At 38.3% G+C, this 51,760-nt stretch overlaps 1 protein-coding gene across 3 annotated transcripts; it reads right to left on the bottom strand.

Annotated features, from left to right (window-relative positions):
* Nucleotides 1-11,766: 11,766 nt before the first annotated feature.
* LOC140503276 (probable small intestine urate exporter) lies at nt 11,767-51,394 on the bottom strand. Of its 3 annotated transcripts, none has more exons than XM_072607107.1 (12): nt 51,285-51,394; nt 47,616-47,778; nt 41,389-41,564; nt 32,856-33,089; nt 32,679-32,766; nt 32,240-32,326; nt 28,211-28,329; nt 22,212-22,373; nt 19,488-19,620; nt 19,143-19,284; nt 17,187-17,277; nt 11,767-11,945 (listed from the first exon to the last, which is right to left on the bottom strand). In XM_072607107.1, exons 2-12 carry the CDS (start codon nt 47,707-47,709, stop codon nt 11,940-11,942), a joined length of 1,332 nt encoding a protein of 443 aa, XP_072463208.1. In that variant the 5' UTR covers nt 47,710-47,778; nt 51,285-51,394; the 3' UTR covers nt 11,767-11,939. The 3 variants fall into 3 exon arrangements, with proteins under 3 accessions (XP_072463208.1, XP_072463206.1, XP_072463207.1); XM_072607105.1 differs by lacking the exon at nt 11,767-11,945 and adding an exon at nt 14,705-15,754; XM_072607106.1 differs by lacking the exons at nt 11,767-11,945; nt 51,285-51,394 and adding exons at nt 14,705-15,754; nt 50,408-50,498.
* Between the last annotated feature and the right edge of the window lie 366 nt (nt 51,395-51,760).

The raw sequence follows: 51,760 nt of genomic DNA, 5'->3' as shown, positions 1-51,760 counted from the left end.
ATAGTGTGTGACACATCATAGCCGCTATATACATTTTAGTCCCTTCTCTTTACTGACTCAACACTCTGGACCCTTTTCTTTACCAAGTGGACCTCACATGACCCACTTGTGAAATTCAGTCTCAAGAATTGTTGGGCATTTGTTTTGTGTTCCTATGTTGTGTTTCTCTCTATAAAACGTTTGTTGAAGGCAGAGTTTAAATGCTTTTATTTGTTTTATATTTAAAGAATATGGTTATGTTTTACCTGATTTATGAAGTATCCAGTGTGTGTTCGTCATTCACTGCCAAAGAACACCATGCTGTCAGAGAAATAGTGATCTGACTTGCATTTGATATTGTTTTGAGTGAGGGAGTGAAGCCTCACTTCTCCTTCAGAGGCATCTGAATCTAGTGACCAAATATTCATCAGAATGACTGGAGATGACCCAGGATGAGACAGCTGAGGTTAAGTGACTTGCCCAAGGTCACACAGCTAGTGAATGTCAAGAGTCTGAGGTGAGATTTGAACTCAGGTCCTCCTGACTCCTGCACTGGTGCTCTAGCCATTGTACCACCTAGATGCCCTAAGGTATCCAATAACAGTGGGTGAAAGGATTCCTGGTATCATAGTAAAAACTCCTATAAGTCCCATGACAGATCTGGTATACTTGAGGGAAGTAACATTTCCCAGATTTAGCTGATCTTTTATTTAGCATGACACGAGTATTTACCCCATTGTTTGAACAGTGACACCTATCCCACATATTTTTATAGAACATAGGCATTTGGCCTTTACAGAATCCTACTGTGATGTTTTGTTGTAGTATGGAGGTGACTGTCAGTTCTTCCCAGTAAGGAATAAACTTTGTAAGTTTCTGTGATGTTGGCAAGGCCGTGAGAATAACCATGGCAATAGACTGAAAGCAGGAAAAGCTTTGCTAAGCATGGGGAAACTCTTGACTATTACTAAGCCACTTGGCTAATGTGATTTTTTTTGGGTATGTCACCCATTAATAAAGAAAAAATGACTCTAAGCTGTGATTAGCCCCTTTCACTTCTACAGTAATAGAGTAGTGGAAAGAGGTCCAAAAGTGCAAGAATCACAATGGATTTGGACTATGTACAAATTTAAATTAGATTGTTAGTCCTCCAAATGTAAAATCCTTACCTGATGAACAACAAATGAACATATTGTTAGAGGAGCCAAATCACATAAATCTTGACATTTTTTTCAATAAATGAAATCCAAAGAAAGAAGCACTTTGAAACCCAATGTAAGTCTGAGTTATAGGTACTCCATGGAAAAGCAAAGAGTGTAATTTAGAAAGTATATTTATTATAGGTCAAACCGAAATAAAAAATATTTTCCTCTATGCTATCTGGCCATTTTGTAATGAAATACTGATGAGTATTTGCAACAAGACCATGGTAATGCAAAGCCACGTTAATGATGCTGTTTGTCATGAAAGAACAAAGCCATTAAAAGAGAACTATCTCAGAGCTGTTTTAGAGCATTTTTTCATATGACTATAGATAGCTTTAATTTCTTCCTCTGAAAACTACCTGTGTATATCCTTTGACCTCTGGGGGTCACCTACCATTTTTCCCTCATATTTTAGAGACTTAGAAGAGGCAGATTAGTACATCACTAGAAAATGAATACGAAATAAATCAGCCAGCTTAAGGAGTTTTGATGAGTACTGAATTTCTCCTTTTAAAAGCTTGGAATGGGAAGGCATTTTCTGTAAGGGATCTGGAACTCTCGGATAATCAGGGTCATGACGCCTTCAGGAGAAATCACTTTGAGACATCATGTCTTTGCATGATTTATGTGATGGACTACCCCTACGCAATTACCAACCTTCACCATTATCTTGAGCAAGAATAACAACAGCCAAGCACGTAAGCATAGCAGAGAGTATTTACAAACTTCTTGCTTGAATGGAAGTAGAATGCTTACATATACTCTGATGTAGCTGAGAATAAACTGAGTACCAACCATCCTTGCTCCCGCCTCATTCATTGCCTGGAAGAAAGATCTCACGCAGGCATGAGATCTTTGGGAACTTCACATTTTGGCGCCCAACGTGGGGCTCCTCTACAAAATACTCAGTTCCAGAGTCAGAGGAGTGGACAGCTCAGGGAAGTGCACACTCAGATCGAGCAACGACGGCAACGGCAGACACCCATAATTTCACTTTTCAGGATGACCAAAGGCAGTGGAAAGCACCTGGGGTGAACCGGTTTTTTGGAACAAAACCACTGGAGTAAGTTGTGTAAGTGTCGATTTTACACAGCTTATCATGGGGCAACACCTAGCCACTTCACAAAAGGAAAGTCTCCCCATGGCTAGTCAATAATCCTTCTTATGACACAGCGTCATGGAAGGTGGTAGGGGAGCAACTTTTGGAACTTCATAGAGAACGACCAGAGGAGGGCTCCCAGAGCTGAAGGGGCCGCTTCTTCAGCATGGTCACTTTTGCTTTGAGCTTGGCGAAATTAGTTTCACTTTAGCAATAGGCTAGAGCCCAGAAATTTTACAGAGATGGGTGAAGTAATTCATGTGGTGAAAGGCATGAAGGACCCAGAGGAAGGGACTATAAATCTTGAAAAGTGGGCAACGGTAGGCAATCAAACAAGTGTGTATTATAGAGAGGTCAGACCAAGTGCTTCTCCTGTTAAAATACTTTCAATTTGGGAATATACTTAAAATATGTCTTCAGAAATCCAAACAAGTACTATTAGCCACAATAACAATAAAGGTAGATGCATCTTCTAGTACAAAAGAGAAGGAAGACCTGATGGAGTGTGTCACACAAAAATTTAAAATGCACTCTCCTCCTCCCACTGCTCTTCCATTACACAAGTCTAGATCACAAGTCTGTGAAAAAATCCAAGAGCCTGAAGGGATTGTACACAAAGTCCTTTGGTAAGCCACAGAAAGAGGAGGAGGAATATTTTTGGAAATGAGGCTAACATTGGTATTAATAGAAATCCTACATCCCTATAACCCAGGAGTGGCTATAAGAGAATATACCCCTCTGGATTTATATTCTCAAAAAATTAATCAATTATGGAGCAGATAGTCTCTACATTCATGCTCTTCTAGACAGTATTTCTCAGACAGCCCTATACCTCATTGATTGGTGCAATATAGCTAAACCACTCTTGAAAGATGAGATTACTTAGTTGGAAATCTGAATTGTATGAAAGATGTTTGGAACACAGTGATAGAAAGTAAGCCAAAGTTATAATTTGTGCAGAGAATTTCTGACAATTTTTTTTTCTTTCAGTTTTTGGATTTTTTTTTATTGTCAATGTGTTCTGTCTTTACACGTTCTGTGTGTATATTTGTGAGTTATTATGGCTGGTTCCATTGTAGTTGGAATTTGGAATGTTATCTCTTTCCCTCCCCCTCGTCCCTTCTCTCTGATGGCTGCAGCATCAGGGAGGAGAATGGGAGAGAGGAAGAAAGAAACTAATCTTATGTTATTTAGTTTATATGGCTGCTAAATGCAGTTTTACATAAGAAACACAAGGAAATAATATGTGAAGCTTTAAAGGGGCTTTAATCAAAGCCCACTAGGAGAACAACATGGGTATAAAGTTTAAGGAAAGCATAAAAATTTTGGAAATTATTGAGAAGTTGTTGGTAAAATTCTCTCTCTCTTTCTACCTTCTAATCCTGGCCAGCTTGTGAAGGTGGAGAGAAAGACAAGAAGAAATAGGTAAAATTTCCCCCCTCATATCAGAAAGGCAGATTGACTAGCATTTTAATTATCTCATCCCTCTCCTAAAAGAGAAAAGTTTTTGTATAATGGGATACAACTAAAAGGTAGTTATTCTGGTCATATTTTAATTGAAGCATGTCACTCCTAATTGGATGTTTAAGACAGGTCAGAATTTGTGATATTATATGATATTAAGGCAAATTGGGAAAATGCATAAATCTGAAAATGAAAAAAGACACCTCAGAGATAAAGCTTTGAACTCCCAAGTGGAAAGGAGGGGACTAGGTGCCACTGGACTTTGTTCCAGAGTCTCTCTCATTTCTCCTTGCAGTTTCACAACTTTTTCTTCCAAAAACGTTTTTAAGGAGTGGACGCAGATGTGAAATTTTCTTGAGTACACGTTAGAACCATTAAGATGTTTATTTTCCTCTGTAATACTGAAATGGTGCTAGAGAAAGCAATTTGTAATCTGAATTTTGTTGAAACTAAAAGATGTTGGAAAAATTGTGTAAAACCAGTTATGTTATTTAAAATTTTATCTGTCCTACTAACCTTATCTTATAATGTTTTGTAATTGCCATTTAGAAAACCAGGTATTTTCTGTTGGGGTTTAAGCTCGGTTTTCACGTGAACAGTCTTGGGTCAGGTAAATTAAGTGGCAGAGCTCTCACGAGGCCCCCCAGGGAACAGCTGGGAATTGAGGAGTGAAACACGAGCTATCTTGTTTTTCCACCTCTTCTCAGTGGAAACTTGCTGGGGAGAGCATCCCACCCTTCAGATTGGTCCGTGGTCTGAGCACACCTGTTGTTAATTGGCTAGGGGCTGAGAGCATGCAGGATGTCCACAAGTGAACTAAGCAGCTGGGAGAGTTTAAATGGGGACAGGAAATCCTGAAAGTTGCTCCTTTTCCTTGCTCCTCAGGAGGGAGAAGGGGGCTCCGGAGGGGAGCTCCTGCGGGGAGCATTAGCACTGCATACTGAGAGGGGTTGGGTTCCTCTCTCCTCTGGAAGGAGAAGGAGGCTCTACGGGGAGAACTCATCCTGCATGCTGACATGTAGCTGGTATCCGGAATAAAGCCTACACTTGTTTGACTCTGGAGGTCTCTTCTCTTGTACATTTATCAGGTTTATTACCGAAAACCTGAGTTAGGTAAGAAGGACCTGGCAGCCCATGGCAGTTAGGCTGGACAATTTTTACCTTTGCCTGTTAAAGAAGTTACAGCTAAAACAATTTGCCTATCATTTCTAAAAGTTGTAAGATTGTTAATTAAATTTTTGGAGTTACTGCTTTGATGCTAAAACCTAACATTGTCAAAGGCTCATTGTGTGTGGAAGGTAAGAAATTGAGTAAAAATTTTATTTAGACTAGTTCTGCCCATTCAGAACAGTCCTCTTGTATGTTTGGGGATTGGCAGGCATGGGATCTGTGCCAATTCCTTTTGTTTTGTAAAACTGCCAAGGCCTCTTTCATGTGGACAAGGTCATCAGTCCTAAGAAAGAAATTTGTGTGGCTTATATAATTCATAAATAATGAATGGGACTTGCTTAAAAGTTGCAATAGATAGAAAGGATTTTTAACAATTGACTTTTATATCAGGACAAGTTTTAAATCTGAGAAGGAAAGATGTTAAATGGAATCGCTTGTGTATGTGAGTCCTGATAAATCTTTATTACTTATTGCAATTCCATGGGAATACAAATAACTGTATTTGGCTTTAAGTTGTGATTAGTGCAATTTGCTGTTTAAGGGAAAAACACTTGGGATCAAAAATATTTTTGTTTAAGTTTGAATTTGGGTATAGTTGCTTGCATTAAATCAGTATCTGAGAGAACTACCACAAGTTATTCAGAGGGAATGTTATCCTGCACTGTTAACAGGTGAAGTTTGTACCTGGAAAGAAAATATTGAGGGGACAGTTCTGGACTCAATCTAGCATGGGATCTTCCTGGTCAGTTTCCCCATTGTTTCTTTTAAAAAAAATGTTTCCCACCTGATTATTCCTGAGTCTGGCTATAAAATAGATACTGCATGACTGGAAAATTGCACTGCTATATGAATTCATCATAGATGTTTTATCCTGTCATATTTGCTATATCACAAGTCCCTACTTTTTACTTCTACAATAAATTTCTATGACCAATAGCAAGTGACCAGCAAAATATGTGAGCCCTGTTGTGTAATCTTACTTGCACAACTAATATTATTTTTATCTAAAATTGGAACATGTTCATAAATTTAAAACTTAAGACTTACCTTAACATACCCTCATTGTTTAAAAGGATTTTAAAAGCATTAGTGTTGTTCTGTAGTCAGTCTCTTACTGTTACCGATGTGTGATTACATTGCACATTTTTGACTAAAACATTTTGTAATATCTAGGAATTCTGTATAATTAAGAACTTGGTTTGTTCTACTACTTGGGAATTCATGTTAATTAAGGACATTTTTATACCAACTAAGGTCTAATTAATTTTAATTTTAAAAGATTTATTTTTGCTGCAAAGTGAAGAGAGAATTATCATTTTAAAAGCTTTCAACTAATTTTCTTTATAAAAGTTTAGTGACTCTCTTAACACCAGGATAAATTTTTAACTGTTTTAAAAGAAAAAAAATATTTTTAGATGAAATGTTTTTCAAACAAAAGGGGGATAAAGCCTACTAAATTTTCATTTTCAAGATAATGTATTACTAAATTAACATGTAATGATGTATAAAGTAAAAAGGATCTTGCTGTTTTAAAGTGAATTTGTGGTCATTCCATGGCCTAAGCAAAAGGTAAAATTAGTGTTTGAACTTGTTGATAACTTAATTTCTAAAAGTTTTTCTTCCAGAATATTTTCCAGAAAAAGATAAACAAGCCTGTGAAACATCGATGAAAATGTATTTAGTTGTGAGATTCATGTTGGATATCTGGTTTGTTTAAGACAATACAGCTATGCGAGTGAAAATTAATAACTTGTGAGCTATCTTTTTTATAGTAGAAATATAAAGGAAAGTGAAGCAGTCTGAATAATGAGTTCAAGAGATTTTGAAAGATAAAGGTTTGATTGAAAATATGGAGAGGAAATAAGAAGGTTGGGGACAAGTGGGAGTCATCGAAGCCCCTCCAATCCCCAGATAGTTGCTCTGGAAACTTTTGTACGAATCTCAGAGTATGTGTGTTGAGAAAGTGTGGGGAAGTATTTTCAGAAGACAGAAAAATGATGTAACTACCATGTTTAACCCCTTCTGGTCATTTTTGGCCTTTGTTCACTTAATCTCCTTGCCTGATTTGTCTCCTCCAGGTTTAGTGTCTTCCACTTTAAAGATGACCGTTCTGGCTTTATATGACCCACTGTCCATGACCCATCACCCTCTGGACCTGGTGTCACACTAGCTACAGACCTCTCCAATGTCGGGACCCTGTGAGGCAGGGACAGCTCTACGTCCACTCTCAGCAGGAAGCAATTGCAGAAACCTAGAACTTCGTCCCTTACCCCAAAAGATTTGGGTTTCATCTATTTAAAAAGTGGGGAATGATGGGGTGTTTGGGTGTATACACTTGAGACAATTAGAGGATCCATGTCCTATATTGAAAAGAGCAGGACAAATGGGGTATTAGTTAGCCACATTTGTTCAGCTCAAGTATGTTTGGGGGGACAATATGTGTTTATATGGGGAGAGAAGGAAAATCTTACTATTGAAAAAAGTGTTAACGGTACCTTATAAGGAATTAAGAAGGACATTTATAACATCACCTGCTTCAGCTGCAAGGTTTCAGAGTGTATAGATTATAAAGTCTACAGGGTAGTGTTCTTTATAATATGACCAAAATATGTACTTTTGCCAGTAAAAACTAAGGGTTGGTATAGATCTAGAGCAGATCACATTTTTTGGGAATTAGAGCAGAAGATAGAGATTGGGGTGTGACCAAGGTTTTAAAGATGTATTAGTTGTGTAATCTTAGGAATATCTTTGCTGATCTCATTGATTACGCCCTCATTATCATTGGCTATGTCAGTATCCACACTACAGAATGAAAGGGTACAAGCTAACTTCATGGGAGAGTTGGCACGGAAATGTGTTTTTAGGGTTCCAGGAACAAGGAAAAATTGATCCGAACTTTTATACAGCGATAAAAGAATTACGAGCTGCTATTGTAGCATTTGGTGATGAGGTGGATAGGTTGGAATTTCGTTAACGATTCATATGTGATTATCGCTGGACCTTCTTATGTGTGTCTAACAACCTGTGTAATGAGTCAGATTGTGATGGGCAAAAGATAAAAAACCATTTGAATGGGGTTAGTGATAATTAGAATTTGACCCTGGAAATTGGGGATTTATATAAGCTTGCCTGAACTATGTATGAAGCAGCAGATCAAGATTTAACTCCTGATATAACTGCACAAAATGTTATAGATTTCTTCAAACATTTATCCATTCCATCAATTTTGAAATATATTGCTCATGCTGGAATTGCTTTTATTACGTGCTTATTAGTTCTCTTATGTATCCTACCATGTATTGTTAAGCATTCATGCTTGGTCTTAAAAGGTGTGGTTAAGAGGGTAGATCTTAACACACAAGTTCTCTGGAAAGCTCATCTTCAAAACAAAAAGGGGGAATTGTAAGGGCTCTGGAACTCTCGGATTATCAGGGTCATGACGCCCTCAGGAGAAATCTTTTGAGACGTCCTGTCCTTGCATGATTTATGTGATGGATCACCCCTACACAATTACCAACCTTCACAATTATCTTGAGCAAGAATAACAAGAGCCAAGCACGTAAGCATAGCAGAGAGTATTTACAAACTTCTTTTTTTTATTTAATTAATTTATTTAACTTTTCACATTCATTTTCACAAAATTTTGGGTTCCAAATTTTCTCCCCTTTTGTCCCCTTCCCCCACCCCAAAACACCGAGCATTCTTATGGCCCCTCTAACCAACTACCCTCTTTTCTATTATCCCTCCCTTCCCTTGTTCCCATCTTCTCTTTTGTCCTGTAGGGCCAGATAACTTTCTATACCCCTTTACCTGTATTTCTTATTTCCTAGTAGCAAGAACCGTACTCAACCGTTGTTCCTAAAACTTTGAGTTCCACCTTCTCTTCATCCCTCCCTCCCCACCCATTCCCTTTGAAGGCAAGCAATTCAATATAGGCCATATCTGTGTAGTTTTGGAAATGACTTCCATAACAGTGGTGTTGTGTAAGACTAACTATAATTCCCTCCATCCTATCCTGCCCCCTATTGCTTCTATTCTCTCTTTTGATCCTGTCCCTCCCCAAGAGTGTTGTCATCAAATTTCTCCCTCCTCCCATTGTCCTACCCTTCCATCCTCCCCTTCACCCTGCTTATCCCCTTCTCCCCTACTTTCCTGTATTGTAACATAGGTTTTCATACCAAAATGAGTGTGCCTTTTATTCCTTCCTTTAGTGGAATGTGATGAGAGTAAACTTCATGTTTTTCTCTCACCTCCCTTCTCTTTCCCTCCACTAAAAAGTCTTTTGCTTGCCTCTTTTATGAGAGATACTTTGCACCATTCTATTTCTCCCTTTCTCCTCCCGATATATTTCTCTCTCACCGCTTAATTTCATTTTTTTAAGATATGATCCCATCCTATTCAATTCACTTTGTGCTCTCTGTCTCTCTGTGTGTGCATGTGTGTGCATGTGTGTGTGTGTGTGTGTGATCCTACCCACTACCCAGATACTGAAAAGTTTCAAGAGTTACAAATATTGTCTTTCCATGTAGGAATGTAAACAGTTCAACTTTAGAAAGTCCCTTATGACTTCTCTTTGCTGTTTACCTTTTCATGCTTCTCTTCATTCTTGTGTTTGAAAGTCAAATTTTCTTTTCAGCTCTGGTCTTTTCATCAAGAATGCTTGAAAGTCCCAAATTTCATTGAAAGCCCACTTTTTCCCCTGAAGTATTATACTCAGTTTTGCTGGGTAGGTGATTCTTGGTTTTAGTCCTAGTTCCTTTGACTTTTGGAATATCCTATTCCATGTCCTTCGATCCCTTAATGTAGAAGCTGCTAGATCTTGTGTTATCCTGATTGTATTTCCACAGTACTTGAATTGTTTCTTTCTAGCTGCTTGCAGTACATTCTCCTTGACCAGGGAACTCTGGAATTTGGCCACAATGTTCCTAGGAGTTTCTCTTTTTAGATCTCTTTCAGGTGGTGATCTGTGGATTCCTTGAATACTTATTTTGCCCTCTGGTTCTAGAATCTCAGGGCGGTTTTCCTTGTTAATTTCATGAAAAATGATGCCTAGGCTCTTTTTTTCATCATGGCTTTGAGGTAGTCCCATAATTTTTAAATTGTCTCTCCTGGATCTGTTTTCCAGGTCAGTTCTTCTTCCAATGAAATATTTCACATTATCTTCCATTTTTTCATTCTTTTGGTTTTCTTTTGTGATTTCTTGGTTTCTCATGAAGTCATTAGCCTCCATCTGTTCCATTCTAGTTTTGAAAGAACTGTTTTCTTCCATGAGCTTTTGAACCTCATTTTCCATTTGGTTAATTCTGCTTTTTAAAGCATTCTGCTCCTCATTTTGAACCTCTTTTGCCAATTGAGTTAGCCTATTTTTCAAGGTGTTATTTTCTTCAACATTTTTTTGGGTCTCCTTTAGCAAAGTGTTGACCTGCTTTTCATGCTTTTCTTTCATCTCTCTCATTTCTCTTTCCAGTTTTTCCTCCACCACTCTTACTTGATTTTCAAAATCCCTTTTGAGCTCTTCCATGGTATGAGCCCATGGTATATTTATTTTGGATGTGTGGGATACAGAAGCCTTGCCTTCTCTGTCTTTCCCTGATGGTAAGCATTGTTCTTCCTCATCAGAAAGGAAAGGAGGAATTATCTGTTCACCAAGAAAGTAACCTTCTATAGTATTATTTTTTTTTCCCTTTTCTGGGCATTTTTCCAGCCAGTAACTTGACTTCCGAGTCTTCTTTCCACATCCACCACGACTCCAGATCTTCCCAGCCAGCACTTGGGGTCTGAGATTCAAATGCTGCTTCCCAGCCTCACGGTTTTTGGTGGGGGCGGGGCTGCTCTTCAGTGTCAGATTAAGTTCAGGTGCTCAGGTAGGGGCAGGGCCACCACACAGGGCTCAGTTCCCTAAGGGTGTTTATGCTGAGACCTTCAACAATGGATCTGAGCTGCTGTCTGCTTGGGGAGCCCCTGTCCACTGCCGCCCCTGCTGCTGCTGCCCGAGGGGGTCTGAGTAATGGAGACACCCCACTCTCCTCTCGACCAGCCAAAGATACCCTCTTACAGACTCCTGTCACCTGTGGGTGGAGTGACCTGCGCGGCCACTGGAGATTCTGTCCCTGAAGCCTGCTCAAATCTGCTCCTCTCGGTGCCTCGCAGCCAAGACAGGTCTAGGCTCTGCTCCAGGTAGGGTGCGCAATGGACCTTTCGCGTCAAATTTTCAGGTCTCTCTGGAACAAAAATCTCCTCCACTCCATCGTTCTGTGGCTTCTGCTGCTCCAGAATTTGTTGGGACTTCTTCTTTACAGATATTTTATGGGCTGTGGGTTCGGAGCTAGCATATGTGTGTCTTTTTACTCCGCCATCTTAGCTCCTCCCCCTATTTACAAACTTCTTGCTTGAATGGAAGTAGAATGGAAGTAGAATGCCTATATATATTCTGATCTACCTCAGAATAAATGGAGTACATACCATCCTTGCTCCTGCCTCATTCATTCATGCCTGGAAGAAAGATCTCATGCAGACATGAGATCTTTGGGAACTTAACAATTTTCATTAATCATAAATCTGGAAGAAGCATGAGGTTCATTAATTCATTACTGTCTCTAACGGTTAGAGTTCAGGAGCAGCTGCCCCATTGCTTCATTTGAGAAAGAACTTTGAGAGTTCCATTTAGGACTTAATATTGTGTGTGAATAATATGTAAGAGATTGCAAAATTCCATATGAGTGAATAGTATTAAAGGAAACCCCAAAAGGTAAATTGAGAAGCTATACTTCCAAGAAAAAATCACTGATAATAATAATGACAACTAGCATTTATTCACCACTTTTAAGGTTTTAGTATTTCTTGTAGTCTTGTGTCTTTGGCTTCTATTTGTTCCATTATAATTGTCAGGGAACTTAGGCTTGTGTAATGTTTTGCACTTCTTGTGTCAAGCTGTTACTTCCCTTTCCAACTCATTCTTCCATAGCTTTCATTTCTTTCCCATTTTGACGTCTAACACTCTCATTTTGTTGGCAGGAACATTTTCAACCCTTAAGCCAAAAGAAAAAAGACAAAACAAAAGACCTTTGCTTTTTCTCTTTCAGGAATTCTAGTTGAATTCATGCCCAAGTTGTATTTTTCACAAAGTCTCTGCTTACAGATGTTTTGGCATTATTCTTTGCATTTGTGTCTTGAGCATTCTTGTCAGCATGAAAGCTTTTAATGGTTAAAGTTTTAGTTTGTTTGTTTGTTTGCTCATTTTCCCAGCCTACTTTCTGCCTTCAGACTTCATATTAGGGCTGTGCTCTGTAGAGATTGTTTGTACTGGTCCTCTTGCTGATTTCTTGGGGGTCTTGCACTGTTGTAGGGTCTCAGGGGCTTGACTGGCTGGGGACTGACAAGCTTTCAGTGTTCCTGCACTTATCTGACTCAGTTCAAAGCCTGATTTCCACCCTCCTGTTCTGAGTTCTACAACTCTAACTGTTCACCTGAAAGTTTAATTAAGTAAAGATAAACAGTGTAAATGCATCCAGTTTATTCCCTTAAATTTAGTGGTCACATAATCATGTGGAGCCAGAAATCCTCTGACTGACTAAGGTAAGAATGATCAGCCTGAAATATGTTTAGGACAATCCAAGGTGGTCTGTGTCCTTCATATTTATGGTCTCTGTGAGTGATTAACTAGACCATGAGAAGGGAATTTCTTAATTGGATAGGTTGTAAAAACAATAAGATGACAGAGTTTTCAAAGTTTTAGTTGAAATTATGACCCAGGATATCTGTGTTTTCTTTACCATTAAAATGCCATAACATAGTATATGTCCATAAAATATTAAGATGTGGAAAAAGTTCCATTATTCAAAATAGTGTCTTGAGTTAAGAGTCTCAAAAGAAATGTTAAGTCATCCCCAACTGTCTGTTGACATAGGAAGAGGTATTCTCTGAGTTTACTTCAGAGAACAAAGAGAATGTTAGTTCCAGGCCTTTCTTAATTCAAGCTCTGGCCCTTATTAAATCCAAAATTTACATTAAATGATAATCGTCACCAAGGTTTTGGTCGAAGTAATGGGAGACTGGTGCTGGATTGAGCTAATGTTTGCTACCTAGGAAGCTCTGCTTGTTCGAAATGACAGAATTACAGATTTCCCTTAGGTCTGGAATGACCTGGTGGATATTCTGTATTCTTTGGGCTGGGCTGGAGCCTGGAATTGATAACCTGTTCTGCTCAAAGTATCTCAGGCACATTTTCTTTTCTTGCTTCTAAACTTGCTTCCTTCTTAGTATATCAGTAGGGCTTGAGACTACTTGTAGTGAGGTGGGTTGGCACTGGTCCTCTCTTTGTTCTACCCTTCATCTGTTACTGGGAACAAGGTACTGGGCAACCAAACTGCTAGTTTTCAACTATTCTGGCATGTTGGTGCTTTGGTATATGTCTAGGGATATCTTGTATTGGTCTAGGACTTCTTATTCCCTCAATTTTTAACATTATTCTAGGTGCTAGCATACTGTCTAGAAAGCTGCTGGTCTCGATTTCCCCTCCAGTGTCCACAAAACTCTTTGTGTCCTGTGCTATATTGGACTGGGAATGATAATGTACTGTGATTATTTCTCTTGGATTTCCCCATCAGTACTATGTCTGATGTGTTTTCTAGATCTATTTGGGGGTGGAGGGAAAGCTCCTCTTTACATTGTTTCCTGCTACAATGTCAAAATGGTTACTTGGGTATTCCTTTTCATGTAAGGGATGAACTAGATGATTACCAAGGTCCCTTTTAAATAGAATGTTTTGTAATTCTGTGATAATGGTTTATCTCATTGGGATATCTGACCATATATAAAATGTATAACATGTATTCTTTAGTGTATCCTGTGCTTAGGTTGACCCCATCTGTAAAGAACAGAGCTGGGTCCATAACTAATGTATATAGCTAAGGAGCCAGAAGGCCAGGAATAAAAAAAAAATTAAAAGAAATAAGTAAGCATTATTAAGTATCTACTCTGTTGGAGGCACTAGGCAAAGTACTGGGAATAAGAAGACAGGAGTGAAACACTTCCTGCCCTCAAAGAACTTACATCCTATTGAATGAGATGACATATACTCATAATTATATATGGAATATGTATTGTTTCAGGTAAATTCAATAAAGATCAACTGAAGATTAGGCAGGTTGGCAGCACAGTGGACAGACTCCTGGGCCTGAAGTCTGGAAGACTCATTTTCCTGACTTCAAATCTGGCTTCAGAAACATAGTAGTTGTGTGACACTGCCTAAGTCACAGAACCTTGTTTGCCTCAATTTTCTCATCTATAAAATAAACTGGAGAAGAAAAGGAAAATCTGCTCTAGTATCTTTGTCGAGGAAGCTCCAAATAGGGTCACAAAGGGACTGACATGAGTGAAATAACAGAACTGAAAACTGAAATAAAAACTTTGAGCAAAATCAATTCATTAACAATGATGTATATAGCTGTTAACAAATGGATCAAACTGGCAACCTCAGTAAGGTCAGTGACCCCAATGAGAACGAAGAGACCTCTTTAGTGACACACAGGAAAAGAGGTCTAAATTGCCTACACTAAGAAAAGTGTATTGACCCACTCTAACAACAAAGGTATGTTAATTGTTTAATGGGACTTATCTGCCTCTTATAATCTTTGCTAGGGGAACAGAACCACTGACCTCAATGTCCCATTGGAGGGGATCTAGTTTCCTCTACCTGCAGGCCAGGAAGAAAACATTTTTGGAGGTAGTACGAAGTTAAGTTGCTTGGGGCTTGTGCACAACAAGAAGACATTCCAGGGTGCATTGGTCAGAGTAATAACATTCCCTTTTAATTATACCTTTAAACTGACTCAGAGAGAAAAAATAAATGTGTTCCTGAGCTGAGCTCAGGTTGGAGAAACGTGGCTGGAGCAATTTTACAAAATGAAATAGGAGCATACAATAGGGTCAATTACACTATAGAATTATTAAATGATACAAAGTAATTTTAATTTTCTCAACACGAAATGAGTACTTTTGGAGTATGTTTTTTTTGACCATCCTGTTTTTTTTGACCATCCCTGAGGATATGATGAGGGGATCAGGAAAAGATTTGTGACACATGAGTTAAATCTTTAAGAATATCTAAGATTCCAGGAGGCAGAAGTGTAGAGGGAATGCATTCCAGGTAGGGAGGACAGTAAGTGCATAGTCATGGAGACTGGAGATGGAGAATGTTATATGTGCAGATTAATGAGAAGGCAGAGAATTAGGTTCCATGATGCAGAGTGTGAGAAGGGGAATAAAATTTAATGACACCACTAAGTTAGGAAGGGGCCAGGCTGTGAAGAACTCTAACTTTCAAACAGAGTGGTTTATATTTGATCCTAGAGTCAGTTGGCAGAGAGTGGAATTTGTTCATTAGAGGGGCGTGATACGATCAGATATGTGCTTTAGGAAAATCATTTTGTCAGCTTTGTGGAGGTTGCATTGGAATGAGGAAAAAATGAGTTTGGGAGACCCAGAAGGTCATTAAAATAGAGTAAGATGATTGGGGCCTGAGCTACAGTGGTGACTGAGTAAGCAGCTAAGAAGAGGAGACACACACAAATGATATTGTGGGTATTACAAAGACAAGCATGACATTGACATACATTGGCTGAGAGTTCAGAAGTCAAGGATGATGCTGAAGATCCTTAAGGATGTTTTTATCAGAACTAATTTTCAGCTCATTATCGATGAGAAGTCAGAAGCGGGTTATTTTATATTCTCTGGCCCAATCCTGGACATCTGTCTGGCCAAAGATGAGGTAGAAAACCATTCCTAATAGATTAATGGCAGATGATAGAAAGAAAACATTCTTCCACCCTGTTGCATCCTGTGGGTTCAAAAATTGTCAGTTCAGGACAATATTGTTCAAAAAAAATGTTCTACCTTTCTAAACCTTTTCTTAACTCAGAAATCATATGAAAGTCTTCAGATCAAGGAGAGTCTTCTATGGGATTATCATTTTTGGTTTTGAATCAAGTGTCTCCATTGAGTTAGTGGCAGTTAAATGAAGCTTCGAAACATAATGAAACAAAGGGTTTGAGGTACTCTGAGGAGTGGTGGATAGTGTCTTAGAAGGTTGTTCTAAATGCTGACTCAACACTTGTGACCATAGATCAGCTATATGATCATAGCCTCCATTTACTTATCTTTAAGGTTATGGAAATAACCTTGCACAATTTGCTTTATAAACTGCTTGTGAGGAGAGTTATTTGTGAACTTTAATCCTCCTTTGGTGTAGTCATGGTGAAGCAATGACTTCTGTTCAAGTCTCACTTCTGCCTCATACTGGTTCCATAGGGTATGGGACCCTGTTGAAATCACTTATGTCTTCAGGCAGCTGTGAGTCCCTAGTTGCAGAGTAGCGAGTGTACTTACAGGGAATTCCCCACATCAATGACATTACATTTCATGTGCACACATACACATCACTCTACAAAAATGAGTTATTCTGATCGAGGACTTTGAATATGAAGTTTTGGGATTCCTGGAAATAGACTGGAAATATTGCTGTAGCTGAGTATGTATGAGTGTCCATATGGCACGCAAAGATGGGGAGGGAGGAAGTGGTAGCTCCTGGTCCTCTTGCTTTCTCAGCTATGGTCTCTCCTACTTTTTCTCTACTTGACTGAATCCCTTCCTCTCCATTTGGCCTCCTATCACATGGGTTTCCTTCCTATCACCTCCCTAGTAGAATGATGCCAGGTTGCAGGAGTTTTGAGGCTTCCACTTTTAATATGAGGTAACAGTTAGAGGAGAAGGCAACCACAGAACTGAGTCTGTTGCCACCTAGTAAGAACTGTCTATAGAGATTATCACAGGGAGACATATGCTCTGACAGCAGAGGGTCCCTTCCTAGGGAACCAGTAAGGAGACCTATAGCTGTCTGCCCCCTCCTCACTGGAATCTAAACTGTAACCCTGACCTGAGGTATGACATTCTCTTCCCTTGTCTGTTTCTGTGACTCCACCTGAAGGTTTCCCCCTAAGCTCTTCCCTCCTGAATCCTAGATCAAAGTATGATGGATGGAAAGAATTTGGATGCTACTGCTTACTTCTTGTGTAGGTCACTTAGACACACCAGGCCTCAGGTTCTTCTTGTGTTAATAAAGGAGTTAGCACAGCCCATCTATCTCTAAGGTCCCTTCCTGCTTTGTGTTCTAGAATTGTTTGGGTCCATTTTGTCTTCCTATTCTGTGTTTATCTCCATACAGTACTTACTCAATACAGAGTTCAAATCCTTTTTAAGCATGAGTGCTTTACCTGACTGATGAAGTATCCAGTAATAACGGGAGAAATGAGACCAGAAATCACCATAAAAGCAGTTCCAAGTGACAAGAGAAAGCTAGCGTATCTGTGGGAAGAAAGATTTTTAGGCCAAACAGAGCACTGATTTTTCTCCCTCTGTCTCTCTCTCCGTCTCTCTGTCTGATTTTCTATCTGTCTGTCTGCCTCTTCCTTCTTTCTTTCCTTAGGTATGGTATATATTTTTCAGTCGTAGGGACCATGTATCAAAGTTGGAAAGGACATTTCAAGTTCCACTTGAACAAGAGTCCACTGACTTTATCTGTATAATATTAGACAATCTTCTTTGGCCTTATCTGTAAAATGAGAGGTTAAAAGAAGTGAATTTTGAGTGACAAAATACTTTCTACTTCGTGATATACAATTCTATTAATATCCATGAAGAGTGGCTATCTAGGCTTCTTTGGAAACCCATCAATCAAGAAAAATGAGATCCTATGGGAGAAGGTTTTTGTCAGCTCTACTCTCATATATTTTTGCACTGAATTGAGCCAAATCATCCTCTTGGTAACTTCTTCCAATTTTTTCTCCACTTCCTCATCTCCATTGTTTTTCTGATTCCTGTGGTCAAAGAGAGCTTGTCCTTATGACTATGAGTGCCTAGCTTTATGACCATCAACCGAGAGGTACTGGGGACATTCTCAATGTCTCTCTGGCAGAATTAAGAGAAATAATCACAAAGCAAAACAACACAGAATAAATTTTGAATACTTTCTTCAGTTAACTGCTTTTCAGTAATCATCTTTGTATCTTGAACTGATATGAAGTTACATAATAAATTATGTCTTGAATCCTACCTTCTGCAAAAAGATATTCTGATTCCCCCTTAAGACCACTGTTTTCCCTCTGAGATTATCTTTAATTTCTCCTGTATGTATATTGTCTTTCTGTCTCTTGTATGTATATAGTTGTTTTCATGTTATCTCCTAGGGCAGGGGCACCTTTTGCTTTTCTTTGTATTACCACCCTTTATCACTGGACCTGAAGCATAGTAAGCTTGTTTTCTGTTCCCATGTTCTCTTGCTGCTTGTACTTTGTCACATCTTCATGCTGGATTATCCTCAGAAATATTTCATTTCCCAAAGGACTTGTGATCACTCTTAATTGGATGTCCCATGCATTCACTGCCTGTTCTTTCTTTCCCATTCTTGAATCCCCTTTTCCATCATCATTGCCTGTTTTCTCCTCCTTTGCTCCCATCTCTGATAAGGAACCAGATCTTCTCCTTGCCAAAGCCAACCCCTCTGCTTGTGACCTTGATTCCATCTCTTCCATTTCCTCTGGGAACTATGTCTAATCATCAATTTTGTCATTTTTACTATTTGTTCCTGTCTTCCTAGAAACATGTCTACGTTCACTTTCTCTCCCCATCTTTAAAAATCTTTCCCATTATCCTACCATTCCCTCAAACTCTTTCCTGTTTCCCCTCTCTTTTGTACCCAAATGTCTAGAAAGTCAACTGCACTCATTGCCCTTCTTTTTCTTACTTCTCACCCCTATTTATACTAATTACGGGCTGACTTCCAAAAAAACTCATTATGGCTACAAGCCTTTTCAAGCTTATTAACAATTTCTCAACTGCAAATCGAGGGGATTTTTCTGAATGCTTAACATAGCTCTTAACCTTAACTTAATTTCCCTGTAGTTTTGGACAGTGTCAACTACTTCCTATTCTTGGTTACTGTCTCCTAATTTCTGACCATTCTCTGTCAGTTTCTATTTTTAGCTCTGTCCAACTTTGTTTTTCTCTGTCATCATCCTAACTCACTCCTTACTCTCCTATACCCCAAGCTGTCATAGTATATTGATTTTTTCCTCCTTTCTCCCAAGATCATGCAGTGGACTTTAGAGTTGGGATTTGTGTCCGCTATTCCCCACTGCCTGAGGAAGAAAAGAGAAGGCAGAGCATCTTACCTGGGAGCAATGTCTAGGGGATTAATCATGAATCCAGAGTAACACAGGGTGCTCATTGTACTAGCCAGTATCAGAAAGGCTATAGCAGTAGTGGAGTCAACATATGGGATAAGTACGGTGAATAAAGATGGGAAAAACATTCCTGGAGAGCAAAAGCACACAAAAATGACTTATACAGGTTGTCTTCCCCATTAGAATGTAAACTTTGAAAGCAGGGACTGTCTTTTTGCTTGTTTTGTATCTTGAGGACATGGTCCTTGTGCATATTGAGTGCTAATAAATGATTGTTTCCTCAACACATTCTTGAAATAAATGAATGGATGGAATATATGACACTGTCCTTACCCAGGAATGTGAAGAGTTTCCGAACTGTGATGAGTCTGAGAATCTTCTTGGACAGGAGGAAATCAGCGATGTAACCTCCCAGGGTCATACTGACCCATGAAGTAATAAGAGGCAGGGCACTCAGAAACCCATTCTATGGAGAGGAAATTGTGGAGAATCGAGTAAAGTGGACATGTGGTTATTTAATTCATTCATTCATTCATTCTTTCATTTCAGAAAGCTGCACTATTATCTGAACTGGTCAGAGAGACAGGCTACTGGCAAAAGTAGTAGATAACATTTGTCTTTGGTTCATCCACTCTACCTCTTCAGTATCCATCTTTGTTTGTTGGTGTCACTCCCCTCATTCACTGAGAGTGCAGGCAAACCTATCTGTACCTTAGGTTTATAGATTTGGGGCCTGAAGGGACATTGTCAACTCCCTCTTTTTTAGATGTAACAACTGAGGCCCAAATTGGCTTAAGGGACTAGTCCAAGATCACATAGGTAGTTGTTCATCTATAACTTTCAAAGAGGACCAATGACATTATGATATTGAGGTACAATAGTGGAGGATGAGTGATGTATTGACTTGTGTGTAAATTGAATTTAAGTGAAACAGAGTTGCAGGAAGTCATCAGCCTCATTCTTTCTTCCACAGTCAATGAAGTCCTGGGGCAGGACAAAAGTCAAGATGACTGGCAGTGGTCTGGAAAGCAGTAGCTGACTTTGGCATGTCTGATGTCTGACCAAGCTCTAAGTAATCCACAGTGCCTGGTTCAGTTTCCTTCATTGTCACTGGAAAAGTTTTTTCTCATTTACCCATGCCACTTGAGGAAGTCTTCACATACTTCCTCCTACCACCAATGGGTTTATGGGTCACCAGTTACCCTAAACCTGGAGCCAGGAAGACTCATCTCCCTGAGTTGAAATATGGTCTCAGACACTTAGTAACTGTGTGACCCTGGGCAAGTCACTTAACCTTGTTTGCCTCAATTTCTCATTTGTAAAATGAGGTGGAGAAGGAAATGTAACCCACTCCGGTATTTTTGCTAAGGAAACCCCATGGACTTTGCCCATTATTAATTGTAGTACTAAATCGTTCTAAGGTCCCTATGACTGCTAATGAAGTTAAAATCACGTTTTTACCAAGGAAATTTACATTTAAAGTAGGTATAGATGCTTATATAAGGAAAAAAATCTAAGGAGGTATGCCTAAATCATAGTATTTCAGGCACTCTCTTAGTATGTAGAAGAGGCAGTTTCAGCTACAGGGTGCCTTTCGCCATATTTCTGACTATACTCTGAAATCCTTAATTCAAACGCTATGGTATCCAAGGATATTTTCCTTGGTTTTAGATCAAACATTGTATTTCAAGAGAAGTATTAGAGAAAGATAAAAGTGTCACACAGATAACTTCAAAAAGTAAAGATAACTTTAGACTGGGAGTGAAAACACTAGGTTTATTTTCTTCCTGACTCTGCCACCACTATGGAATCATGGATAAATAAGTTTACCCCTCTGGGGCTTATGTTTTTTTTTTAAATGAGTATTTTGGACAAAATCAGATTTATTCACTTAAGATTGGTGTATTTCTTTTTAAAAATACTTTGATACCAATGTCAATAAAATTGGTTTCCTTTAAATTCTTTGTAAATTAATCAACATTTATTGAGAACGTACTATCATCGAGGAGTGCCAAATATATATTGTATACATTTTAAGATATTATTTCAGGAAGGGGCCCATATGTTTCACTAGACCTGCTGTCCAAAGGGTCTTTGGCACAGAAAGGTTTAAAAGACCTTGTGAAGTTTTAAGGTCCCCTTCTGCTTCTATCATTCTGTGATTTGGGATCCAGAGAGAACAGGTTTATTATTTATGGTAATTTATTTAAAACTGAAATAATCCTTGATTTTTTTAGCACTTGACCTGATCCTGGATACTTTGGCTTTTCATGACATTACTACTCTCTTTCCTCCCATTTGTAGAACTGTTTCTTCTCAGTCTCATTTGCTGTTTCATCATCTCCACCACATCTTATAATTGTAGATGTGACCCAAGGCTTTCTCATTGGATATCTTTATACTCAGTCATCTAGTGACCTCATTAGTTCTCATGGATTCAATTGGCATTTCAATATCAACAAACCAGAGATCCCTAATCTAACTTTAGTCTTTTATAAGAAACATTCAAGTTACCATCTCTGTACCTTTATACTGGCTGACTTCCTCATTTCTGAAACATGCTTTTTTTCACCTCATCTTTGACTACTAAGATTACTTGTTTCCTATGACTGATATGAAAATGCGTTTAATAGGAATGCATGCGTAGAATCCATATAAGATTGCATGCCATCTTGGGGGGCAGAGACAGAAAATTCTAAATTTATGGAAGTGCTTGTTGAAAACTGAAAATAAATAAATTAATTAATTTGGGGCAAATAAAATAAACAACAATGAGAAAAATGAATCCTTAGTTTCATTCATGCGATCATGTGATGTTTTCTATATCCAGCCTTTCCTGATCCTCCATCTCCTAGCCTTCTTCCTCCCAATTTCCCTAGTATTTATTTTGTACATTTTTATTTATTTATAAACTGTCTTCTCCAATAGAGCACATGTTGTTTGAGGGCAGGGATTGTTTCATTTTTGTCTTTGAATCCCCAGTTCCTAATCAGTGCCTAGAACATAGTAAGTGCTTGCCTGATTAAAAAGTTCATTAGAAAGGAGTTAGGAACTCACCTTTTCGAAGTTTAAATCAAACATGTTGTCTAATAGTGTTGGCAGTGATGTCGTTAAGTTGCTAATTAACCAGAATCGACAAACGTTACCGACTAGAATGGCCCAAAGTGCCATCGTCTTGATCATAGCTTTGAAGGGCAAAGACCAAGTAGGGGAATTGGCCTAGAAGGAAAATCAGACTGTCAATACTTTGATCAGGCTGTCAGAAACATTTCTATTTTTTAAAAAATAACTTTGATATCATTCCTCTCACCTGGCTTCCCCCAAACATCCCTGTTCCTTCTTGACATGGCTTTCCTTGTTCCATAGACTCCTCCCTTGTAGCTGAGAGGAACAAAGCAAAGCTATCTGATACCCTTTGCAGTCTTCACCATTTATTGTTCAATTGTTTTTTTAATCCAGCTTTATCTTTAAAGCTCTGGAGTCAAGATAGATCTTTGCACTGATTTCAATTCCCACACATTTTTGGATTATTTGCATTATCAAGGCAAGCGTGTACATTGTTCTCTTTACTCTTCTTTGTTTGCTCTACATAAGTTGATAAGAAGTCTGTCAAGTTTCTCTTTTAGAGTTTTGCATAGTTTCAAATACTTACGACAATAAAATATTCCATTTTGTTCATTTTGACAATTGTCTAGTCATTCTCCAACAGGCAATCAATAGACAACTTTGTGTCTAGACTTCTCTTATTATAAAAAAGTGGTGCTGTGAATATCTTACTCCTGAAGGCTTTTCTTTCGGCCCTTAACATCTTGGGAATGTGTACCTTGGTGTAATAATACTAGTGCAATGGTTCTGAACATTTTGGTCACTATTATAAACAAAATTTCATATTATTTTCAAGAGTAATTGGGTCATTTCAGATCTCAATCTACACATGGTGCATATGTGTGTTTGTGTTTTAGCAGTCACCCCAACATGTGTTTCCATCCCTTATTTACTTAGTGAATTTTATGGATGAAAGGTAAAAATCTTCTAATTGTTTTAATTTGCATTTCTCTGGTTATTGGTGATTTGAAGCATTTTTGTAATAACTTTTGATGTATTGACCACTTCTAAGGAGTGTAAGTGCAACTTCAGGAAACACCCTCCAAGCCATTCAATCCAGATTGAAATTGGACTTTGGATGTGGAAGTGGACATTGAAGTTGGCTACAGGAATGTTAGCTTTAAGATGGCACAGACTTTTACTAGCTGTGTGACCTCAGCCACATCACTTCACTTTATTTGGCTACTGTCTTTTTTCACCTCAAATAGGGACAGTAATGTTTTGTTACTACCATCACTAGTTGTTGTAAGGATATGTATAAATATACTTTGTAAAGCATTAAACACTATAGAAAAGTTATCTTTCTTTTAAAAATAGTCTTTGTCAATATCTTTTATCTATTATATTGCCTAATTTCTCCCATATCCCCCTTCTTCCTTTCCAGAGAACCATCTTGAGTAACAAAGAACATTTTTGAAAAGAAAAGTAGGAAGATTAGAAAAAGAAATTAGTGTAATTGATGAACATATTTAAAAAGTCTGAAAACGGAGTGTTCTACACCCATAAACCTCTCATATCTGCAAGTGAGTTGAACAAGATTTCTCCTCAATATGTTTTCTTTGTCCATACTTGTTTTTTTGTAATTCTGCAACACTCACGTTTTTTGAATTTTTTTCCTTTCCTTTCTTTTCATTAGATTGAAGCAAGTTTTGTTTATTTACTTGTCTAGTAGGTTTCAATAAAATAGTTAGAAAATTAAAGAATATATTCAGGTACATAATATTGAAGGGACCCCAAGCTTATAAAATCAAGGGCATATTTTGAATGGAAAATCATTCTATGGATGTCTCTAATATTAATTTTGTGTTCCCTTTAGATTAAGTAATATATTAGAGGAAAAGAAAGGCACATACATTTATTCTTAGTTTTTTTTTTATTTTCCAGTATTCTTCTCTTCGTATATACATTCCTTTTTTCCCCCATTGCTTAGAATCTTATCTGGTATTTGTTATGCCATGTTCTTCCAATTCTAACTCCATAGAGAAATGATAGGGAGTAAGAAGAATAAAAAAAGCCAATATTTATACAGAAGTTGCATATACCGAAACTTTGAAAAATATTGTAGTACCTCTTCACATTAGCTCTATATTTGACTTGGGCTGAATTCTCAGAATTTTGGAGGTCAGTGTGTTTAAGTCCAGAGTTTTCTCAGCTTTCTATGAAATGAAAACCTTTCCTCATGTTCTCTAATGAAAATCTTTTCATTGCTAGTTTTATTTTTGGTGCCTCATGTCTTATCCGAATTAGCTTTGGAGATTAGCAGTGATATGTTGCAATTTTAAGTCCGAGATATGGATCTTTACTCAAGTTTACCTTTCGATGTTTCTCTTGACTCATATTATAAACGTTCTATGCAGCTCTGGTCTTCTCAGGAATACATGGTGTTTTTCAGTCATTCAGTCATGTGCAATTTTTTATGACCCTATGGACCATAGCACAACAGGTACAGAAACTTCACTATCTCCCAAAGTCTGTTCAGGCTCATATTTCTTGTTTTCATGACACAATTAATCTGTCTTGTCCTCTACCATCCCTCTGTCCTTCTGCCTACAATGTTTCCCAACATCAGGGTCCTTTGCAATTAGTCCCGTTTTCTTGTTATGTGGCTAATGTATTTAAGCTTCAGTTTCAGTATTTGATTTTCAAGTGAACAGCCTGCACTAATTTCCTTACTGATCTCTTCTAGGATTATGTTCAGTTTTGCTGGATAAATTTTTCACATATGTTTTGCTTCTGTTAGACAACTTTTCAAGCTCTCTGCTTCTTCACAGTGGTAAACCTTTTGTGATTCTGATTGTGGCTGCTTAGAACTAGAACTCTTTCTTTCTGGATTTTTGTGGCATATTTTACTTGACTTGGAAGCCTGGATTTTGTTTCAGATGTTCCTAGGAGGTTTTATTTTGGAATTTCATTCAGGAGGTGACCATTGAATTCTTCATGTTTCCACTTTGCTCTTTGGTTTTAAGTGACCTGGGCAATTTTCTTGTGAGAGAAATGATTATTTTCCCCTTATATTAATGACCACTTATTAATTTAGGATTAAGATTTTCCTTCCCTATTTCCTTATTGAGAAAACAGTGCCCTGTAGGCTATCGAGCCAGTTTCTGAAAGATGTTGCTGATAGATGACATTGCCGAAATCCTCAGAGTGCTTGCTTTACCCTCTTGGATGGTACTGTATCAGAATAGCCGACCTTATAAACAAAATTCAATTGAGGAGAAATCTTGTCCTTTGGATATGAGCCTTTGTCCTTGCAATCTTCCCTTAGAATTTAGAATAACAACTTCTGGAAGGGAAAACCAGTCAGAGTAGTTTGGATTGAGATAGATTCTTTTGTCCAGATTGCTGGAGGTAACTGAATCTCATGACAGTCACATTCTGTGCGAGAGGAGCTGAACCTTTTTGCTCACCTCTTCCTTAATATATCCACCCTTCTTTGATGGTTAACCAGTCAGAGTAGATTTCTGCCCTCAAGTACACCCACTTTTCCAAAGGCTTTTTAAGTGTTCAGTGCTCTTCAGGTGGAGTCTGCTTTCTGAGAGTGCCACTGACCTAATTTTATTAGTTAGTCATAATTAATACATTCATTATTAATAACACAGAAACTGTCTATTTTAATCCATCACACTTTTATTATTTCCTGACTTGATCTCTTTGAAATTAATATTTAGGTTTGATTTTTGGTCATGGTGTTTCAGGGGTCAAGAATTTCTTAAATTATGTCCCCTCTGTTTTTAGGCCAATTGTTTTTGCTATATTTCACATTTCCTGTAGTTTCTTGGTCCTTTGGCTTTCTTTCAATATTTGTTGTCTCTACATGTAGTAACTGTCTTCCATCTGGGTTCCATTTTAATTTTCAGTGAGTTTGTTGCTCAGGTAGCGTTTTGTCCCTCTTCTTCCCTGCTGTTTGTTATCTTTCCAACTTTCACTTATTTTGTTGTGGTTGTTCTTTCCATTTCCATTGTTTTCGTGACTCTGCTGACTTTTCTCTGTCTTTTCTTGTAACTCTTTCCATGTTTCTGTCTCCTCATCACAGATGTCTTTTCTTATGGCTTGGTAATGCTTTATTACATCTTTGCCTTATGGTGTGTTCAGCCATTCCTCAATCCCTGCCCTTTTCTTTCTTTCCAGTTCTTTCCTACTACAAAAAGTAATTCCATATATGCTTTGGTGTACATGCTTCTTTTACTGTATCATCTTCCTTGAGGTGGTGGTTGTTGTCCTTCATCTTTGAAGAGGACCAAAATGACATCACCATTCTAAAGCAATATTTCAATGTGTCTGACTGTGGGTGATCCGACCAATATGAGCTCAAAATTCTCTACTACAGGTTGGGTACAGATAGTCTGTGTGCATATTTGGCGTGGGTATCCAAAATTTGCGTATCCTGTGTTTACTTTGTGCTGTCTCAATTCTGCTTTGCTCAAAGAGCACAGCACCTTTTCATATGTGGGAACTCCATGCTGAGCGGTCCTGTGCCAGTGTCTCTCATGTTACACAGTCAAATCCAAAGTGCTTGAAAGTGTCCTTTTATCATTTTTTCTGACCACTATGTGATTGCCTGTCCCATGCAAGTTCTCCATAAAATAATCTTTTTGGCAAGCGTATATTTTGCATTCGAACAACATGCCAGCCCATCAGAGTTGTGCTCTCTGAAACATAGTTTGAGCATTTGGCAGTTCAGCTTGAGCAAGAACTTCAGTGTCTGGTACCTTATCCTGCCAGGTGATCCTCAGAATCTTCCTAAGACAGTTCAAATGGAAGCAATTCAGTTTCCTGGCATGGCGCTGTTAGGCTGTCCATGTTTCATAAGCACATAACACTAAGGACAGTGTAATTGCTCTGTAGACCTTCAATTTAGCAGTGAGTCTAATACCTCTTCTCTCCCAAACCTTTATTCGGAGCCTTCCAAATACTGAGCTAGCTCTGGCAATGTCTGCATCAACCTCATTGTCATTCTTTACATCCCTCGAAAGTACGTTATCAAGGCAAAGGAACTTATCTACAGCATTCAAAACTTATCCATTTGTTGTAACTGATGTTTCCAGATCTGGATTGTGTGGTGGTGGCTGATGGAACACCTGTGATTCTTCGGTGTTAATTATTAGGCCAAAATTAGCACTGGCAGCAGAGAGTTGATCAATACCTTGCTGCATCTCAGCTTGAGGCTGCATTGAATGCACAATAATCTGCAAACAGAAAACCATGCACTGACATTCCCTCCAGTTTGGTCTTGGCTTGTAACCTTTTCAAATTGAAAAACTTACCATGAGGATAGTAGTTGATCTTGATGCCATATACATGCTCATTGAAAGCATTTGTCAACATAGCTGAAAATATCATGCTGAAAGGGATGGGAGCAAGCACACAGCCCTGTTTCACTCCATTGGTGACTGGGAAGGCATGAGAGCTTTGCCCATTATCCAGAACCCGGGCAAATGTGCCATCATGAAATTGATGTGACATAGTGATGAACTTCTCCAGCGAACCAAATTTTGACATAATTTTCCACAAGCCCTCAAGACTAACAGTGTCAAAGCCTTGGTCAGATCTACAAATTTTGTGTACCAACCTCTGTTCTGCTCCTGGCTCAAAGCCTTAGAACCAGTGCACCAATGTGTTCTTATCTTTCCACAACACGTTCAACACCAACTATTCCCATCTTTTCACATCTGTACTAATTACTGAGTGTGAGGTAAAACGTCAGTGTTGTTTTGACTTATCTTTTTCTCATTATTGGTAATTTCCAGCATTCTTTACATGGCTATTAAAAGTTTACAATTTTTTTGAGTATCACTTGTTTACATTCTTGGGTCACTTATCTGCTGGAATATTGATTTTGGTCTTTGACATATTTGTTCATTCTTTATATATCTCAGTTACCAAATCATTACCTAAGAAATTTTACATAAAAACATTTTTTCCAAAGCCAACTATCATTCTCAACACACCTGTTCAGTCAGTGAAGAAGTAATGTATTCCTTTTCACTGTCACTTATAAGTGGATGATTTATGGGGTCATCATAAACCAGAGAAAACCAGATAATACAGTAGACACAGCCAATGCCTCCTAGGGAAAAGAGGACCAAGTTAATGTTTTTAGATTTATGTTTTATTTGATATAACTTTGCCCCAAGTTAGCATGCTTCCCCCACCCCATCTTGTAAAAGCACAGAATTCTACTCTTTTCTTAATGAGCCAACATTACCCTTTTATAGGTTCATTTTATCCAAACTCACTCAGCTTTCCAACTCATACCATTATTCCCCACTTAGCAAATTTTCTAAGTTTGTATCCAGAAGCACCTCCAACTTGGCAGATTTTTAATACCAAGGAAGTTGTTAAATATCACCGGTGCTCACAGAACTTGGAGTAATTTCTGCTTTGCTATATGTATTCTTTTCTTGTACCTGGGAAGCTCAGTGTGAATAGTGCTGAGGACTGTTGCCAGGTTTAGAAATATTTATAAAATGACCTTTAGCAAAAATCAGTCTAAGTTTTTCATAATTGCATAAAGTCACCCTTTTTTTTTGGAATTTATTGCATGTGTCCGATCTTGGACTTTCAAACTTAGAAGACTGAGATTTGTTTTCACCCAAATGTTAGACCGCTGAGAAAGCCCTAGCTCCCTTGCATGTGATACTTCCTAAAGCTAAGAAGCAGTAACAAAATAATGGCCTGTTATTTTACTCTTCGTAACAAACACATACACTTAGAAAAGGCAAAAGATACTTTGGGACACTCTAAAGGCTCATTGACGATGATTAGTCTGCATTGAGGTTCATAAGTTATTTTTTCCCATAAGAACAAAAGTGTGCCACAGTTGCTTCTTCTTCTTTGTCCATTTAAATATGTGCTTCTTGATGATTGCTAAATTTATGAGGGAAACACTTAAAAACATTTCTGTTGTTAAATCCATGGACTTGAACTTTAATCAGAAAATCAGAGGCCCTTTCATTATAACCTCAAGTAGAAGTTTGTTCAAGGTAGTTCATCCCCTGTCACCTGATAATCTTGGAGTGATTTCATTGGAACAGAAGTCATTGATATGGATGTTAGCATTTACAGTCATCACCTTACATGATTCATGACTATTGCTCAGAATTCCCTTCACTATTAACCCCTCTTTAAACAGTGAGTGTTTTAAGTCATTTGGTATGTTTGGGTTTGAGTTAGTTGGGTTAATGTGGGGCACCACTGATCTCCCTATGAGAGGTTATCTTTGTAGTTGGTTAAACTGGATCTGGTTCAAACCTTCATTTCCATGTTGATGAACTCTAAAATTATCTTTTCTGACTTCCATGTATTTTCATTCTCCCTTTCTCTCTGCCTTGCCATCCCAAACCCTTTTTTTTTCATTTATACCATGACCTCCCTTGACCCATCAGTTCTTTCACTGACTCTCAGCCTTTTGCTACACTCTCCTCCACTGCCCCTCTTAAAGTGACAGTCAAACACTGCAATTATACACTTTTCTTTAGTCCTTTGCTCCCCTATTATATTGCTGATCTTGCCCTACAAAGCCTCACTCTTTGATCTCTTCCACTGTATCCTGCTTACATTCTCATGCATCCTCACAAATGAAGGTAGAGAAAGAAATAATGGAGCTGTGTTGACTGGTTATACTACAAATTTATGTCACACAACATCAATTAATTTATGTCACATAACCTCAACTTGGACTGTCCTATGGCAATGTAACCTTTTTGCATTTCTCTAATTAACTCACTATCCTAATTACCAGAGTAGCTCTTCCAAACCTTTTCATCCCTCCCCAAATCCATGACTTTCTGACTTTCCATACTCCCTTTATTGACAAATCTAATGATCTTTTGGGCAACTGGGTGGTACGGTGGACAGAGCACTAGACCTGGAATTAGAAAGACACATCTTTATGAATTCAAATCCATCCTCAGACACTTTCTAGCTTATATGATTCTGCTTGCCTCAATTCTTTATCTATAAAATGAGCCAGGAAGGAAATGGTAAAGCACTGCAGTATCTTTGCCAAGAAAATCCTAAAATGGGGTCATAAGGAGTCAGACATAACTAAAATGACTCAACAACAGTAATGTCCTTTTCACAATTTTCATCCTTCTTGACATTTGACCTTGACAGTGGTGATCTCCCTCTTTTTTTGATATTCTCTTCTTCATAGATTTTGGGGACACTACATTTTTCTCTTTCTCCTCTTACCTATCTGACCATTCCTTCTCCATCTAGGTTTCTAGATCTTCATCCAGGTCAGCCCTTTCTCCCTGGGACGTGTTGTTTCCTCTTTTTATACTATTTCATTTGGTGATCTCATTAGGTTCCATGAATGTTATTATCATCTCTACAAGATTTAAGTTTTATAAGGTTTAGACAAAAGTATCACCACAGGAATCATCAATATTTAGTTAAATAACTTTACAGAGAGAACAGTTCTCAATCCAGGTTCACTGGGATGCATTTCAACAAACACCAACCTCTGTATTTGGGGAACACAAAATAAGTATTTCTTGGACCCCAAACACTATCAGAGTTGTGTCTAAGCATTTCCTGAAGCCATCCAGCTTTCTGGGAGTGTCTCTGAGGTCAGCCTGTCCTCTACAGTAAGCTTTTGGGCTGGACAATTTCTGGCCCCTTGTTAGGTTCAAACAATATAATAATTAATGTTTTCTGAAGAACGTAATGAAATAGTTCCCTACAACCCCTTCTTTACTGACACAGTCACCAGTCTAATGCAAGCCCTTATCCTCTCACACCTAGACTTGCAATAGCCTACTGGTTGATTATCTCACACATCTCTTCCCACTCCAGTCCATCTATCACTCAGTTATCAAATTGATCTGCCTAAAATCCAAGTCTGGCTATGCCATCCCCCTTCCTAATTAACTTTAATAGTTCCATATAATTTCTATGCTCAAATATAAAATTCTCTGTTTTTTAATGTCTTTCATAACCTGGTCCTCCCCGACTTTTCTAGTCTTTTTACATCTTGTAACACTTCACCCCTTCCCTTTGCCCAACCAGCTACCTCCTCTGTGACCTGATGATGCTGGTTCCCTTGCTGTTCCTCACACGAAAAACTCCATCTCCTGACCCTGGGCATTTGCATTGTTTGTCCCACATGCTTTGAATACTTTCCTTCATCTCTGCTTTTTGACGTTGTTCAGTCATTTTTCAGTTTTGTCTGACTCTTGGTGACACCATGTTGGTTTACTTTGCCAAGATAATTGAAGTGGTTTGATACTTCTTTCTCTACCTGATTTTACAGATGAGGAAGCTGAGGTAAACAAGATGAAGTGATTGGCCCAAGGTTCACACAGCTGGTAATTGTCTGAGGCCAGATTTGAACTCCGGAAATGAATCTTCCTGACTTCAGACCTGGCACTCATCCCACTGTACCACATAACTGCTTCTGCCTTTTAGCCCTAGCAAAAATTCTACCTTCTATAGGAAAGATTTTAAATCCCTCTTAATTTCTAGTGTCTTCCACCTGAGATAATTTTTAATTTATCCTGTCAATAGTTTGCTTTCATATAGTTCTTCACATGTTTCCCCATCAGATTGTGAGTTCCTTGAGAGCAAGGGTTATCTTTTGCCTTTGTTTAGTGGTATTTCATAAATGTTTGCTTCATGAATGACTATAAGCATGTTTGCAAAAAAGAGAAGTCAAGAATACTTTCAACGTTTTTTTTAATATTATTTTTAGAACCATTTGTCTTCTAGTAGCCAGATTACTGGACTAAGAATGAAGCAATACTGGTTATATTGATTCAGCCACTAATTAGCCATGTGGCCTTGAAGAGATTATTTCAACTATCTCTAATTTTCTTCATTGATTGAGGTCTCAAAAATATTTTCTTGTGTTTTCTAAAAGTAACTATTTGTGAACTTTTCATGTGGAATCTTCCTTGATAGCATAAGGGATACAGATTTCCAGGAGTAAAACCTTGAAAACTGGAAACAGTTGAACTTGAAATGAAGGCACTTACCATATATGTAGAAGATACTTGGCCAGCCTGGAGATTCACAGAGGAATCCACCCGCCAGGATGGCAATGAAATTTCCCATTGTCGTACCTGAGTTGAAGATACAGAGTAAGTTCAGATTTAAAGGATTAGAAGTTAAAATCTCTGTGGCTTTCTGTAACCTAGTGGAATTAAGGGGAGTGTGAGCAACTCACATTTTCAATATGTACAAAATTTATGGTTAAATAACAAATGGGGACTGAAAGTCCTGTGTCTCCAACTTTCTAACTTTGTGCACGAATTGGACTACATGACCATTCATGTACTCTCTAACCCTTAAGTCTGGTATTCTATTATTTTTATGTTTCTATCTTGAAGAATACTTGTTCTGGTTACACCAATATGGAAGTGGGACAGATAAAGAGGGATAGAAATTTAAAAACTGTTATAAATGGGTCTTTACCAGAGGTACCAATGGCACTTAGTTGAGTACGTTCCAGTGGTGGAGCCCATTTTGGCCAAAATGCACATAGAGCACTGTAGTTCATCCCCTGAAATCAAGATGAGAAGATATTTTGAACTGGGAATGAAATGGAGGCATGATCTATCTTACTCACCTATTTTAAAGGTATATGGGTACCTGAAGAAGGCCTTGTACTATCCTTATGACAAACAAGTATCCCAGTCCGTAGTCTGCTGCTAATGGTATCAAGAGGCTGAGAATTGAGCAGATAAACATTGAAAAACCAGCTATTTTCTTTCCTCCAAGAACTCCAGCAAAATATCCACCTGGTACTGTAGTGATAAGTGAGCCATAGAGGATAGCACTGAGGAGGAGACCCTGGATTTCTGGGCTCCAATCATATACTGGGACCTGCAAGATATGGAAATGTCTTTTAAAAATGGTCACATTGTAGGTACAGGAAGAATTCAATTAGCATCTGAAAGTATTCCTATGTAATTAGTGAATGTATATGTGTGTGTATTTGTGTGTGTATGTATGTATGTGTGTGTGTGTGTGTGATATCCCAGCATCACAGATTGAGAATTCAAAGGGACCTCAAAAATCATCAAGCTCAACTTTCATTTTAAAGGTAAAGAAACTGATGTTGAAAAGGGTTAAGTGGCTTGCCCAAGGTCACACAGATTGAATCTTACCCCTAGCATACTGCCTGGCATACCCATAGCACTTATAGGTAAGCCTTTTGCCTCATTTTGTCAGGAACCAGGGCTCCACATTGCTTCCTGCAGCCTTTTCACCATAGCCTCAATGCCCTTTCTCTAGCTTTCCAATTTCAATGAACATGGGGTATCTTCCCTTCAGCAGAATATCAACTCCTTGAACATCGTATACGGTTACAGCCACATCCTGTGATAACTAACTTTGATAAACTTGGATCTTCTCAGCCATGCAACATTCTAAGGCAGTTCCAACAGTCTCATAATGGAAAACGCTATCCACACCCAGAGAAAGAATTACAGTCTGAATGCAGGTTGAAGCATACTATTTGCTCTCTCTCTTTTGTTTTGTTTCCTCTTTTTGTAATTCATCCCGTTGGTTATAATGCTTTTCAACATGCATACAATGGAAATAGATTTAATGTGAATGTACACGTACACTCTATATCTCATTGCATGTTGTCTTGGAGAAGGGCAGAGGAGGGAGGGTAGGGAGAAAGAGAAAATTTGGAACTTAAAAGCTTGTGGAATTAAATGTTGTAAACTCAAAACAAACTAACAAACAAATAAACATTAATAAAAATAATAAGTGTTTGAGGATAGAGACAGACTTTTTTGCTCACCTTTGTATCCCCACAGTACCTGTTACATAATGTGATAAATGCTGTTTGCTCTATTATCTCCATTGCAATCCCCATCCTTCTGCTTACTGCCTCTATGAGTGTAATTAAATGACTTCACCCCTCTAGTTTTTGAGTTTTGAAGTCTGTATTACAGATTTTCAGAGAGATAAGCAACCTCAGTGTCCATGTAGTTCAACCCTCTTCTGAAGAAGTATCTCCACACCTGTGCATATGAGGATCCTGATGCCTTTTTCTGCTTTGTGAAGACCTCTGAGCAGCAGAACCTCATCCTGCTCAGGCATCCTTTCCTTTCTGCTATTAGAAATGTCTGATTCTTTGGGTGATTTTCTCTATACAAAACCTAAGTTAGTCTCTTAAAAATTTCTATCCACTCTTCCTAGATGTAGCCAAACAGAATAAACCCAATCCTCCCTCCTTGTGACATCACTTAAAACTTAAAATATTTGAAGACAGTTAGGATGCCATATTCCTCCTCCTATGCCCTTCTCTTCTCCAGGCTAACGACTTCTATTTCCTTCATCTGATCATCATATTACACGGACTGGAGGCCCTTTACTTCTCTGTGCACCCCACTGTGGATCATTTCAATCAATCAACAAGTATTTATCAAAAGTGCCAAGCTGTACTGAGTATTATCCTTTCTCAAAGATGAGACCCACCAGATTTGAACATGATTCTAGATGAGATGTGATTAGGACACAGGAAAGCAGAACTCTTACTGTGTCATTCTTTGAAACAAAGACACTCCTTATAAAGTCAAAGATGATGGTAACTTTTTGCCTATCATATCCTGGGGTTTACTATATTGATCTTAGAGTTCACTAGAACACCCAACAGTTTTTCAGGAAAATTGTTGCTTAACATGAGCCTTATGTGGGCCTTGTGAATTTGCATTTTTGAATCCACATGGAAGTTATGATGTTTACCTTTTTTAAGTTCCATCATGGACTTCTGGGTAAGGTGGCAGAATGAGAATACTTCTTGCTCTCCATTGCCACTTCCAGGTTCCCTTTGAGATGTATGCTATTCATATCTACCTATTAGCTGTTGCTTCAAGTCCCTACATTGCTCTCCTTTCTTGTGTCGTGAATTTGGTACATGGCTTACAAGCTTTCCCTCCTTCTCAACTTGTGCCTTCATAGCAAGACATCAACATACATGTTGAGTCTCCCTCAAGCTCCTTAATCACTCAGTCCCTCAATCTATTCCCACTTCCCATGAGCTACTCCTTCATGCCACCTCAGCTATATACAAAGGTGATGATGCCTATCATCTTGCATCACCCACAATTGAATCACTTCTGTGTTCAAGAATTGTGAAATTTCCTTATGTGATCATAATCTACTGGCATTTTCCTTCTCCTTTTCCCTTCCCTTACAAAATCCTATGCTTCATCTGCACTGGGACCCCCAGATGTGTTGACCCCTTTATTCTCTACCAGGCCATTTCCCTTGCATTAGTGGCTCCCCCGTTTTGACTGCTTGGTGCCAAAATTCAGTCCTACATTGTTTGTTTCCCTTCACTCCCTAACCTCTATCACTTCAGCCATTAGGCCCTTCCAAGCCTCAGTTTTGGATCACTCATAGTGTTCACTTCTGTTGTTCCTGCACAAGTGCTGCTGATCATGGGAAGAGAAAATTACAGTTATTCCAATGGGATGCTCTACGCATTTTTGTTTCACAATCTCAACTGGATCCTCACTGCTACTAAGCAATCTTATTGTAATTCCCTTATTAACCTACTCTCCCATTGTCCATAGATGATCTCAAACTTTTCTTTCTTCTTCAAACCTCCTATGGCTTCCCCTACCCCTACCTTGCCATGGAGGTCACTGCTTTATAATTTTCAGAAATAAAATTGAGGCCATTCACTGTGAGTTCTCTCTTTCTTTTCTTTTTCATCTCCTATCACTGTGATGTCTTCTGCCTTACCCTCTTCCTTCACTCATCTCTCATGACGAAGTGGCCTTACTAACGCTACGCCCTCCACTTGTTTCAGTAATCCCATTATCTATCATCTCTACTCTATTACTTATTTTCAGTCTCTTCCTTTCTACTGCCTCATTTCCCGCTGCCTACAAATGTGCTCATGTCCTCTCTATTCTGAAACAATCCTCACTTTATTCCTTGCATCCAAACTAATGATTGACCTATATCTCTTTTACCCTTTGTAGTTAATCTCCTTGAAAAAGCCATCTACAATAACTGTCTCCACTTTATCTCCTCCTATTCACTTCTTCATCCCTTCCAGTCTGTCTTTTGTCCTTATTATTCCATCAAACCTGTTCCTCCAAAGTTTATGATGATTTCATATTTTCCAAATGACTAGGCTTTTCTCAGTGCCCATTCTCCTTGACCTCTCTGCAGTCTTTGAACCTGTGAGCACCTCCCACTTGATATTTTCTTCTCTAGCTTTCTCTACACCACTCTCTCCTGCTTCTCTTCTTACCTGTTTGACTGCTGCTTCTCTGTCTCCTTTTCTGGATCATTATAGAGATCATTCCCTTTAAACCACAGGTGTTTCTCAGGATTCTGACCTAGGCCCATTGTCTTCTCTTTCTACTCTGCTTCACTTGGTGATCTCATCATCTCTGATGGATTTAAATAGCTGATGATTATCCCATCAGTTTATCATGCCCAACATCTCTGCTGATCTTCAATATTTCATCTCCAACTGCCTTTGAGACGTCTGGAACTGGATATGCAGTAGAAATCTTAATCTCACCCTGTCCAGAATTTAACACTATCTTACCCCCTTATCAATCCCCTCCCCATATTCCCTGTAACTACGGAAGGTAACATCATTCTTCTGGTGCCTTAGGCTTCTGGACTCTTCACTCCCATATCCAAGCTGTTACCAAGGCTTGTTGATTTCACTTTTGAAGCATCTCTAACATATTCCACCTTCTCTCCTCTGACACTGCATCCATCCTGGTGCAGACTATCATGATTGTTGTTGTTGTTCAGTTGCATCTGACCCTTTGTGAGCCCATCTGGAGCTTTCTTGGCAACGATACTGGAAATGTTAGACATCTCTTTCTCCAGTTCATTTTACAGATAAATAGCTGAGGTATACAGGATTAAATGATTTATTCAGGGTCACACAAGCAAGCTAATAAGTGAAGCCAGATGTGAACTCAGGAAAATGAGTCTTTCTGACTCCAAACCCAGTGCACCACCTAGCTGCCCACAGATCCTCATTACCTCACACAATAGCTGTTGGTGGGTTTACCTGCCACAAGTCTCTCCCCAGTCCATTATATTCTCCATTCAGCCATCAAAGTGATTTCCCTATGCTGAAAGTTCAGCCATGTCACTCACCAGGCTCAACAAAACTCAATAGCTCTCTACTCCATCCAGGATACAAAATGCTCTGTTTGGCATTCCAAGTCCTTCATCACTTAATTGGCTCCTACCGTTCCAGTCTTCTTATAACTTACTGCCCAACAAGTACTCTTTGATTCAGTTACACTGGCCTCCTGGCTGTTCTAGAAACCACACTATCCATCTCTTAACTTTGGGTATATACTCTGGCCCCCATTCTGGGAATATACTCCCTCATCACGTCACTGTACTGATTTTGTGGTATCCTTTGTTTGCTGTCCTTCCTTCATTCTTGGAAATGACCAAACTAACATCAGTATGTTAAGGTCAAGATATGGTATGATGTGACCAATATGAGCTTGGAAGTCTCTGTCATACACTGGGCACAGATCATTCACATCGATATTTGGAGTGGAGCTATCTTTACATTTGTGCACCTCAAGTTTCTTTTGAGCTACTGCAATTCTCTTTTGGTTATAGAGCACAGTGCCTTCTTTGATGCAGGAACTCCATGCTGGAAGGTCCTATGCTGTTGTCTTCCAGGTCTCACAATTAATTCCAAAGTTCTTCAAAGACTTTGAAAATTGTGTGAATTCTCTAACTCTGTGAGAGATGTTCTGAGTCTCTCTTTTAGAGAGATGTCTATTTGGCATTCAAACAATGTGTCTAGCCCATCTGAGTTGTGTTGTGTGCAGTAGAGTTTGAATGCTTGCTCAGTCAATGCTATTACTTCCTATTTCACCTGTATATAGCTTGCTTTGTAGGTGCTTGCTTGTCATGTCCCTCATTAGATTGTGAGTGCCTTGAGAACAGGGAGTTTCTTTTGTTTTTCATTTAGACACCCAGCACTTATCATGTAATAGGTGCTTAATTATTGTTTATTGATCAATTTACCAGGAAACTTTGGATATAATGTTTTGGGGAATTTTCTTTATGGATCTTTCAGGAGGTGTCTGGTGTATTCTTTCAGTTTCTACTTTTCACTCTTCCAAGAGATCTGGGCAGCTTTTCTTTTATGATTTCATGAAACAGGATATCTAGGTTCTTTTTTTGGATTTCTTTTTTTTCAAGGCAATGTATTAATTATTTAAGTGATTTTCATTTGACTTCTAATTACTTTGTTAGGAAATGCACCCCCTCTTTGATGTTTTCATATTTTGACTTTGTTTTAATTTTTAATTGTCTTATAGAGTCATTATCTCTTGTTTTGTCCATTGTTATTTTCAAGAAATTTGTTTCTTGAACAAGGTTTTGTGTCTTGTGTGTGTTTTTTACAAATGAAGAATCTGAAACAGAGTTTAAGTGACTTGTTAAGGATCACGCAGTTAGTAAATGTCTGAGGACAGTTTTAAACTCATTTCTTCTTGACTCCAATCCACCATGCCACCTACCTGCTTATTTTTGTGTGTACAGCAGAAGAGAGGATTCAAAATATACAGCAGCAAATTTTCCTTTCAAGAAAGCCTACATAACAAATGCTACACATTTTGTCAAGGGTTGTCCATCTTTTCTTTGCTTCCTTGTAAGTTGTCTTTTGTTTTCTACTGTGCACTTTTTACTTTTTTCATTTTTCCCCCTTCCTTTCCCTAGAATGCTAAAATTAAACACACTCACACACACATGCATATACCTATATGTATGTGTGTCTGTACAGTTGTGTACATATGCATATATAAGCACACATGTAAACACGTATGTACACTTACACGCACATACATACATAAAGGTATTTATAAAGATGCTCATATGTAGACATGTACATTCATATGCATCTATGTAATATCATACAATACTTATTTGTCCTCTGTTTCTCTGAGAGTGGGTAACATCTTCCTTCATAAGTCCAAGTCTTTCCATATTTTTCAAACCTACCAACTCATTCTTTCCCAACCATATCAATATTCCAACCTTCTTCTGTCTGGTTATTTTCAATAGTTCAGAGCAATATTGATTAGTATGGCTGACATATAGCATAATTTCCCTATTTTTCTCTTTTAATTGAATCTATTTTAATTTTAATTTCATCTGAGATCATGATTATGATTCTTGCTTTTTTTCCGTAATAAATTCTAATTGTGATCTTTATTTTATGTTTGTGTGCATCTCTTGTTTCCTACCCTTCCTCACTACTCTACTTTACTTCTACTCATTACCTTTTCCTCCTGTTATGTAATCTACCACCCCCACCCTAGAGATCTTTTCTTTATTTTCTCCCCTTCCCTGTCCCCTTAGCCTTTTATTTCTTTCTGAATTTAGAAAAGTTTTATGTCCATATATATGTATGTATTGTTCCCTCTTTAACATATTCACAACAAGATAGGGTTCTAGAACTACCAGTCCTCCTCCCCCACCTAATCCATCTGTGTCAGCTCTTCCTCTCACACCTCATTTGCATAAGATAATTATACTTTTGACTTTTCTTTGATGGTCTACATTTTTGTATCACTTCATACTCAGCTCTACCCCAAACTTTCTTTCAAGTCACCCAGTTATTAATGACAATCTTAGACAAATGATTTACATTATCCCATATAAAATGTAAACAGTGTGTTCTTCTTGAGTTCTTCTACTCATTGATAGTCCTTGAGTCTTCGATACTTATTTTATTTTTTTCTTGGATTCTGCATGTTAAACTTTCTGTTGAGGTCAGGAGTTCATGCAACAAAATCTTGAAAGTTTGGAAATTCACTAAATGCCCATTTTTTTTTCCATTCAGGATTATGCTTCACTTTGCTGGCTATTCTATTTTTGACCTCAACCTCAGTTCTTTTTGTCTTCCGTATTTGGTGTTCCAAGATATGTGGCCTTTTAATGCAGCTACTGCTAGGTTTTATGTGATTATGATGGTGGTTCTGCCATATTTGAATGTTTTATTTTTCTTGTTGCTCATAATATTTGGTCCTTGAACATCTAGCTATGATATCCCTGTAGGTTTCCTTGTAAGATCTCTTTCAGTTGGGATAGGTGGATTTTTCCTATTTCTATGTTTCCCTCTTGTTCTAACACTTAGGGCAATTATCTTTAATCATTTCTTATATTATTGTGTCAAGATGCAGTTTTTGATTGCAGGTTACAGGTAGTCTGATTATTGATTTGTTTTCTCTTCTTGACCTGTTTTCTAGATCAGTTTTTTTTATTATGGGATGTTTCACTTTCTCCGTTATTTTTTCATTCTAGATGTTTTGTTTTCTTATTTCTTGATCTGTTATATCTTGCCTGGATTCTACTTCCCCAATTCTAAATTTCAAGGAGTTATTTTCTTCCTTTAGATTCTGGATCTCCTTTTCTACTTGGTTTACTTTTCAAAATTCTTTTCACTTTTCTTTTTTCTTCGTTTTTCGTAATTTTCAAAAAATTCCTTAATCTTCCTTATTGTAATTTTAAAATTATTTTTAAGTTCTTCTATAAATTATTTTTGAGCAAGTGAAAATATGATATTACTCATTGGGATAGAAGAGGCTTTTTTCTTCACTATCAGTACTCTATGTAGAGGCCTCCACTGTACCCTTATATACTCTCTCCTCCTGCCAAATTGAGCTATCTACCATCAATGGATATCAGTATATGGTTAATGTACCCCAGCTTGTTTTGTCCCTTTGCTGACATTGTTCCCTGCACCAGTACCTACTCATTCCAGTATCAGTCCTGAAGATATTCATAGTTCAACTAAAGAGGCACATCCTCCAAGAAAATCATCCCTTTTCCAACCAGTGATGATTTTTTAATCTTATCAGATGTTGATGCATTTTGAAGTCTTACATATTTATATTATGACTCATCTATTATTTTTTGATATATGTTTAACTTCCCAGTTTCAGAGAACTTTAAATTAAAAAGAGATCTCAGTGTCCATCTAGTCTAGCACATGCACATATATTACTAATGAGATCAGGAGCTCTTAAATGGAAAGGATCTTATGTAATTTATTATTAGTTTAGTGTCTACTCCAATGTGTATCATATATAGTAGTTGCAATAAATGTCTGCTTTTGAAATTAAGGAAAAAGTTGGAGATGTCGTTGACTTACCCCTGTATCTGCAGTGGCATCAGGATATCCGTTTGTAGAAACATTGGATTGATTTGACTGGCCTGTGTGGTTCACCATGGCAATGATGGCGATACTCAGACTGAAATTTTGTGTGCACATTATTAAGTTACAGCAATGTATCATGATGGCCATGGCATATCTCATTGAACAGAACCCTTCAAGAGAGAGACCAAGATGAAAATTATGCAGTAGTTGTATGAATAGATTAATTTTCTTTTTAAGAAAAAGGAAATCACAAAGTCTCTCAAAGATTATTCCTTTTCTATTTAGAGTCACACAGTTTTTGTTTGCCAACTGGACTGAAGAGTATTACACAAAAGAGAAATGGAGTTGAGTGGTAGGTGACAAATTGATAAAGAAACACAGAATGTCAGATGAATGGTAGAATCACTGAAATAACAAATGCAGTCAGGATGAAACAAGAATTAGCTTGACTTTGGGCATGTTTTGTTTGAGGTACTATTGAGACATTCCAACAGGTGGAAGTATCTTAAGCTGGAGCTGTCCTGTTGATAGTTACAGATGCATATCTGTTGCCTCAGAGAAATGTTAAAGATGAAAATATAAAATTGGGAATCATTTCCATATGGTTAATTCCAAAGAAAAGAATACATTTGGCAAACAGAAAAATTATAGAAGAAGAGGAGGATGAAGGAAAGGACTGTAGAAAATTCAAATTGAGAGGGTAGGAAGAAGTGGATGATTCAACGAAAGGGATGTATAGGGAGAAATCTAGTAGCCAGGATCAGGAAGCGGCAGAGTTGGCATTTGGTAGAGCTAGAACTGATATTGTCATCTGAGTAGATACTACAAGCCACCTTGACAGACAGAAGGAATTTGAGGAATGAGTCAGAAGTTTGAGTGAGAGGCAAGATCTAATTAGTTACAGGAGACTTTGATTGTCCGTATTTGATGGAACTTTCTTTCTGCCTAAAAAGAGTACTTTTATCTATTTTACTACCCTTGAAAATAATTTCATTTTTCAAAACCAATACAGGGAAACTCCATCCTGGATTTTATTTTCATCAAAAAAAAGGAACTGGTTATTTTAATGGTAATGACACAAAACTTGGAAGGGGGATGGGGTGGGAAGTAATCATCAATTTTGTGTCTGTGTGTGTATGTGTGTGTATGAGAGAGAGACAGAGACAGAGAGACAGAGAGAGGGAGAGAGAGAGAGAGAGAGAGAGAGAGAGAGAGAGAGAGAGAGAGAGAGAGAGAGAGAGAGAGAGAGAGAGAGAGAAATGCAAGCTAGGTATAGTCTCAGTGTGTGTTCGTCCTTCATTGCCAAAGAAGACCATGCCATCAGAGAAATAATGACAAGACTTTCACTTGACTTTCTTTTGAGTGAGGGAGGGCTGAGGTAGAGTCTATTAGTCCAGATTAAGGGACAGAATTTTGTTTTTAAAGAGTGAAGAGAAAGCACACATAGGGGTCCATAAAAAGGAGAAGTTAGCCTAGGAGGCATGGAAAACTGTCAAGAGTAAGATTCTGAAGGTCCATAGTGTTTTCAAAGGAAGAGGCAGAGAGGGAATTATCTAGATTCATGGCTCCTCACCTTTTTTCATATCATTTGTCACAGTGGTTACATGAGTCAGTTCCTTCTCAGGATGTTTTAAAATATATGAAGCAAAATTCATAACATTGCAAAGGAAAATAATCACATTGAAATATGGTTATAATCTACTTAAAAAAAATTAATGGACTCCAGATTAAGAAGCCCTATGTAGATATTGTTATGACTGCAAAGGGAACTCATAAACTGACTTAGATATTTTATTGATTTAGATACATAAATAGCGAAAACGAAAAAAAATGAAGGGACAGGGCTGAAGCTAAGGATTGGTAGGATGATGACAACTCATAGTAGAAGAAAAAGCAAAGATGTCAAGGAGAAAGAACTTTGGACCAGAAGGCACAGAACTAGAATGACTAATAGATATTTACAGAAGAGTTTTCACAGGAAAAGTGTAAATAAACATTTATTTATAACAGTGCACTGCAACTGGAGCTTGTAATTATAAGCACCTATGACCAATGATGAATGGAGCATGATGAGAGACCCATACCTCTGTTTCTTGTGATAGACATTCCAGGAATGGATAACATCCAGCAACATTCTGCCCAAGACATAACAACTTTATCCTCCATATATACATTCTAAGGCACATGTGTTCTGGGAAAATACATCCCATTTCTTCACCAACATTTGTTTAAAAAAATAGATGGACCTCAAAAAGATTATAATGATTTTATAAGTTGAAGTTTTTAGTGTAATATTTTTTAATCAGTCATTCAATCACCACATATTATTATTACCACCATGTCCTAAGCAGGGTGCTGGGGATACAAATCCAAAGAAAGAAATAGTCTCTATGTACAAAGAACTTATGTCCTCATAAGGGAAGCAAAAAGAGTACATAACAATATGCACTTTAAAAAATAATGTGAAGAAATAAAAATAAGCAAAATGGAATAAGTAGATTTGGGAGAATTGTGGAGATTAAGAAGGACTTCCTAAAGAAGATGGTGCTTTGGGGTGCCTGTCAAAGGAAGTGAATGACTCTGTAAGATTGTAGTAAGCATTCAGACAATTCCAGGAATGTGTGACTGACACTGCAAGGGGCACAGGTGGGAGAAGGAGCATCTTGTGTGAAGAACACAGAGAAAACCAATGTAAGAGGATCTTGGATCACAGAATGTGGCAGAGCAAGTAAAGTAAGTACGTAAAGTAAGCAAGTAAGGCTTAAGAGAAAGGTTGGGACTAGGTTATGAAGAACTTTCAAGGTTAAACAGAGGAGTTTATATTTTATTCTAGAGGTAATAAAATGCCACTGCAATGCAGGGGGATGGGGACACGTGTATTTAATGAATTTGTGTTAAATATAGATCCTCGTATTTAAGGAACATGACCCTGGGAGCACTGAGTAGGATGGAGTGGAGTAGTGAGGGAATCGACGTGAGCAGAAGTGTTAAGAAGCTCTTGTCCAATACAGGTGAGTCATGATGAAGACCTGAATTAAGTTGTTAGTTATATGAGGAGGGGAAAAAAAGAGCCATATGATCTGATGCTGAGTGAAAGGAGCAAAACCAGGAGAACTTTGTACACAGCAACAACCACAGTGTGAGAGGACTTTTTCTGGTAGACTTAGAACTTCATTGCAATGCAAGGACTTGAAAAATTCCCAATGGCCTTTAAAGGCAAAATGTCTTCCACATCCAGAGAAAGAACGATGGAATTCAATCCAGATTGTAGTGGATCAGTTTCTTTTGTATAATATTTTGATTTGTTATGTGATTTCTCCCATTTCTTTTAATTCTACCCAGCATGACTACAGTGAAAATGTAATTAATCGGAATGTATGTGTAGAACCTATATAAAATTGTATCCCATTTGGGGAGGGTGAGGGGAATTGGGGGGAGGGAGGGGGAGGGAGGGAAAGACAAAATCTCGGTTTTATGGTAGTGATTGTGGAACATTGAAAACAAATAAAAAAATGAAACAAAATATTCCTAAAAACTCCAGTTTCAAGTGTTCAATATACAGCTGAGATGCGGGACTGAAGTTCAGAGGAGATCCTGGGACTGGATTTCATAAGTGACTGTTATGTGCCTGAGAATGTACTGAGTCTTTGTGGTGGATATAGAAGAAACTAATCAAGTACAGTTAGGTCAAATCAAGAAAAACCTATAAAGCACCTACTATGTGCCAGGTACTGTGCTAAGCTCTGAGAAAGCTACAAAATCAGTTTCTACTTTTGAGGACGTCATAATCTAATGGGGGGGACAACATAGAAACAACTATGGGCAAACATGATAAAGACAGGATCACCTGCAGTGATGTCAGAGGGAAGACACTAAGATTAAGAAGAACCAGAAAGGGCTTCATACAAAAGATGAGACTAGTTGAGATTTAAAGTAAGCCAGGGAGACCAGGAAAGTAGAGATGGAGGAGAGGATGGCAGACATGGGGGTCAGTCAATGAAAATACCCAGAGATGGGAAACAGGCTGTTCTGTTGCAGGAATAGCAACAGAAGTTGTTAATTACCTTCATCATTAATTAACCTTGTCATTTCTTTACTTCATCAATCAGATCAATTTACATCACTCCACTTGTCTGAGCACATGATACATGTTCAACCACAGGAGAAACGGTGGTATGGGATATAATAAAAAATTCTTTATTCACGGGCGGTCAAGTTTCTGTTTGTATAAAGTGCTCAGGAATACAGGAAAAATAAGAGAACTCCTTGACATTTAGCCATGTGAACCTGTACAAATTACTTATCTTCCCTTTGCCTTCCCTTCCTTATCTGTAAAATGGGGATAATTATAACACCTTCAGTTGATGTGAGGATTATTGTAAGAATGAAATACGGTAATACTTGTGAAGTATTTAGCACAGTGCTTGGCTCATAGAGGCATTGTATAAATGTTACTGTAATGTTGCAATTGTTGATGATTTCAGTAACCAAGTCTGGGATTTGGCAAGTGCGACTATTGATAAGCTAAGGGGGCAAGGAATTTGAGTGGAGATAGCAATGGAGAGGTGAATTGCTTCACCAATCGGTTGACATAGGGAAGGGAGAACAGAATAGCGAATGTAAGTGCAACGTCCTGGGAAAGAACTGGGGCCGCAGGTTGTAGAGACCATGGTGAGGAAAAGCAGGATTATGGGTCATAAGGCATCAGAAGATAGAATCACCAACAATAGTGGTCAGATAACAGAATTGTGGAATTTCTGAACAGAGAAATAAAATACTTGAGTTTGATCTAAAGAATCCCAAAAGTAATTTCTTTGTACCTCTCTTCAGACACTTATGATGTTCCATAACTATATTTTCATGTGTGAGTTAACACATGGAAGAAACAAGTGGCTTATTGTGCTCTCTTCTGTACTGGGACTAAATGCACACAAACAAGACAGTCTTTGCACTGAAGGAACTTAAATTCTAACATGGGGAGAAAAAATACAGAAATAGTCAGAGAGGAACATTTTGGAGTGTGTGGTCAGGAGAGAATGGTGATTCAAGTAAGGGGGAAGTTGATTGATATGTCCTTCTCAGAAATCGTAGTATCCATTTGATTTCTATCCTAAGAGATAGAGTGGAAATGCTAGTGAGAAAGGGATGGGAGTATGTCCACTACCATAAGTCTGAGACTGGGCTAGACCAGGAGCTTTCCAATCAGAATCCAGCATCACAGGGGTGGAACCTTCAGTTCTGGACTGATGCACATCATGGAACGGATACATATGTCTGGGGAAGGATGTCTTGGCCAATAGTTATCACTATATTACTCTATTACTGTATCTACTTCTCTATTACCGTCTGTTACTTCATCTATTTACCATGTTTTGTTTTATCTATTACAGTTTTTTGTTATTTACGTTAGCTTTTCTTCCCACTTTACTCCTGATCTTCTTTCCTTTCAGTTACTTTATCACCAAGACCTGAGACCATGGCTGAGAGGACATAGCCTTAAGCATTCTCTCTGTTACCCCTCTAACCCACTAGCTTTCTAGTTTAGGAAACCATAATCAAATTCTTACTGCCACTGTTTTTGTGAAGTGTGTTTCAATCTAAACCCATGAATTTATTTAACCATCCCCTTTAAATTTGACAGCTAGGTGGCATAGAGGACAGAATGTGGGACTTGGAAGGTCTGTGTTCCAATCTTGCCTCATATAACTGTGTGACTCCTGGCCAAGTCATTTAACCCCTTTAGCCCTTCATCTCTAGGATGGGGACAATAAATTTGCAATTTTGGGAGAATCAAATGAGATGACATATATAGCATTAAATAAATACTAGCTATCATGATGATCACTTCAAAACCAAAATACCCTTGCGATCAGTACTCCTCTTAATAAGTTTTCTTTGTGTAACACTATGTAAGTTCCTTGAAGGACAGGACTGACTTTGATATTGGATCTTTCTCCCTGGCACTTAACTCAGTCCTTGGAACATAGTAAGCACTTAATGAATATGATTTCAGTTATTCATCCATTCAGTTGTATAATTCCAAGAGAAAAAATAATGTTTCATATTCATCTCTGCAACTTCCATAATGCCTCTCCCAGTTCTTTGTATCCAGCATATAATCAATAAATTTGTAGGACTGAACTGCATTGAATTTGAGAGCTCTTCAGGCATGCATGCTTGAGTGGGGAGGATGGCACTTGGTGGCACTGTTTTGACCTTACTTTTCACTTGCTGGTGTGGCTGCTTCTTCCCTTCCTCTTCCTGTGGATTGGTGCTCTCCCTCTTCCCAGAGTTGGAACCTTCCAAAGAATCCATAAGGTTGGTCTTTTCTCAGGGGTTGACTTTCAGTTCTTGAAAAAACAATGTCCACAGCAGTCTGCAATTCTGAAATACAATGTTCTCATTACTCAGGTGTTTGAGTACTTTTCTCTAAATCATCATTACTGTCTAAAATCACAAAGAATACTAGGCTTTTGAAATTCATATTTTCAACTTCTAAGATGGATATTGATAATCATGTGAATTAAAATCAGCTCTGATGTTTACTATCCTCTACACATTGTAATATGTATGAATGTCATTCCAGAGGCCATTTGTTTTAGCTTGGGCATTTTCTTTTAACTTCTATAAAGTGATATTTCAAAATGTCCAAATGGTCGGTGAACAATAATTACTTAAGTGTCCACGTACTGAGTTCTAGGTACTGGGTTTACAAAGAAAAGCAAACTCCAGAAGAAACAAAAAAGTGAAACAGCCCCTCTCAGTCCCTGCTTTCAAGGAACTCACTATCTGATAGGAAAGACAATAGTATATACGTGGAGTTTATATAGGATCAGTTGGAGAGAATAGAGGAGAAGCACTGGAATTGTGAAAGATGTGATTTTCCTTGGGACTAGAAGGAAGCCAGAAAGCCTAGTGTGTTGAGACAGGAAGAGACAGTATTAGAGGCATCGGGGATGGCAAGGACAAGTACTTGGAGGTGGAAGATTAGAGTGTTGTGCCCAAGGAGTAGCACAGAGACCCCCATCACTGCCCATTCCTTGCTTATTGCCCTGTGAGCTAGGAAGCTTTTCCTCTTGTTAGGATAATTAGCCAAGAAAGAGGCTAGCAATTATGCTTTTGACATAAGTTAAACAAGGTATTTATGCACCTGTGCATAAATACTTATTATCATTAGCCCAAAGGTTACACCATGGTAGATTTGGAGTGTGAACTAAAAGGAGCTGCCTTCCTCACTAACATTCACCTCTTGTCAGTTTAAATCTCAGTGTATTTATTTAAATTTAGCTGCATTTAGAGGGGCAGTGCACTAGAGTGGGGAAGGGCATTGGCTCTGGAGTGAGAGGACCTTGGCTTGTTTCTGTATTAGGTGTGTGACCTTGAAGGAGTCACCTCTGTTGTCTGACTCTCACCTTCCTTCTTCGTAAAATTAAAGGGTTGAACCATATTTTCTTCTGAAACTTGTAGGGTTAAAGTTATGGTAATCAAGAGACAAGTGGACTTTGCTGACATTGTACCTGACTGGCCACCAATATCTCTAAGAGCCTTTGGCAGTTTTCCATCTTAAGTGTTTGTACATAGTTTGTCTTCAGCTTTGAGTTTCTCTTTGGTATGGCGTGCTTTGATCAGGCTATTAGGTCATTAAGTTTTTCTTGTTCAGTTGCTTCTGTCATGTTTAATTCTTCATAACCCCATTTGGGGTTTTCTTGGCAAAGATACTGGAGTGGTTTTTAATTTTCTTCTCCAGATTGTTTTAAAGATGAAGAAACTGAATAGACAGAGTAAAGTGACTTGCCCAGGGTCACACTGCAAGTCTGACCTCAGAACTGAAGTGAGGAAGGTGAGTGTTGCTGACTTTGTGCTGACATTATCCACTGCACTACCTAGATATTCCAGATAATGAAATAGAATGTCTTATTTTTGGACTTTGGTATATGATGGGTCAGATTGTATATCTCTGCTTTATTTCTCTTGTTTTCTGGTATCATGAGAATCTTCATAATATAACAGCCTGATGGTGTTTGGTTCTTGAGTCTTTTCAATGCTACACTTCCCCTTCCAATCTCAGTTGTCCATTTTCAGTTTCCCTTTCCAGGTAGAATTTGAAATCCCTACCTGTGGAACTACTATTTTAAAAAACCGTAAGATTTACATATTAAACATTTCATTTGTTTCCCTTGTGGGGCCCCTAAGAAGTGCCCAGATCACCCCTTGGTTATTCCTTATACTAATGATTCCAGCTCCTTTCAATAAGCAAACGTGGATACAAATATTTTACTTTAAAATAGAGAATCATGCCTTTAAAAAGAGAGTACATTAGATAGGGACTAGAACATACCAGGGCTGCTGTGGGAGGTATTCTCTCCTTAGGTATTAAAAATTTTCTCCATCATTTCCGGTACAAATGTCATTCACTTTCAGCAGAGAAAACAGACATGAAAGGAGCTTTGAGCAGCTCTGCTGTCTCCCTGTTGTCATTACTTATCCCATCATGCAGGTGGACGCTTTGCATGTTCTATGGGCCTCCTTTTTCTCCTAACATAGGTACTCAGTCCCTTTTTGCTCTCCAGTTCCCCTCACTGGCTTCAGCTCTTTTTAATGTTAGTTCACCCCAACCATCCATTCTTCCTGGCCAGTAGAAGTCAGATGTAGTATTCAATCTCTTTTGGGTATTTGTTCTTCTACCTTTAAAATGTAGGAACCTAAAATTTAATTTAATTAGAGGCAGCTGATGGCACAGTAGATTGAGCACTAGGCTTGGGGTCACAAGATCAGGGCTGAAATGGGGTCTTAGGCACTTACTAGCTGTTTGACCCTGGGCAAGTCACTTAAGCCTATTTGTTTCACTTAGCCTCAGCCATTTAAATTCAGTTTCCTCATCTGTCAAATGAGGTAGAGAAGGAAATGGTTAAACCACTCCAGTATCTTTGCCAAGCTACCCAAAATGGGGTCACAAAGTCAGATAGGACAAAAAATGAATGAACAAGAAAATGAGGAGAGTAATAGTACTTACCTTGAAGGGTTATGATGAGTCTCAAATGAGATGATATCTGTAAAAAGCACTTAGCACAGTGCCTGCATATGGAAATGCTTTCTTCCCTGTCTCCCCCTTCCTCCTCCTCCCTCACCCTTCCTTCTGCTGCCTCCCCCTGCCTCCCCTTCCCTCCCTCTCTCTCCATCGGACCCTCCCTCACTCCCCCCTCTCGTCCTCCCTCCTCCTCCATTCCTATATTGCCCATAGTCCTACTTAATAAATATCCAATTCAGAATGCGAACACAGATTCCTGGGTTCAAATAGGATTATATTTCTAAAGCTCTTGAAGATACTATAGAAGTATGGAAAATCTAATTAATCATAATTATTATCATCATTTTCACTAATTATTCAACTTCAAGCACATTCATCTTCCCCATACAGCATTTTGGTTGTCTGACATCCTACATCCCCATGAAGCTATTTCTCCCAAATTTCTCCTGGCAATCAAAAAGACTCTTCAGGTGCTCAATTCAATGTCACAATGATTAAAGTAATTCATCCCAGGCGACACTGGCATTTCAAAAGTAGATCTTAACAGGCAAAAGTAATCTTGAAGTTTGATGATATGTCCTGGAAATGTTTCTAAGCTAGAGGTCATTGTGGTTTATAAAGTGCACTGACCTCCATGACAATAATTACTCACTCCCTCTCTTATTTTACCTCTTTACCTCTTTTTGAGGGTGTACAATTTAAGGAATCAGTGTCACAGCTGTATTAGTATTATCCTCTCACTTTTCAATAGAGTCCTTTACAGGGAGGTTTAGGAAATTAGGTATTGCTTAGAGAAAGAGGAAGGGGGAAAACCTCATCAGTCCAAAATGGACATTTTAATCAGAAAATGTTAAGGACAAACCTGAGGAAGAATCAAATCCTTCTTTCCTCACTGAGATGCTCTCACCCTTTAACAGGATTTAGATTGCCAACAGCTTTCATCATGTGAGATCTTGTTTCATTTGAGATACTTTGACTTCACCTTTTCTAGATTAAAGTTCATTTTACTTTTTAGTTTAATTTTTAACTCTCCTTTTATTATCTCAAGAAACAGCTTGATGGTTAACTGGATAGAGATGATTGGAATTAGGATGAGTGCTCTCAAAGGCTTCCCTCTTTTTCATATAGACCAAAAACTAAACATTTACCAAATGTGTTAAGTACTTACAACATGCCAGGCATTATGCCAAACAGTGGGGCTAAAAATACAAGTATGGCGTGTGTGTGTGTGTGTGTGTGCGTGCGCGTGTGTGTGTGTGTGTGTGTGGTTCGTTGGTTTCCCCTATCCATACAGTTACCCTGTTTTTTAATGTATTTTTCATCTCCCACAGCTTATTT

Source organism: Notamacropus eugenii, chromosome 5, assembly GCF_028372415.1.
Source record: "Notamacropus eugenii isolate mMacEug1 chromosome 5, mMacEug1.pri_v2, whole genome shotgun sequence".
In the NCBI taxonomy this organism is placed as follows: Eukaryota; Metazoa; Chordata; class Mammalia; order Diprotodontia; family Macropodidae; genus Notamacropus; species Notamacropus eugenii.
The sequence above is the reverse complement of the archived record's forward strand: the minus strand, read 5'-3'. Positions and strand labels throughout refer to the sequence as shown.

Coding starts and splice junctions, on each gene's coding strand:
- LOC140503276 (XM_072607105.1), bottom strand. CDS start 47,709: ATGGATTCTTTGGAAGGTTCCAACTCTGGGAAGAGGGAGAGCACCAAT. Junction 33,090..41,388: donor ATGCCACTGCAGATACAGGG/GTAAGTCAACGA, acceptor CATATCTTGCAG/GTCCCAGTATATGATTGGAG. Junction 32,327..32,678: donor AAGTGCCATTGGTACCTCTG/GTAAAGACCCAT, acceptor TCTTCAACTCAG/GTACGACAATGGGAAATTTC.